Source organism: Brassica napus, chromosome C2, assembly GCF_020379485.1.
Source record: "Brassica napus cultivar Da-Ae chromosome C2, Da-Ae, whole genome shotgun sequence".
NCBI classification, from domain to species: domain Eukaryota; kingdom Viridiplantae; phylum Streptophyta; class Magnoliopsida; order Brassicales; family Brassicaceae; genus Brassica; species Brassica napus.
The window spans coordinates 16224165-16295787 of NC_063445.1; the positions used below are offsets into that span (position 1 = coordinate 16224165).

General features: G+C 34.6%; 6 protein-coding genes, 1 long non-coding RNA gene and 1 other non-coding gene across 9 annotated transcripts; 2 read left to right on the forward strand and 6 right to left on the reverse strand.

Moving 5' to 3' along the window:
* Positions 1–354: 354 nt before the first annotated feature.
* Positions 355–1382, reverse strand: LOC106377945 (glutathione S-transferase T3-like). Its single transcript, XM_013818158.2, has 3 exons — positions 615–1382; positions 510–516; positions 355–461 (listed from the first exon to the last, which is right to left on the reverse strand). Exons 1-3 carry the CDS (start codon positions 1380–1382, stop codon positions 355–357), a joined length of 882 nt encoding a protein of 293 aa, XP_013673612.2.
* Positions 1383–6163: 4781 nt separating this feature from the next.
* On the forward strand, positions 6164–11111 carry LOC106377944 (histone acetyltransferase HAC2). Its single transcript, XM_022696032.2, has 12 exons — positions 6164–6402; positions 6949–7816; positions 7889–8170; positions 8257–8646; positions 8726–8926; positions 9013–9155; positions 9234–9537; positions 9631–9770; positions 9847–9925; positions 10017–10415; positions 10519–10745; positions 10834–11111. Exons 2-12 carry the CDS (start codon positions 6980–6982, stop codon positions 10874–10876), a joined length of 3045 nt encoding a protein of 1014 aa, XP_022551753.2. The 5' UTR covers positions 6164–6402; positions 6949–6979; the 3' UTR covers positions 10877–11111.
* Positions 11112–11349: 238 nt separating this feature from the next.
* LOC106381050 (protein CROWDED NUCLEI 1) lies at positions 11350–16255 on the reverse strand. 2 transcript variants are annotated; one of them, XM_013820911.3, is made up of 8 exons: positions 15869–16255; positions 15405–15614; positions 14982–15226; positions 14644–14914; positions 14486–14569; positions 12182–14208; positions 11944–12094; positions 11350–11837 (listed from the first exon to the last, which is right to left on the reverse strand). In XM_013820911.3, exons 1-8 carry the CDS (start codon positions 16007–16009, stop codon positions 11628–11630), a joined length of 3339 nt encoding a protein of 1112 aa, XP_013676365.1. In that variant the 5' UTR covers positions 16010–16255; the 3' UTR covers positions 11350–11627. The 2 variants fall into 2 exon arrangements, with proteins under 2 accessions (XP_013676365.1, XP_013676364.1); XM_013820910.3 differs by having other exon boundaries at positions 14982–15235.
* Positions 16256–18384: 2129 nt separating this feature from the next.
* LOC106381049 (cyclin-B1-2-like) lies at positions 18385–19946 on the reverse strand. The gene is made up of 4 exons (XM_013820909.2): positions 19715–19946; positions 19380–19480; positions 18908–19005; positions 18385–18656 (listed from the first exon to the last, which is right to left on the reverse strand). Exons 1-4 carry the CDS (start codon positions 19838–19840, stop codon positions 18556–18558), a joined length of 426 nt encoding a protein of 141 aa, XP_013676363.1. The 5' UTR covers positions 19841–19946; the 3' UTR covers positions 18385–18555.
* A 4507-nt stretch (positions 19947–24453) lies between these two features.
* On the reverse strand, positions 24454–26558 carry LOC106379340 (transcription factor TCP1). Its single transcript, XM_013819322.3, has 2 exons — positions 24819–26558; positions 24454–24721 (listed from the first exon to the last, which is right to left on the reverse strand). Exons 1-2 carry the CDS (start codon positions 25822–25824, stop codon positions 24711–24713), a joined length of 1017 nt encoding a protein of 338 aa, XP_013674776.1. The 5' UTR covers positions 25825–26558; the 3' UTR covers positions 24454–24710.
* Positions 26559–33407: 6849 nt separating this feature from the next.
* Positions 33408–36652, reverse strand: LOC106381046. Its single transcript, XM_013820907.3, has 15 exons — positions 36221–36652; positions 36030–36127; positions 35873–35959; positions 35681–35801; positions 35568–35586; positions 35402–35475; positions 35291–35309; positions 35009–35208; positions 34771–34913; positions 34492–34683; positions 34326–34416; positions 34080–34248; positions 33889–33999; positions 33713–33808; positions 33408–33620 (listed from the first exon to the last, which is right to left on the reverse strand). Exons 1-15 carry the CDS (start codon positions 36350–36352, stop codon positions 33616–33618), a joined length of 1557 nt encoding a protein of 518 aa, XP_013676361.1. The 5' UTR covers positions 36353–36652; the 3' UTR covers positions 33408–33615.
* A 14420-nt stretch (positions 36653–51072) lies between these two features.
* Positions 51073–51179, forward strand: LOC125582615. The gene has a single exon (XR_007320072.1). It is a non-coding gene; the product is annotated as a small nucleolar RNA R71 (small nucleolar RNA).
* A 10907-nt stretch (positions 51180–62086) lies between these two features.
* On the reverse strand, positions 62087–69588 carry LOC125581790. The gene is made up of 5 exons (XR_007319498.1): positions 67567–69588; positions 63401–67011; positions 62735–62812; positions 62389–62458; positions 62087–62324 (listed from the first exon to the last, which is right to left on the reverse strand). It is a non-coding gene; the product is annotated as an uncharacterized LOC125581790 (long non-coding RNA).
* Between the last annotated feature and the right edge of the window lie 2035 nt (positions 69589–71623).

The window sequence follows — 71623 nt, forward strand, 5'->3', positions numbered from 1 at the left end:
TTGTTGAAGTGTATTGTTTGGTCACGAACAGCAGAGAGAAGGTTGAATTGAACTGGAGAAGAGAAGTGAAAAGCAAGAGAAGTGAAAAGAGAGACACATTTTGCTTCACTTTGAATCAAGTTTCACATGTTATAAAGCAAGAGAAGTGAAAAGAGAGACACATTTTATAAAGCAAGAGAGACATCGTTTATAAAGAGAGACACATCGTTTTGCTTCAAAGATATAGAGACAGTACATCCGTGAATCAAGTTCAGAGTTACAACAAAAGCAAAATACATGGTACAACCCGTGATGAAGTATAGAAAGAAACAAAAGCCTACACTTTCCCGTGATTAAAACTGACATCAAGTCCTACTACCCGTGGCTTAAACTAACCGCAAACAAACAAACGTACAGAACTACCATCAACACCATGACCTTCCAACCCGTGACCTGCAACACAGTGACCTCCAACCCGTGACCTGCAAAAAAAAAGAGAACAGATTCAATAAAGCAAAACAAGGTAATACACTTCAACTACTCAAGCAAAAGAGAACAGATTCAATAAAGCAAAACAAGGTAATACACTTACCAAATCAAAGCATTTCAGTGATGAGTTTATTTTTAAGAGCCACTTTATGATCAGATAGTGTGTCTATGTTTTTGGCTAGGAGACGATCAAGGATCTTTTGTTTGGATATGGTATTTTTCTGAGCTAGGATGCTCTGTATTTGATCAAAAACTGCTTTGTTCGGCTTCTTGCGTTTGGCTGCTTTGCTAGCCTTAACACCCGGAGGCCTAAACTCCTCCTCGTCAGGCACCACATCCGCACAAGCTTCCTTCCTTTTCTTCTTGGACTGAGAGTGTGATCTCCATTTCTGATCGAACCTAAGTTCCCTCCAGCAATGTTCAAGGGTGAACTTGACATGATAGTCATTTAAGAAGATGTCATGCGCAGCCTTCATGACATCATTCTCACTTTGGCCACTCGCTTGCTCCTTCAAAGCGGTTTCATGGCATCCCACAAACTTGCACACCTCCGCATTCACCCTTCCCCACCTCTGCTTACATTGACTCCACTCTCTAGGAAGGGAGCCAATGAGCTGAGGACTTGAATTGAAATACTCCTCTATTCTCTTCCAAAACGCTCCTAACTTCTGCTCATCAAGAACTAGGGAGATAAGTGGTGAGTTGGGAAGGAATGTTATGGGATCCTTGCTGGTGTTCAACCAAGCACTGATCAGGACAATGTCTTCTTTGGTTGACCACTTTCTCCTTTCCGCTGGTTTAACTAACCCGGGAGAGTTAACAGCTGCCTCAGCAGAGTCTACGTCTATTGGTGGACTGCTCTGCGAAGCTAAAAGGTTAACAAACCCGGGAGAGTTAAGGGAAAAATGGTCCATTTTGTGTTTTGGTTTTGTTTGGTGTTTAGATGTTTCTGTGATTTTTAAGGGTTGATTTGCTATGTTTTTAAACTAGTTTTTACCTTTGAAATGAGAGAACAATTAAACTAACTCTACCTACCAAACATTCATTACAGAAGCCATTACACAACAACTAGATAGCAATGAGCAGTTAATAGACATCAAATCAGGGGAAAAATTAACTACGGCTAAGTATAATCGAACATTAATCACATCAACCAACCAACCAACTAACAGAGAATTAATGATAGTTTTTATAAGTTCTAGTTCAACTTCTACTTCTCCTTCTAGTTTACTTTACCTATAGTTGTAGTTGTAGTTTTTATAAGTTCAAGTTCAACCGAGAATTAATGTTAGTTTTTCTAAGTTCTAGTTCTAGTTCTCGTTGTACTTTAGTTCTAGTTCTAGTTCTAGTTCTACTTCAACCGAGACATAGCACTGAGCAGAGAAACAGTTTAGTTGAGTCTAACCTTTGCTTGTCAGTCGAAGCAGATCTTCTCGAGGGTATCGACCTGCACAGTGAGGTAGTCTACCTGCCGGAGAGGATTTTAACCTCTTCCTGGACATGGAAACATCAATGAAAATGTGTTAGTCACGGTAATAAAAGTAGATAACTATCATGTAAGAGCGATGAAAGAGCTAAACAATGTTCACATACCTCAAGTGTCTCAATCTGTTTACTGAGATTCGACACCCCCATCATCACCTACTCAGCCTCCTCCACCCGTTTTGTCAGCCTTTCGAGCTCCTCCTGCACACCTATCACCCAAGGCTGACGATAATGTAACCCATCAGCCTTGGTTACAACATAAAGAATAATCAGAGTCTTTTCGATAATGGAAAACATCAACGATAATCAGACGGTGAAAAAGCACACTTACCTCGTAGTTTTTGCAGGTGAAGAACCGCTTCCCAGGAAGAGTGTCGTAGTCCTCCTTCCCGCGAACCTCATTAATGAGTCTCCCACCACACAGACACCTTCTAGGAATCCCGTATTCTGAATCGGCCACGAACCCTAACATATTGATGTGGTGGTTTTGCCTCTTTGAATGTCTTCTCTCTTCTACCGGATCCATCTGTCAAATAATTCAAAATTATTAAACCATAATAACGAAACATAATGATTAAACGAAACCTTAAAGTTTTCCCTCTTGACAAATTAAACCATAAAACGAAACCCACAAATCGATTTACAACCATTACTCGAAAACCATAACTCGATTTGAAATCTCAGAGAAATGAACCCTAAATCAAACCACCATCACGAGCTACAACCCTTTATCGAAACCCATATATCGATTTAGATCCCTTACTCGAAACCCCCAAATTGATTTCAAAATCAAAAAAAGGCTTTCGACCCCAAAATCGACCCGATAAAACCGTCACTCTACTCGATACTGACCTGAGCTCGTGGAGAAGAGAGTCCATCGTCGATTAGATGCAGAAAACCTCTGGGAGTCGTCGTCGCACGATAAATCGCCTCTCAGAGCGAAACCCTAGTATTTTTGGAGAGAAGGGAAAATGAAACAATTAACGAGGATGCCCTACTTTCCTCCTCTTCAACGCAGAATCGATAAACCAGTGAGAGCACGACGCGTGGCTTGAACCCGCTTCATACGGGTTCACGCGTAAGGCCCGGTTCATCAGAATTAACCCATTTTCATTTTCTTTTATCCCCTAGGGGCCTAAGATATCGAGCCCATGAACCCGTCTAAAACCGCTAATGCGGATGCTCTTAGACTTGAATGCTGGATCCTTAGCTTCGAGTTTCGACCAATTGCTGTTTTGACATGCAAAGACATAAAAATTGGGTATAGTTGAACAAGTTAGCTGTTTTGCTTTATCTTCTTGTGTCCGTTAAAACTTATAACAATATCTTTGTAGCTCCATGCACACCAGCTGATAGGAAATGCTACCAGTAGGAAATTATCACAGACTCAATACTCTTCAAAATTTTCATTTTCAGAATTGTTAAGACTCTACAAGAATGGCACATCAATACTGAAAGTCTTCACATCGGAATCTCAAATATCGCATCACCTCCAAATTTTAAAGACTAGAACAGCCATATAAAGGATTAACAACATACTAGATTTTTCACCCGTACGGATGTGCGGGTAGATTTTCATTTTATAAATATATAACGGATACCATCACAAAACTTTAAAAGATATTTACATTTTAGTATTATATATTGTGTAAATCTATAATGTTATTGGTTATGTTTCTTATTCGATATTATTAATATATAATGATTTGTTTTATATATTTTACTTTATTATTAATTGTTATTATATATTAATATATTTTCGAGTTTGGTAAAATAAATTCATAGTATGAAATAAAAAAAATTGAGAATCACCTTCATTTTTTCTAATTTTTACACACTGAATACAATACATTTTAAAATTTTATTTAGTTATACTATAAAACTGATATTTTCTTAGCATAATTTATATTTCTATGTTATTTATTTTAGTATATTGTGGGATTTTATAAGTAAATACATTATAATAATATTATATTATTAATTATGAAATCAATCGCTGCATTAATTTAAAAATATTTTAAAATTTTATTAAGATTTTGTTAGGTTTTTTTAGCATATTTTGTTATAAGTAAAAATAAAATTTAAATTTACAGTTAAAATTTATTTATTAATATCTATATAATTTATAAGATTTTTTAGAAATGTTATATATGAAATAGAATAACTTAAATAGTCAAATAGATGTAATTGATGAAAAAGACCTATTATGATTTTTATGGTATTTCTTTTAATAAAGAAGATATATAATATAATTATAAAATTTGAAAAATAGCGTACACTTTTATTTTATTTTGTTTCATAATAAAATTTTATTTAAATTAATGTATAATAGTATATATTATTAATTACGAAATTAATCAATGGTATTAATTTAAATAAAATATTTTAAATTTTAGAAAGATTTTGTTAGATTTTTCTTAACATTTTGTTATAACTAAAAATAAAATTTAAATTTACAATTAAAATTGATTTATTATTAATATCTTTATATATTGAATAGATTAATATAAATAATTAAATAAATGTAATTAATGAAATGGACCTAAATAAGACTAGTATGACTTTTTTATGGTAGATGAAAATAATACTTCTCTTTTAATAGAGAAGATTCATATCTTGCATCGTCTTGAGACAAATCAGAGCCTTATGTGAAACCAAACACATGCGTACATTATCTGAAAATCTCTCGAGATCATTTGTGACACAAACAAAACTTGAGATTCTTCCGCATCATTTACAAAGAGAGCGCCATCGTTTATACAAAATACTGGTGGCTATGACATTTTTGTTGGAATGAAAGACAATATCTAAAGAAGCAAATCCTCGGGTAGCTCACTGATCCTGTCCTTATTTTTGGTCTGGTGCGCGGTGAAGTTTCAGTTGCAGTTTTATCTTCATGTTGTGGTGGTTGCAGTGAGCTCTGGTCGGTTTGTTGTTAAGGTTTGTATCCGTATTGGATTTCGATTGATGGGGCTTGATTGTAAGAAGGTTTATGGTGGGCTTCTATCTAGGCGTAAAGTGGACGCCAGAGAGTTCAAACGTATCCAAAAGGTTGTCTGGAAGCGATCCTTCTTGTCAGATTATGAAGTCTTGGTTCTTGGGTTCGAGTGAGGGATGGTATCGTCTGGCAGGTCATAGGCAGTAACAATAGATTCGGATTGAGAAGATGTAGTGTTTTGGGTTCTACAAGTGGATGTTTCTGTTTGGCTGGTCGAGGACGGTATCAAAATATCCTTTTTGATTGAACAATGGACAATATCAAAATATCCAGTTCACTGCTTTCTGCTATTTATAAGGTTTATTGCACTGGATTATCCTATGGTTTGTGTTGATGGTTTAGTTTGTTGTTTATTTAGTTGTGATTTATGTTTCTATTTGTTGTTTATGTTTTGGTCGTAAATTGCCCGTTGTGGGTTCTACTCGCATGTTTTTAGGTTTTTGTTTCTGGAGATTTTATGTTATCCGTTTGCTTTTGTATCAAACTTTGTATTTCATCTTGGAATGAATATTTTTGAATTATCAACAATTTATTTCTTTATTTGATTTTCAAATAGTAATAAATTACATTATACACAAATTTACTAAATTATATGTAGAAAGCTAAAACAACAACTAACTAAATGAAAATAACATAATTTAGTCAAGATTTTAATCTATTAAGAACAAAAAATATTACGGTTAAATCTAGAGAATTAGATGCAATCTAATATATCCAAAGAATAACCAAACCGACTTTACATTATACTTTCAAACTTTCAAACACGCGTGTCTAATTAAAATAGCATAATATTATTTATAACAAATCATACATATAAATTATAACATAATTCAAAATTGACAATAGAATATTAATTAATTATTATATATTTATTATTTTATTTTGTTAATATTTAAAGAATTACCCAATTACACAGATCTATGTATGCTTTCTACATACCCGGTGATTAGACTTTTTACTACTAAAATCTAGTGACATAAACTTAGAGGATATATGTAGCAGTGACATGAAAACTGATATGTAGATTTTAGGCAAACATTAATCACATCACATCATAAGCTTTAAATGTCAATTGTAAGTGATAAAGTTGGGATAATTAATTAATAGATACAATTATATAAAGAGATAGATAGTTAGATTGAAAAGTGAAAAACCGAAATACTAAACCGAAAGTGATTAGGAAAAAACCGAAGTTAAATAGATAAAAAAAACTCGTAAAAAGACATTAAATTAGAGAGAAACCCTCGAAACTAGAGATAAAGTGGCTATAAATTAATCAAAGAAACAATACTTTAGATTAAGAAATTGCCGAAACCCTAAGCAAACAACAAGAGAGAGAGAGAGATCAACGAAGACTTTCACTTTCAACATCTTTTCTTTGTCTTCTCCCACTACTTGCGCGCGCGAACCCAACCCCACACAGTAAACACCATTCGAATTTTGAACAAGAGGTTCGTTCGTTCGTCTTCCTCCTTCGTTCTTCTTGGATTTAGGGTTTTGTCGGGGTTCCTCTTCGTGCGATTTCGTTACTTGTCCCTACCGATTACAGAGGGGTTTTCGTCGGGGGAGTATGCATTGTAGCTTACGTATGTAATTAGGTCTTCGTGATGCGTCGCTTAGGGTTTCGAGCTTCGAAATTGAGGTTCTTTTTTAGGGAGAATGTTAAATCAATTTGGGGGTTTCGTAAAAAAAAGCATCAACCTTTAAGCCTTGTCTGGAGCTAATTTTGTTTTTGAGATCACTGATTGTTTGATTAGCTTTTAGGTTGTGAAATCGAGTGTGAATTTGATTGATTCCTTTCAGGTGGATTTATCGATCTCTGTTGTTTTTGTTTGTGTTGAGTCTTGATCCATCACTTAGTCTTAACTTGTGCAACAAGCAAAAACAATCTACTAGATACTGTCGATTTGGTAGCTTCTCTCTGATTGTTTCTTTTGAGACCATAAGCACCTGCATGATCCTAACATTCTCAATGTTCCTTTGATCGTAATGTGCAGGGAATGTTCAGAATCAGTTGATTATAAGCCAATGCAGCCGTCTTCTGAATGGTATAGGGGTATGATGCCTGCCTATCTTAACCCCAATGCTAATCAACCAGACCTTCATGTTTTCAATCATCAGTTGAACATGCTACCTGATTTGGATGTTGCATCTGATAGAAAGGCCCAGTACTTAGCATCCAGAAGATTTAATTATAATATCGGAGTTCCAAGACTGTTAAACTTTGGGTCTGATAAGGATCAGAGTGTGGAGTTTTTTGGAGAGATATTCAAGTCAGAGATTGGTGATTATCCGTCAAAGCGTCAGAGAGCTGAAACACCAATAAAGCTGAGTCTTCCTCCTTGGAACGATTCATCAAGACTCCCTCCTCTTCAGCTATGTCCCGAGCAGAAAGTTCCCATTCCGATGAAAGGATTTGATGATGTTTCTTCATGTGCTAGAAGATGTTTCAATACACCCAGAACGCCAGCTTATAGCCCTGAGAATGTCAGCGGTTGTTCTGACATAACCAAGGTAGATGTTATGGACAATTCTCCTTTGAACAGTAAGCATGTTCAGGGTCTTGGTACTAGCAAAACTGTGAAACCTGCAAGACCACATGCAACCCGGGTTTATTCTTTTGACGACTTCTATACCGTCGAGAGAGAGATTCAAACCGAGGAAAGGCCGCTGAAGCATGAGAAACTAGGACCTGGAGAGGACATTGTTGAGCCGATGGAATGTGGAGAACAGACTAAGTTTGAGGTTAATGCTGACTCAGTGCCTATGGAAAAGCGTAACAAGAGAGGTGTCTCACTGGTGGAACGTTTCACAGAAGAAGAAATAAAGTTGCATATTAAGAGCCTCAAGGAGGGAAGTACTCAGGTAACAATTGTTTGGCCTTATCCATTGTTTTTTTATTTGTTTGCTAATTAATCTTCTTCTTTTTTTCCACAGGGAGGAATTGGAGAAACTTGTGACCAAAAGGATCTATGTCAATTGTGTGGCAATGGCACACTCGTGTTACCAGCACAACCAATCTACTGTTCTCTTTGCTCCCGCAAAATCAAAGACAAATCTTCATATTACATCCCCGAGGAAAAAATAAGTGATGCGCAACATCAAATCTGTAATCCCTGCTACAATCGCAGCAGAAAAAACTTCACGTTATTTGGAGTCACTGTCGCAAGAGCCAATATGCTTAAAATGTGTAACGCTGACAATCAACACACAGAAGAGGTAAACTTCATCTCTCTCTGTCCCTATATATATCTTTCTAAGTACATCATGTTTTACAACTTAAGTTACTTTTTTCTGTGGTGCAGTGGGTTTATTGTGAATCTTGCGAAAAGTGGCAACATCAGATATGTGGTCTCTACAATCAACAAAAAGACATTGACAAAACAGCAGACTACATTTGTCCCTACTGTTTGCTGAAGGAGCGTAAAAGTATCGAGAATACAGATCTGGGGGCGAAAGATTTGCCTGAAACCATCCTCAGCCACTTTATAGAACGGAGGCTATCCAGACGCCTCAAAGAAGAAAGACTCCAAACGGCAAAGGCTAATGGGAAGAGCGTTGATGATGTACACGAACCTGATGACCTTACTCTCAGAGTCGTGTTTTCAGCTGACAAAACCTCATACGTCAACAAAACATTTGCCGACTTGCTTCACAAAGAACACTACCCTAGTGAATTCCCTTACAGATCAAAGGTGAGAAGTCATATTCTTCTTTCGATTCAGTTGTGCATCTCAGACCGTGCTTTGCTGTAACTAATTTCGATTGTTTCAGGTCATTCTTTTGTTCCAGAAAGTCGAAGGAGTTGATATATGCATCTTTGCGTTGTTTGTTCAAGAGTTTGGATCAGAATGTAGCCAGCCAAACCAGCGCAGCATATACATCTTGTACCTCGATTCGGTCAAGTACTTTAGACCCGAGAGAGTGACATTCTCAGGAGAAGCTCTTCGAACTTTCGTTTATCATGAAATATTGGTAATCCATTCATTATTTTTCTTTGTTTAGGACTAAGTTTCTTAGAATCAAAGTTGTTATTGACTTTTTCTTTTTCTTTTTGATAGATTGGGTATCTTGAGTATTGTAAGATTCGTGGTTTCGCTACGGGTTATATATGGGCGTGTCCACCTCGAAAAGGAGAAGACTACATTATGTATTCTCATCCTAAGACTCAGCAAACACCCAACACTAGGAAGCTTCGTCAATGGTCTGTCTTTTCTTCCTCTCTACTTGGCTTTTATGATTGCGAGGAAATTGGATTTTAAAATTATAAACATTATTGCAGGTATCAGTCGTTGCTGGATAAAGCAACCAAGCAGAGGGTAGTAACGAGTGTTACAAACTTGTATGATCGGTTCTTCGTTTCGGCAGAAGAATCTACCTGCAACATTACAGCTGCACGCTTGCCTTACTTTGAAGGATCTTTCTGGTCCGATAATGCTGAGCTCCTGACTCAGGCTTTTGAGAGAGAAAGTGTGGACGAGTTGCAGAAGAAGGTTAAATCGCTTTCTAGAAGAGCACTAAAGGGTGTCAAAAGCAAGGATGATCTTGACGTTGATGATGCCAAAAACATTCTCATGATGCAAAAGGTTATATGATCATTATACGTTTTGAATGCACTTAAAATTTACATATGGATACATTCCTTTGCTTAACCTTTGGAGTATTCTTGTTTTGTATAGCTTGACAAATTGATATCTCAAAACAAGGAGGATTTCATGGTGGTGGAGTTGAATTATTCATGCACACGCTGCTCAAAGGCCATACTGTCGGGATTGAGATGGTTCTGCGGGAAGTGCAAGAATCTTCAATTGTGTGAAAGGTAATCACCTTTTCTCTCTCTCTCTCTCTGTGTAATTTATTTCGGTTATGTTAACAAAACCCTTCATTGCAAACAGATGCTATGATGCAGAAGAAGAGGTTCCTGAAGAACACACACATACTATAAATGACAAAGAGAAGCATTCGCTGTCAAAGGTTATTATCAGAATTCTTGTTTTGATTTTCTCTAGTTTAGGGATTGAAAAGTGAATTTTTTTGAAGATTGGGTTTTGTTTTACTTTTACAGGTTCAGGTGAACGGCATACAATCTACAACAACTGAGGATAATGATGTCATCCTAGAAAACAGTATGTTCGAGAGCAGACAAGTGTTCTTAGGCTTTTCTCAGAAGCATAACTACAGCTTTGACACGCTCCGACGCGCCAAGCATTCTTCGATGATGATACTTCACCATCTTCACTCTTCAGACAAGCATCATTCTGAGAACTCCAACAGCAGCTTCTTTCAAGTGACTTGTACGACCTGCCAAAAGGATGTTTCAAAAACGATTTACTACTCTTGTTTGATTTGTTCGGGTTGCCGTGTTTGCACTGCATGTTATAACAAGAAGAACACAGTCCTTCGTCTGCTTCATCTCTTCCCAATGACCCCTTCCACGCACGGGACGCCGCCTAGAACCGTAGGGGTGAGTATATTTTATTTTTTGGTCAAACCAAAACCTTTACTCTGTTTCTTTCTTTGGTTTTTATATTTTATTTGTTTTCTTATATTATGCAACTTACTCGCAGGCTCTTGGGATAATAGAGGCTTTGTTGCATGCACATACGTGCAGAACCATGGCCACTGGTTCCTGCTCACACCCGAAATGCGATGATGTTAAAACACTATTCAGTCACAGCGCAGTGTGCGAAATCAAAAAGAGAGGAGCTTGTAAGATTTGCAATAATCTTCGGCAGATGATAAGTATTCACGCATTCCATTGCCAAGATCCCACTTGCTCCATACCACGCTGCAGGTAAATTTTTTATTGGTATTTCTTATGATTTTACTCATCTCTGCAACTCCATCTTTTTAAACTTGATGTTACTCTCTTCTGTTCTCAGAGATACGAAGGAGCACTTCTTTAGGAGTGGTTTGCGGCACTAAAGAAGAGCCAAAGGACTTAGTTTGTACATTCCTTATGATTGTGATGCTGCTTATAGAAGAAAATGTACAGATCATAAAACCCTTCTCTTACATCAAATACTTATCGTTGTCCATTTCTGTCAAGAATGGTCAGAGTGTTATTGTCCTTTAGTTTTGTCGCTAAGGATCTTGGTAGTGTTCAATAGAGAAAGAATAAGATAGGCGCCTAATGCTTATATCTTAATTATAGCTTGAATAATCTTGGAAAGAACAGATGTTTGTTTCGTCTGATTTGCATCATCTTGCTTTCTCGTTTCCGTCTAAGATTTGGTACACTCCATTACCAATTGTACTGCAAATCTTCCATCCACCTAATCTAGAAGATCTCTCGCACTTTATCTGAAGTCGTTAAAATCCATCACACTTGATCTTTGTGCCCGCTTTATTTGACACATCTAAGAGTTGATGAGAATCGTTTAAACAATCCAGAGAAATAGGAAAAAAAAAAGATGAATCAAATGAAAACACTTTGTGGTTACAGGGAGATCACTCTCATAAAATCAAATAATCATCTAAAACAGACCAAAGAAGTATACTCTTAACCAGATAGCACAAAGTGGTAGAAAGCTAGAAAGAAATCACTACACTTTGGCAACAAAGATCCATCCATACAAAAAGGCTCCTAAGATAAACTAGAGATAAAGAAGCAACCACTAACATTGTCAACAGATTATAGCACCATATGCGAACTACATCCTGATCAAAGATGGGGCTACGTCGTCAGGAAAGTCCAGAGCTTCTTACTAATGGAGACTTTCCCGGGATGTTCTGATTCCGATTCATCTTCTTCACCGTCATACTCGTTTCCAGAGTCAGCCCTTTGAGGTGTTTTGTTCACATCTTCTTCACTCATTTCTCCACTCTCACCTATTCTTTTGGGAGAACCAGCATGTGTATCCTCGAAGTCTGCCATGGCTTCACGCTGTTGAAACAGATTGAAATAAACAGATTAGTCAAGAAAGAGAAATCAAAAGAAAAGGAAAAAAAAAACGAGGTGAAAGCTTTAGTTGTTTGTAAGAGCATTTTACCTCCACCACATTCGTGCTTACTCCATTATCGCTAAGAGCAACGCCTACTGATGCTGTGGCAGTGGTTTGAGTACAGTAAATACCATCGTCTTGTTGCACTCCACCAGTAGTCTCTTCATTCTTCTTACCAAGTGAGGTTTTTCCAGCCACCCTAATAACCCAAATGTCAAAACAGTTAATGATTAGACTGAACAAAAAAGAAGAATAAGATTTGAAAGTAAATGAGATTTGAAGTAACCTTGTAGATCGCCGGAGATTATATCTTTGTCCCACAACTTCTTGTTGTTGCTCTGATGCAACCTTTTGCCGCCTCTTCCCACGCTGACGTTCTCCTCCGGTGACACTATCTGATTTTCCATCACTCTCATTACCATCCTGCTCAGTAGTACAAGTTCGCAAAGAGCCCATACGTCCACGTTTCCGTCCATTCTTTGAAGCTCCTTTATCAGAACGACCAGGTTCACTCGTGCTTTCATCTTTTCCTTTAGCAGCGTCCTCAACATTTTCTATTGAATCAACGGGATCACTGAGTTCTATAGATTCTCCATAGATAGCTTTGGCGTCTTCGACAACAGCTTTGACAGAACGTGTTCTTCTGACTCTGGCTTTCCCTCTCATGCGTGATTGACCATCACCATTTGGATTAGACAAAGAATCTGCATCAACTTCTTGAGCCTTTCTGTTGATGTTGCTTTGATCACCGTCTGAGTTTGCATTGGCGACTTCAACTTCTTTTGTCTCGCTTTCAGACTGGACCTGAAGCATAGTTGATGGCCCACTGTTCACGTTAGCTTGCTCAGTAGACTCAGGTTCCTGGTCAGCAAAATTTAGAGTAGCAGAGGTTTCTCCCATTTTTATTGGGGACAACTTAAGAATCTTCGAAGTACATTTCCGTAGCCATGACACTGTCCCATTAGGAACTGGCAATCCTAAGGAGCTAGCAGTTGGCGATATATCCCTCATCTCCTGCTGTGGTGCTTCGTTCTCAAGAATGTTTTCCAGTTTTGACAAATTAGGCATTTCCAGGTTGTCAATGTCAGGAAGAGCGAGCTCTGAAAGCAGTTCGCTGCAGTGGTTGCAGTTCCTATTACTTTCCATGGAAGAAAGGAAACGGTTTCTCTCGCTAATAAATTGCTCCCGTTGCTCCTTCAGTTTCTTGGTTAAGGCAACAAGGTCATCAACATCTTTCCGGATTTCTGTCTGCTGCTCTTCAAGATGTTTCTTGCTAGCATCAGTTTCTAGCTTTTCTATCTCCATTCTCTGTCTATCGATCTGCACATCCATCATTTCTCTTCTTGCTAGGTCCCTTAGGTAATTAATGTTGCTCAGTTCCTTCTCTCTCTCTTCCTCGAACAACTTCTCTTTCGCTTGCAACTCCTTTTCTCTTTCTTCCAGTTTACTCTGCATATCAGACTCGACTTTCCTTTTGAGCATTTCAATATCGTGAAGCAGCTGACTTCTTTCGCTCTCAGCTTTCTTATAGATCGCCGAACGTTCATGCTCCATAGTATCTGCAAATGAAGCTTTTGCCACTTCAAGAGTTTCTAGCTCCCTTTTCATGTTGTCATCTGCTGCTTGATGTTCCTTTTCCAACCTCTCTTCTTCCAAGTGATTGTTTCTCTCTAGTTTTGCTTTCTCATCAGTTATATTCTTTAGTTCGGACTCGATCTCAGCTTTCCTCTCGTCAAGTTCTTCCCATCCTTTCTCAAAACATTCCCTTTGGGCCTTCAGATCCACAGCCTCTTTCGCAAGCAGCTCCTGCTGAGACCTGCATTTTTCTATTTGCTCCTTTAATTCGGTTTGCAGACGAAGATACTCAGACCTCTCCTCCTCAGTAACTCTAAGCCCTTCCTTTTCTTCGCGAATTTCTGATAGCTGTACTTCATTCTCAGCCTTTATCTTCTCCACTTCAGCTATAAGATTGAGTATATTTTCCTTATCCTCGGCCAGTTTTTTCTTCTCAGTTTCCAATGCTTTCTCCTCGCTTCTCAAGGCTATCTCTCTGCCCTTTATGCCTTTCAGTCTTGCTTCAAAATCTTTTTCTTTTTCTTTATGCTTCTCCAGCTTCCTATCTAATGCCTGTTCACGTTTAGCAACCTTTTCCTCCATGTGCTTCCACTCAGCCTCCCTCTTTTCCACCTCAACAACCTTGCTCCTCAGGCTGTCATCAATAGATTTTCTTTTCTGCTCCATTTCCAACTCAAACTCACGCTGTGTTGCCTCCAACTTCGTTTGGTGTTCATCAATTAGTTGCTGAACTTCGACCTGTCAATTACCCAAAAAAAAAAAAAAAAAACTAGCACAGTCAAAACTCAGAATGCACACATTTAATACTAACAACGATGTGATATCAACCTTCTAATAAAATTAAACAGTCTACTAATACTGATGGAAAATATTGCACAACAGTGGGTCAATAAAACATCAAGTTTCATCCTTTGCTCAAATAATCCACAGAAAGAGGGTGAAAAAGATACTTCTATATAGAGAGAGATAGAGTGTGTTTGTGTGTGCGTGTAAGAGAGAGATAGAGAGCGCTTGCCTTTTCTCTGGCATCCAGTTTCTCTTGCATAGCTAGTAGCCCTCGCTCTTTTGTCTCTAAGGATTTCTTCAGCACATCAGTTTCCTACATCCAGAAAAGAGTATGTAAATGGGCAAGATTCCAAGCAGTTTAAACAAGAAAAAAAACAAGCTGCTTACTTGCTCCCTTAAAGTAAGAGCTTTTATCCTTGAGGTGATATCGTCTTCCTTTTTCTTCAAGGCAAGGTTAGCAGCATCAATCTTCTTTTGAGCCTCTTCAAGTTCTTTTCCCTTTTGCATGACAATCTTGTCGCTTTCATTTGCTCTATCCTCTCTCTGCTTCACAATCATTTGAGATTTAGCAACTCTTTCTTCTCCTTCTTGCAACTTTTTTTCCCATTCACGCAAGTCCTCCCTCTGCTTTGACAAGGTTGCCTCATCTGCTTCTCGTCTGAGGAAAGAAAAAGCAAACCAATGAGTCATCTCCTAATAACAATCAAAGCATAAAGGGTACGTACTCAGCAATGTAGGCAAACCGCTCTCTTTGAAGAGAACTTTCTCTAGCTTCCACCTCCTTGGACTTCCTCTCCACCTCTGAACTCTTCCTACTAGCTTCAGCAAGTCTTGCATCAACAGCACGCAGCTTTGCCTCCACTTCCAGAGACTTCTCTTCAACACTTCTGACCAATGCATCTGCCTCAGTCAACTTTGAGTCAGCTGTAAATTTGATCTCTGCGTTTTCAGAGCGTAGCTCCCGCAGAGCCTTCTCCAGCTGCATCAATTTTGTAAAAGTGACCCAATTAGAATAATCATACTGGAACTATGTAAAATATAAAAGATCTGAGTGAACGAATCTGCCTGAAGTATTTGGTATAATTGTATATGTACTATCTCAAAAAAAAATAAACATAATTATTACAGAGAAAGTTGGAGACTCTTACATCAAGTGCACATTGCTTCTCAACCCCCAGAGCTTTCTTCAAACCCTCTTCCCTCTTCTCAACATCTGACATAGCAACCAGATGCGCATTGCGTTCTCTCCTAAGACACTCGTTTGCATCTTCAAATTCTAGTTGAAGCTCTTCGTATTTAGAACTCCACTCCTTTTTCTCGAGCAGAAGAAGACCCATACTGTGTTGATACTCGAAAAGCTGCTTCAGCAGAACAACAAATCAGCTAAGTAAAAATCAAATAGAAGCACTAATAATAGTAACAGTAAGAACTATTGAAACTTCACGTCCATAACTGCAGGTGAAATCTATAAAAAGCCACAACATTGGTTACAAAGTCAACATAGTGCCACGTGCGTTGCAATTATGAGACACAAATCTATTACAGGAAACCCAACACACAAAAGAGGAAAGTAACGAACCAAAGAACACAGATTAGAATTAAAAAAGCCCACCTCTTTTTGAAGCGCAGAGAGCAATCTTCTAGGATCATCTTCGTACTGGATCTCACTGACCCGACCCGTAACAGGGGTCACCATGTCTGGACCCTTACCATTCGAATCCTGATTTGTGGCTTTCGCTGGAGTGGACGACATCTTTCCCAATTTCTCAGGAACAAATAAAGATCATAACTTTCTCTCACTCGAACGACCTGAATTACGAAAGAACGATCTCCCCTTGACTTCTGGCTTCACTCTCTCTCTCTCTGAAAATTCCGTTGGGTCCGGATTTAAACGGAGTTCCTAAATTCCGGTACTGAAACTGATTTGAAGTCCGACAAGGTCTCTAAGCAACTTCTCATTCTCTCTCTTCTCTTCTCTGTCGCTCGCGCGAATCGTTTCTTTCTGTTTTTTTACTTTATATTATAAATGTGGACCCCTAACTTTCTCTTTATTTACATTTTGGGGGGCATTCTTAACTATTTGCTCAAAGGTTCCTTAAGGGTAAATCTAGAATTTTAGATTACAACGGTTATGTTGCAAGGGTGCTACTTCTCTGCTTAAGACGAAACTACCCCTGATCCTGGAGACTGTTTTTTTTAGACTGCGACTCTGAGTGAGGTTATTTTTCGAGTTTTTCTCATTGTTAAAAACAAAATCGGATAATTTAGTTATTGTATGATATACTTACCATAAAGGAAAAATATTTCAAGATCTGCAGTTGGAGATGGATAATTCGAAGAAAAAGAAATAAAGAAATTTAAAAATAATTTCAGTTACAAAATAATATATTTAAAGACCAAATGTGCCTTATCAACTCGATTGTTACACATGCAGGATTTGCCTTTCTGGTTGCTATGGAGATTATGGAAGAGTAGAAACATGTTAATATTCCAGCAAAAGAAAATTTACTGGAGAAGATTATTGAGATATGCACGAGAGGATGCAAAAGAATGGAAACAACTGGATAGTAAGATTGAAGAAATTCATACAAGACGGAGACAGAGTCATCAATTGCCTGAGTGTCTACATTGGAAGAGATCTATGATTGGGTGGGTTAAGTGTAATACAGATGGAGCTTATAATCCACTACTAAATCAAAGCTCGGCTGGTTGGGTTATAAGGGACGCTAATAGTTCTTATAAAGGTTCGGCTCAAGCGAGGGGGAGGGTGAATAATGATGCTTTGGAAAGTGAACTACAAGCTATACTGATGGCTTTACAACACTGCTGGAGTTTGGGTTACAGAAAGGTTATTATAGAAAGTGATTTTCAGAAGGCGATAGATATCATTAACAAGAAAGACTTCATTTTGCATATTATAATTGGAGAAGAGAGATTCAATGGTGGGCGGCAAAGTTTCAGGATGTTAAGTTCCAATGGACAAGAAGAAATGCAAATAAAGTTACAGATTTGTTGGCAAAACAAATTGAAGATGGTGTTTCATTTTCTTTTCATTATTATGTACCGCAGTACTTAAGTGTATTACTCCATGATGATCATTTACATTCAAGTTAAATCAATAAATCGACGTTATATAAAAAAAAAAAAAAAAAAGCCAAATGTGCCTTTTCAACTCTGGCTCTAAAATAAAGCCAACGTGGCTCAGAGCTGTGCTGTGTGCATATGGGCGTTGTAGTGTATTGACGCAACGCAAGCAAGTATATGTTCTGTCTCCACGTGAAACCCATCATTGTGACTGTGCGTGCCTTTGCAACTCTAGTATTTTTGTGTTTACATATAATTGGTTTTGTCCTTAATTTTGGTTTACAAGTTCCATGCGAGAGTGTACAAGTTCCAGCTGAACAAACTACGATACAACCTCTAGGGACTTTAAATTTTTATTAATTTATAAAAATATTAATTTACAAAAGTTTCTTTATTTAGTTTTTTTTTATTTTAAAACATATTTATTCTAAGATACGAAAAATATTTTATTTTAGTGTATAGACATTAGTTGTTATTTTTTGAAATTTCACATTTATATTAATTTTATTATATTATTTGGTGTATATAATATATATCTCAGATAACTTAAATGTGGTTTTAGATATAATATTACTAAATCTCATCAAAAATTTATTAAGTGTTAAGAAAATATAAAGATAATTTCATTGTGAATATAACAAAAAATATAATAGTAGGTTCTTACTTATATAAAATTTTTATATATAGAAATTAATAATTTATAATCTTTATGAGACCATATATTTACATATAATTTTTTAAAAAATTATTATCTAATTTATGAGTATTAAATTAACGTTTCTTTACGTTTCCTCCTATGACATCACCGGTTAAACCAAGTAAGGTGGTTTAGTGGTAACTGGGTATATTAAGAGAGAAATTATACATTTTTAATCTTAACTTCCATTAAGTTATGGTCTCAACGTAAGCATGAGAAGAGTTAGTAGAAGAAACATGAATAGAAAATGGAAGAAATATATCACATAAACATTTTGGTTCAGCAGATAATATAATCGAATTTTGATTATGAGGTCCGGGTGAGTCTTCAATTTGTTGGAATCAGCATAGTAGAATTAATCGATCATATTCATTGCCCAGTTTCATCTGATTTCAAACTTTAGGACAAGAGAGAATAGAAGTCTAACTTCGAAATAAGTTCATACACTTGATTCATTATCAATCAAAAGCCAAAATGACGGAACATCCAACAGAACCCACCCATGAGAGGGGCGGGCCTTACATGAAACTTGGGGCAACGGGGCCCTTTGAGATGCCAAGACGAACTTCCATCCCGTGGTGGAAGTCTACCGGCTTGAATGTCTCCGAGTCACGAGGATCTGCAAGGGATACAACAAACACAAGTTTCAGACAATCTGATATCCAATTTTAAAACAAATGCCACGTTTAGACCCCTTTCATTACTTAATCTGACCAATAATGGCATCTTGCGAGCATCAAAGTATGGATTTTCATCTAATAGTGTTCTGCTAGTGCATACTGAGATACCATCAAATAGGGTATCCACTGATCTAGAGAAGTGGAATGTAGCATCGAAACATGCAATAGGATAGGAGTAAAGGACAATTACCATTCAAGTAATCCTCAAAACCAAAGTTATCAATGGCTCCTGTGTAGACTTCTAACCCGAGCATTGACGATGGAATTGGTCCAGGAGGTCTTTGAAACCTAAATATTCCACAGAGAGAGAAATAAGGATACAATGAGAAAAGTACAATCAAACATTGTTCTTTGACACCAGGAGATCCATGCAGCAAAGAGTTAACACCCTATATACTCCCCAGTGCACACATAGATAGTTTCAAGTGTGAACCGAGTCCGAGGCAAGGCACTTAAATAACCAGTAATGCATACAGTTATCATACTGCAAATAAAGACATGAACAAATGAGGACCTTATCTAACTTTATACAAAAAAACTAGCTTCCCAATGCATAGATTCACACACAATACATAATCTTCATGTACAAACTATTAGCAATCTGATCTAGTCATAGAGATGGTATTGACCTATCAGTGTTCCCACACATATTAGTATCTTACCGTGAGAGAATTTGCATGTCCATATCCATCTTCAATGGAAGTGCAGACCCGTAGGTATGCCCAATGATTGTCCTCTTCGTCGCCTCGTGTGATCTCTTTCCCTGAAACCCAAAACAAAGTAACTGTTGATCCACGGAGAAGAAAAAGAACCCTAATTTTCATCCACTGAGAGCCCTAGTAAGATTGAAACCCGAATTGGTGTCTCGAATCAAACCAAAACAGCAAACATGAGAAGAAGTAAGCTAATCGAGCGCACTTTAAGTTCCTTTCTTAGCTAATCTCCCGAGAGACAAACAGATTTGATTCGATAAACCGAAGCAGAAGGTAAAGATTACAGATTCGTAAGAGGATTCGAGTGGGTGAGATCCGACGATGTCGCTCTTAACGCCGTTGAGACCGAATCGAAGAGCGTCTCTCTTGACACCACCGATCTCATGAGCTATCTTCTTCGGAGACTCCATTGCTTTTCTTCTTTTTTTTTTCTTTTTTTTTCTCCTTCGATGATCCTCTCTCGTTCTTCGTCTAGCTTCCTCTGCGGGCAAGCAAAGAAGCAAGACAGTCTTATAATGGGCTCTCTATCATGAATAAGGGACCCTGACTCTGGGCCCACTAATTTTGTATTTTGGCCCAAGAGAGGAACTCTGGTTCAAATCTTTTTTTTTTTTTGAAACACAACTCTAGTTCAATTAATATCTCAATTTTCATGTTTCATAAAGAAGAAAATCTCTTTCTTTGGTAAGAGCAACCCCCACTGTCCATTGGACATGCTTTTATTACATATTTTGAACATTACCATTTCTAAAAATGAAGTTGAGTTTGCCGTAAATTTTCAACTTCAGTTTTTATTCGATAGCTAAATTGTAAATCAGTTAAAATAATTTTTGGTCAAATCAGTAAGTTTTAACCCTAAATATTGGACGCAGTGGAGAGGTCCAGTCAAGGTTAAACAGACTAATAAAAAATAATTAAAATAGTACCACAATGACACGCAGAAAAGATATCGTGTGAATATTAAAATCAGCTATTTGTGGGTGTTTTATTTCATAGGATTGTCTGACAAATTTAATTTTATATAGTAAAATTACTTTCACTTTTCAACAAAATCTTCTGAGACAATCAGTTTCCAGGCATTTTCTAAAATATTATAGATTATTCATAGATAACTTAACTAATTCAGCTAGCCAAGTCTAGATAAATTGCCAGTACACTTGTTACTTGCGTTGAAGAAGATGTGTGGAAAAAAGCAAGAAAATGAAATGATTTTGAAGAATTGAAGGAAACTGAAGCTAATCCGAATACCCGACCCAACTCTTTCACATAGTTTTGGTAGTTTTCTCCCACATATGTTTTGTTTTTTTCTTCAAAAAAAAACATATGTATGTACATAAATACTTTTTTTTTTTGAAACAACATAAATACTTTATATATAGATAGAACCAACTCTAATCTCATTTTTTCCTTTCTGCCAACTAAAAATCTTTTGTTTGCTTATATATTCCTTCAAGATGTCAAGCTTGTATTCCATGCTTCAGAATGCTATTCGGATTTGAAATCTGAAGAAACGAGGAACAACTTTCAAAGGTATATATATATATATATCTCAGCTGCATTAGTTTTGTTATTGTATATCATTGTCTAAATTTTAGAGAGCATTTATTTCTTTGTTTTTAATTCGTTGCAAGAATTGGTTACCAAGCATTTAAACGTCAACGCACAAAGCTTTAAGGTTGATTCATTGAATATTTAGGAAACAATGATGCGTGGATCATACTCTCTCCGGATACGAATGTATGATGTTATATCTTTTTATTTTGTATATAAATGTATGATGTTTTGAGATATAATTAATGTATTTATTTTTAAATTTAAACATAAATTAAAAAGTAAAATTATTAGTGGTGAAACTTTATTGATATAACCAAAAAGTAACAATTAAAATAATGTATTTATTGTTTCTTAATATGTGTGTAAAACCTTAAACATCATATATTTAAATCCAGAGGGAGTATAATATATACTCAAATAGTTTTATTAGGTAAGTGTTTTCAACGAGGTTCGTTATGTTTAACTAAATTTTTTTTCCAGCGAATCGCTTTTGGAAGAGTTTATAATTTATATACATCCATATGTGTTAGCAAATGCATTGGTTCTAAGCCATCTCTGGCGCTGAATCAACAATTCGAAGTGTTTTTCTTGCGTATTCTTGATAAACCAGCGTTTATATATAGATGTAGGAGGATCTGTTTGGGAAGTAAGAAGCCTCTTTGACATCTCTTCATCTGCAAAGAATTCTCGATGTGAAAACACAGAGACAAAGGGCTGCTATCTAGGTAGAGTTCCAAATTAAAAAAATAAATGTATATAAAACTAAATTTATGAAAATAATAGATAATAAAAGGACTTGATGGATACAATGCATATCTTTTTTTCTTTCTAAATGGTAAATGTCATTACTAAGTAATGTAGGTTTGGTACAAAAGATTAATTGGACCACATTTTGCTTAAAAGCAGTCTGTTCTTTTTTACAATGCATATCTAAGAGAAGAACGTACTATAGTCTCTGTTATTTTTTCAGCAATTGAAGCTGATAAATGTCAATTAATTGTTTCCTAAATCAGATTTAAGTTCATAAGTCTAGTTGTAGATAATAGTCAATGAAAGATTCGATTATGTTGGGTATACAAATAATCGTCTTCAATGTGCCCAACCACCAAAGTAATTACGTGATAGACCAAACAAATTCACTAACCGTTTCTACCATCAACACAAATGCCGTCGGCGATTCCACCGGTGAGAATCTCACCGTGAGATTAAAGCAAGTTGGACCGGTTAATTATATGTTATATGTCTCTTAATCTATAAAGCTAATTATTTTGATAATTTATGAAGTGATAAAATAGTAAAATCTTGAATGCATCCTCTTCGAACATCTAAATTGAAACTATTAAATATTCACATTTCTTTGAAACTATATATATATCTTGATTTTTTTCCGTCTCATACACATTTTTAGATTTAAACTTGTGTTATGATACGGGGCAACATAGTATACTAGCTAAATAAACTATTAATTTTGTTCACTCAAGTCCTATATGTATCTCCTTGTATCATTATTCTTATAATGAAAATTCACATTCTTATCAAAAAAATAAAAATAAACTATAAATCTTGAGCACCTATCTTGATTTCAAATGGGTTTGTAGTTAGATTATAGAGATAACTGGCGTTTGTAATTTTCAGACTATATTCTAAATTCCACTAAAAGCTGTAATAAATATCTGGAAATGTTGAATGCTTACAAAATTTCCAAGTAATAAACGACTTATAGATATCTTTGACAAAAAAAATGACTTAAACAGATCACGGGGGTGATTGGTGATTGGTAGTTATTGTAGGTGCTGTCCACGGCCCTATTTATTTATACAGCACCAAATTCAGAGCAATCAAGCTTTAATTTTTTTTTTTAAACCACAGTTCTTGAAATAACCTACAGCTGTACAAGTGCTCTGTACAGCCAAATATTCAAAATAATTTTTTAGTGTTTTCCATGAAATTCTACAGCAATAAAATCTAAAGCCACAACAAAAAGTCTACAAATTTTTTTCTACAACAATAATTTTAAAGCTACAACCATTACCAATCGGACCTCACGTCAAAAGTAACTACTAAAATCAATAAAAGCTCGTTGACATCCAAGTCATGAATTTAACGGCCTAATCTTATATATTAAAACAAAAGTCACAATCTTAATTCATGTGTGATTTTTTTTTTTAAATAGACCTAATACTAAAAAGTTATGTTACATTTAATTTCAAATCTTATCATTATTATAGGTCTAAATAACTCACTTTCTAGATTATAGAAACTAAATAATATGTCTATAACACAATATTGCTATATTATAGGAACTAAATAACTATCAATCATTTCCAAGCAAAAAAAACGTGATCTGGAAACTTTGTTATCTACTTTTACTTCCATATCATGTACCCCGTGCATGTACCATCGGGTTTGAAAGAGACTGCAAGGAGCAAAAATATTTCTCGAGACTTCTACATCTAATCATGTACATTCTTAAAACTAAACTGATTTCACATTGATTTGTGTTTTGTATATAGTTCATTTACAAAATATAATTAAATGTTTAATTAAATTCTTTATAAAATTTATACACGAAGCTTTAAGTTTAGTTTTTGTTAACTTTCTTATTTTGCGAAATGTTTGATTATCTTTGAGATAATAATATTTAAATATTTTCCAAATTCTATTCCTACTTATTTATTCAATAATGAAATACTAATCCAACAAACAAAAAAATATATAAGAAAAAAATAAACACATGTGAAAGTTTGAAACAATCTATTTGATGGAGAACAAGTATACTCTAATATTATTACGTTTGAACAACCTTAATTTACTCGATAAGATAAATCTGTGAAGCTAAAAGTTTAATTTTTTAATAACTTGTGAAAGTTTGAAACAACCAATTCAATAAAAAACATATACGGTAAAATTATTATTATATTATAATATATACCAATTTAGAATTGAAAACAAAATATTTATATAAAAATAAATGAAAACAAATATCTGCGCGGTTGCACTGATCGAGATCTAGTAGGTTTTAACGTAGAAGTTAGATCCTTTTTCCAAAGGTTTGATGATACTACAAAACGTAGAAGTTAACTATCCTCTTTGATTTCCTAACTCTAGTCGCCATTAATATATACTTTCAATCTAGGAAAAAGCATATATAATCACAAACGATTCTTATCTGACCAAGAGAATATATAGTGTCAAAACTCAAAACTAAGATCTATGTTCCACATATTTGGATGCCCCCAAATCATAACCAAAGGCACGCTTCCACGGTTCACACACACAAGTGCTCAGTTTCATTTCAATCCTAATCATGCATGTCTCATTATGTGGGTCATAATGGAAATTAGGATTTGAGGAAACGAACCTTATATAGAGTTTTCTGTGAGACGTTTAACTGTAAATTGATTAGTCTCAAGGACTGTTGTCTGTAGTACCAAATCGATGTATGAATCTTGGACTGGGTTTCGCCAAATATTTAAATAGTTTTTAGATTCATCTTCAATATACTTTAAAGGTTACACAATATACCACTTGAAATAGCTAAACAATTTGAAGGTAGACACTGAATCATAAAAAGCTATCTTGATCAATAACACAAAAGATCAGATAACAAGCGTATATCTAGAAGAACACAAATAACCAACGATTTAATATACATTGAAAAGAAATAAAGGATTATTTTCCTTACATGTTTAAATTTGATGCCTACTGCCGGGAGAATATCAACCTTTAAGGAAACCCTGCCAGATAAGAGAAGAGAAAAGATACATATCATGGAATGCAAAGACATAAGAATCATAAACTACGCCAGAGAAGAGTCTTGAACCCAAACTTTACCCCTGGGGAAATTCCTGTTGGTGACTGCACAAAAGGGTTGATCCATAAAAGGGTTTTGATCATAACCATAATCCAAGTTTTGAGGCAGGATGGTATTGTAGTTGCTGCTAGAACCCTGATTTTTTGACATACACGTCCCATAATGCTGATTGTAACTTCGATCCATATCCGTGGGAAGATTGACATTTGTCTTGGTTAAGATACATTCTTGATTATCAAACTCTTGGATTGCTTCCTTGTAGAAAGAGTGTGTCATGTCATCCCCTTCATTGAAGATTATAGACATCTTGAATGGGTCCATGATTTCAGTTTGTGTGATCTCGGAGACGGCTTCTGGATGATCATAGGTCATCTCTCTTGTTATCTGCTTTGACTTTCCTCTAGCTTTGTCCATTAATCCCTTTGAAGATATGTTGCTCTTCTCAGTCTTCTTGACCTCATATACCACTTCTTCGCAGGAATCTGGACTCGAACCATACACAAAGCTCTTATCGCCATCATCTTCATCCTCTTCTACATCACCCCTATTGTTTCTAAAATCTTCATCCTTGTTGTTGAGTTTTTTTTCTTGGACAAGCTCATTGATGCCTCTTCTTGATTTCTTGAGAAGCCAGTCCAATGTTTCACTGGCTTTATCAAACCCTAACATATCCTGGAGATCGAAGAATTGGCGAGCAACTCCAATAGAAAGCCTTACCCTCCTGTCTCTAAGACCTTGTGCCGTGTGAATCTTGCTGTGTCTATCTTTCTTCACCGCCTTCTTGATTTCTCTCGACACCTCAGGAATCTCATAACCTTTCTGATTCACAGCACTGTTTGAGTTAAACGACATGTAATCGATCAGAGACTCAGGAACGGCTGATACCATTTGACCCAGAGATGCTGTTGACTGATGATTGTAGGGATTACGGATGATGCCTTGATGGCCCGGGAGCGAAGAAAGGTAAAGAGAGAGAGGGTACACTCCACTGTTGCCATTATTGTAATCATTGTTGGAAGAAGACATCACCGAGCTTCAGAAATCAAAAATCAAGAATTTGCGTTTTCTTTTAGAAATAATACCACCACTTTCACATCATCAAAAGAGAGAAGCAGCTAAAAAGAGGAAAGATAAAAGATGAAACCAAGAAACAAGTGAGAGGGAGTAAGCGTCCAATTCTGATTTCTGACTCCAAGACAAAAACTGCTTTACAGATATTAATGGTAGGTACATGAGAGATGTCTAACAAGAAACTGGTTAGATATAGAGTGACAAAGACATGGTTTTGTGTTTGTTAATTGCAGATCTGCTTGCAAAAGATGATTTTTGGTATGATTTAGAAATATCGTTTCTTTCTCATTCAATTTATACAGGTAAAAAGTTTCAGCCTAGGGTTTATATTTTTTAGGGTTTTCAATTCCATATCCTATACGAATTAACTTGAAACTCAGCTACTTTTAGTATCATCTTTTTATTTTTGAACTTTTACTATCATCTTGGAATTACTTTTACTACGTATTCGTTATGCAAGTTGGTCCCTTTGTATGTCATCTTGGCAATGGGCCAATGGCATTAATATCAACTGGTCCAGAAATATAGCAAAGAAAACTGTGAAATGGATTCGTTTCCATTTCGATGATAAAATCTAGGCTTTTAGGAGTTAAAGAAACGCTAGGGAAAATTGTTTTTTGTACCAAAAAAATGATAACTATGTCATTTTAGACTAATATCTATTTTGTGTTATTTTTATCTATAATACCCTTTAATATTTTTGAAAATAATTTTAATAAATAGTTTTACAAAAAAAAAAAATTGGAAAATACTGATAAAATACATATATGAACTTAGTGGTATTTTTTCAGTTCTAAAAATGTTTAAATCATAACTTTCAGATTTTGTTCTAAATAAAGTAGAAATGACATTCTACGAAGTAGAAAATGAAATCCATTTTTTTCATTGAATCTACAATGTTTAGAATATGTGAAGAGTATTCTAAAAACATTTAGAATACACATTTTGCGCTTAACCTACTAATCTAAAATCTTTAGAAATCAAAATCTACACATTAATATAAATCAAAACACGTAGAAACCGACTTCTACAGATTTATTGTAAATCTAAAACATGTAGAAATCAAAATCTACATATTACTATAATTCTAAAAACCTGTAGAAGCCGATTTCTATATATTAGCTGTATTCTACGGATAATAAATCAGTTCCTAAAAATATGGAAACAAAATATTTGGGAATATTCACTTTCATATTTTGAAAAAATCGAATTTTAAGAAAAAAAAACGAAAAAAAGTTGTAACCTTCTTCTCATGTCTTCTTCTATATTTCATTGATTGTTCACAAAAATTTCACATTATTTCTACCATGATTCATATATCTATGCTTCCACGGATCGATCAGTCGATCTGTATGAAATCGACCTTTGCCGATCGAGTGAAATGGACCAGGTCGATCAGTATATGCTCCCCATTTTTTTTTGCATAATGATCAGGATCGACCGATCCGTTCGACTTTGTAATTTCGGATCGATCGATCCCACTTGATCGAACTGATTATTTATTATATTTAAAAATTACAATTTTAAGGGCATTATTGTCTTTTTGAAAATAATTAGTCTAATGAGACATAAAATATATGAGATTAGTCTAAATGTACATAGTTATCATTTTTTGCTATAAAAAAAACAATTTTCCCTTTTTTTATTGAATGTACAGTATTTTTCTTGAATGTACGGTATTTTTCTTGTCAGGATCTCGTATAAGATATGCTTTTCTTTTTTTTTTTTTTTTTTATCCAGAGGTCCTTTAGTTTTTTTTCCTAAATACTTGCCATGAAAATGACAATTAAACTCTTTTATATGGGGTGAAAGTTTTGTTCCAAAATAATTTGTAATGTGTATATAACATAAACATTAACCCCTTTTTAGGGTTTTGTCAAAAGAAAAAGGAGAGTGGCTTCAATGTGACCCGAGTTGGTTCCCCCGTACGATTTCATAAAGATTGTGAAATGATTTGTCGTTTTCAAATTTTCATTTTGACGTCCCTAGCCTTTAGAGAGGGTTGTTCTTTTTTTTTTTGGAAGAGTTGTTCTTATTTCAGGGAAAACTTGAACTATATTTATTGAGAAAACGCCATTTAAATCAAGAACTTTAAAAAAAAAGCAAAAAAAAAGCTCCAACTTATACAGATATAACAGTCCAGTTAGTTTAAGCACACACGTTGGTGCTGTTTCATTAATGGGTTTGATCTACCGTTGGAGGGATGTGTTACACCATATATGGTATTAGCGTCAGTCGGGTCTCGGGCCTGGGAGGATTATTTGGGCGGAAAGCCCAAACATCTCCTAGTTATAAAAAAAACTCCAACTTTTAAGCAAGCAAAATAAATCCTAAACTTATAAAATGCTCCCAAATTAATACTAAACTTATATTGACTCAGCTTTATTAATAATTTCGAAGTCGACCGTTAATTAGACGTTTACGTCTGTTAATTTATAAAACGGTGCATTTTGATGACTCATTAAATTAAGAATTCTGCTCGAGTTGTGAACCCTAATTCCCGTAACCAACTAAATCGTAAAAATATTCTAGTGATTGTAAAGAGAAAGAAGGCGAAGATCTTAGGGACTTCAAAATATTGATGATGCAGAGGAATAAGCTTGTAACGAGATGAGCTAAAACAAACAGTGAAGATGGACATGATTAAAGAGAGTGTGAGCATGAGGATGTTAATGAAGATGTAGTTACAAGTGCTGGTAGTGATAACGAAGAGGACGAACTTAAAGAAAGTCGAGTAGTAGAAGAAGACCATGGACTAGGCGTGGAAGAAGATTGTGAAGATTTATCACAATATTTTGGAGATATCGCGAGAGAAGACGAGAATGTGAGTGATGGAGAGAGTGATGACGATATTTGGGACAATAAGAGGATACCGGATCCAATGTCTACAGTTGAAGACAAAGAGGAGGTGGAGCGGAGATAGTTGTTTTCAAATAGTGTCGACAGTGAAGAGTTTTCTGGCATTGGAAAAGACATTTGGGTGTGTAGAAGATTTCAAGTTGGCTTTGTTAAGATAATTCTTTGAAGACCCGTTACGATATTAAACTCTAAAAGTCCACAACAATGAAAATGGGAGCGAAATGCTCTGCGAATTTCCCTTGGAGGATTTATTGTTCTTATGAACGAAAGAGGCACAAGATCAGGTGAAGTGTATGTCAATGAGCATAATTGTATGAGATCAGGGTATTCGAAGATGCTTAAGGTATCAACAATTGCTTTGCTGTTTGCGGATAGGTTAAGGATCAATCTGAAACTTACAAAGAAGGGGATAGCTGATGATCAAGAGAGAGTACAATTTGACTGAGGAGCACTAAGCAAAAGCAAAGTCTAAGCTCTCCGAGAAGGAAAAAAAAGCCATGAAGCTCATTTCTCACGTATATGGGATTATGAAGCTGAGATACGAAAGTCTAATCCATATACAAACATGGTGATAGAGACCAGGGGCGGAGGCAGTGTTGTGGTAGTGGGGTCAGCTGACCCCACTATCTTTTTTAAAATATTTGTTTTTATTTAAGAATTTTTTTTGACCCCAACTAAAATAAAAATTTGACTCCACTAAAAAAATTTGACCCAATACAAAAAATTATGGCTCTACCACTTGCCACTGATAGAGACAATTCCTAGTGTTACTCCAAAGAAGCAAGCTAAGCTTTGATAGGTTATATGTATGTTTCGCAGCTCAAAGGGAATTTTGAATAAAGTCATGTAGGCCTATTATAGGATTAGATGGGGCGTTCTTGAAGTGAGATATTAAAGGACATCGACAATCTTCTGTAGGAAGAGATGGCGACTAACATGATTGTGCCAATTTCTTGGGCTGTTGTAGAGAATGAAAACAACGTGAATTGGGAATGGTTTGTCAAGCATTTGTAAGTGACAAGAAGGGGGGGGAACACAAACCATAATATCCGACAAGAAAAAGGTTTGGTTTCAGCATTGATTTAGTTATATATTTGTTTCTTATGTGCTTATTGTGTTGTGTTTTCTTATTTATATAGATTTGTGAATACTGTCAAAAAGAGGTTCAAGAAGCAGAACACCGCATGTGTTCCAGACACATTCTTGCAAACTGGAAGAGAGACAATAAGGATCCCGAATTGGAGAGGATATTTTGGAGAATAGCAGGAAGCTACACTACATGAGATTTTGAAGAGCATATGCGAGCTCTATAGATTTATTGTGCAGGTGCGTATAATTCCCTTCAAAGAACAAACCCAAGAACATGGTCGAGAGCTTTTTTTTTAGGATATGATCAAATTGCAATGACAATCTCAACAACCTTAGTGAGTCCTTCAGTAAGACTATTAGGAAAGCACAAAAAAGGTCATTGTTAGATATGTTAAATGATATAAAAAGGCAGTGCATGATTCATAATGCCAAAAGAGCTCTCCGTGCTCCACGGGTTAAGACTAAATTCACAAAGAAAATATATTTGGAGGTTGAGAAAACAAAGGAAAAGACAAAAGATTTCATTCCATATATGGCATGTGGAAATGTTCATGAGATTGAGGATGGAGGGACTGCATGCATATAGTGTTGATATGGATTTGAAAACCTAGCATCTGTTTCATTTGTTCATTTAATCAAATACTACGTTAATATAAAATAGAAAAAGTGATTGTTTGGATTAATAAAATTTATTTACGTATTCAAACCAATTAAATCATATACGTAATAGTTACTGATTTTTTAATTATCCAATATATATATATATTATTTTATAATTTATAAAAGAACATATAATAAGTAAAAATAATTTATATATACAATGTTCATTTGGGTTTTTAATGATTTGTATCTTTAATAACAAAAACTGTAAATCACTAATAACAAAAAATTTATTGTGCGATGATTAAAAGTTTTAGTAGTTTATAATTTTTAAAAACATTCAATGCAAATTTAAAAATTTAAATATTATGTTGTCAGTATTTTTTCAAAGCTTTTATCAAAAAGCAATTGTTCCAAGCAAATTTCAAAATTAAATGTTTATGTATTTTCTATGGTATAGTTTAATTTAAAAAATATATATATTTTTTTTTAATTTTAATATTTACTAAATGAGATTTCAACTTACATGATTTTGTAATCATTTGTATCTTATCATAAAAAAAAACCATGGATCATAAAGATTTCAATGTGAGACTTTTTAAAAAAATTCAAAATATAACATATACGAAAAAATCTAAATTTTTATTATATGATTAATGTGGTTGTTTAATTTTTTTAATAATTTAAAGTTAAATAAAAATGATAGAGAATACACTAATCTGTATCAAATCTTTATTATTCAAAGTCATTAATTCTCATATATACTTTAGCATTTGGCAATTCCGTAAGTTTTATTTAAGGAAAGAAGTGAGAACATTAATAACTAATTTTCGGTTAGTTTAATAAAAAGTTTATTATATATTTAGATGCACCAACCTATGTCTCTACGGATTCTAAGAATCATTGTGGTGATGACACATGGCTATCTCAAATTTTATAATGTTTCTCTTTTAATATATAATGGATTACACTAAAAATATAAATATATTAGTTAAAAGAAGGTAGAATGAATTTAGTTTTTATATTTTACTTTAATCAAAAATTTTATAGTTTTCATAATTTACGTTAATCAGATATAATATTATAAAAAGTATTTTAGTTTTCATATTTTTATTATTAATCAGATATAATATTTTTTCAAAAATTGTTAGTAACTAATGTCAATTATCAAATGTAATAAATAACAAGGAAACAAAAAATTCATTCCCATAATAATGATAGTAAGTTGTTTATGAAAATAAAACTTGTAAGAAATAGTTGACAAAAATAAAATAAACATTGCTATAAGGTATATGAAAAAAATATATACGTAAATGCATATAATCTAACAATTTCACATTTGATTTTTATTGTACAAAAAAATTCTCATAAGATTGTATTGAAAATTATTTTTATTATAAAAATGTTGAATGGGTTATGGTTATTGTTACTAAAATTATAAGTTTTGATTATATAAGTTTAGTGAATGAATATAGAAATAAAAATATAAACTTAATTTAATTTTAAATAGTTCTTTAACAATTATTAAGATATCATTTAATCTAATAGTTTTATCGTTTAATAATTTTTCTTCTGAAAAAAAAATCAATAAAAGAATAAGAGGCCAAAAGTTCTTTTATTGTTTCTAGCTTCGTAAATGTTAGAGCAGGTTCTGCCCATATCTACTGAGGTTTTTGAGTTTTCAGATTATGGACTACCTTTTCTATTGGCTATTGGCTATTGGCTGAGAGCTCAGCATCTTTTAGGATTACGGAGTTCTATACGATCTATCTTATTAAAGTAGAAGTACTTTAAACTTTTGTTCGAAAATATGAATAGTAGTAAAAAAATAAATATAATGTTGTTTGGAAACATGAATATCAGTAACTTAAGAAAAAAAGTAATAGGCTTATGCTATTAAAAAAATTAGAAATCCATTACTTCATATTAAAAGTAATGGGCATATCTTACTTGATATACATATTCAAATCAAAATAATAATTTAAAATTGATTTATATCAAAAATTCATTCAAAAATATACATATATTCAAAAATTGATTTTTATTAACATATTTTCCAATAACCATTATAATGTTTTTAATATATATAAGAAAAATACAATACAAAGCCTAATTTGAAACACCAACTTAAATTATGGTTTTTATATTTCACATCGAAATTTAAAAATATAATATATGTGATTATTTATATGATTGTACGTACAAAATATTATTAATTTATAAGATTACTTATTTGATGGTACGTATAATAGTGATTAGGGATGGACGTTCGGGTACGTATATCTAATGTAAATCGAATATATTTGGACCAATCTTACAGATATAGTTGAGCCAGTTGTACTTAAGATAAAGTTGGTACACGAAAACATATTTGATGAAGCTACAAGCACTTATGTATGCTTACTAACCTATGCTTGCTGATGAACTGGATAGAAGAAGAGACAACTAGGCGAGGGCTTTGTGAATTGCAAAAGCGCTCAAGAGAATAGAAAGTAATCGCAGAGCAGAGTAAGAAATCATAAGATTAATAGATATGAGTAGTATTGTAATTCGCAGTTACTTTTCAATTTTCATAAGTTAGATTATACGAGTCGGTCAAAGAGTTAGATGTTAGGGTTTTGAAGAGTACTGTTGTAACGTAGATCCTTAGCAATTTCCTCGCCACGCCATATGGTCTTAGGCGCACCTAGGCGAGGCTTTGTGAATCGCACCTTAGAGGACTATAATATCCTTACATTTGGTACACCATAATTGAAGAGTTTCCTCATTCCCAGCTCAAACCGCAAATTAAAGACCAAATATTCAAAAGCTTTGAAAATGTTTTTTCTTTAAGATTCAAAAGGAACAAGCAACTTTGTTGTGTTTACTAGGGGTGGGCTAAGATTAGATTATAAAAAGTTACAAAACTAATATGTATTCTCACATGAAAAAACTTCCAACTTTATCTTATCAAAGATTAGTGCGACTAAAAATAATATTAGAAACTACGATTAGAATATAACTGATGTTTATAATATTATGAAACAGCCAAGATTGAGGTTTCTTCATTATAATAAGAGTTTGAGGCATAAAACAAGCATATCATCAAACAATAGAATTAGCCGAACTGATGGAAAGAAGCCAAGATAAAAAAAAAGGGAAGAAATGAGTTAAATGACTTCTGAAAATTACATGATGGCCTTCCCCACTCTTCAAGTTTCAACCTACAAAAGAAAAGCAAAGAATTTATATTGTTTCATGTCCAGGAATTTGATTAATTTTGACCTTTTAAATGCATATATGAGAATGAACTCACCTTTGGCAGAGATATACTTCTCAACCTCTTGTTTCTGCTCAGGCTTAAAAGCTAACCATTTTTCATGTGGGGATAAATCACCAAAAGTACCTAGATCTGTGTATGAATAAAAGGATGAGATCTCAAACACTCCCAATAAAAAAAACGTACAACAAAGAGTTCAGTAAATTTCACACCTTGAAGCAGAAACTTTGGTTCTTCTTCAAAGCACTTGAGTTTCCAGAGAACAAGACCATCATCATTCAATAGGATGGGGTCAGTTCCAGCAGCATCACATCTTTGCCTCTCTGCAAACGAGTTTCATTAGGTTAAGCATGAAGCTCAATATATGCAAGACCATTAATTAAGAAAGAGAATTTAGATTTACTTCTAGATATCATGCCCTTTGCCTCCAGCATCTTGTCATGAGCTTCTTTAACTTCAGCTTTTATTTGAGACAAAATTGCATGATGCTCTTCAATGGATAAGGGAGCTCCGTTTCTTTCCATATGAGCTTTGACAAGATCACCTTGCATCTTCTGCCTAAGCTGTTTCTCCTATGATAAGAAAAATAACAAAGTTTAGCACAAATAGTTTTGATAGTTTAATAACATCTTGCAGATTATAGAAATACCTTTTCCTTTGCAGCTGCAGCCTTTTCTTTTGCTTCTCTTCTCTGTGCTTCAGACTCCACACTTTTGGTCTCAATGAAATTTCTCATTGCTCTGGAATGATTCCACACAAGTTTGTTAAGTCAAAACGAGGCATGAATTACAAGAGAAGTGAACACAAATACATACAGAGTGCTAAGTGATTCATCACATAAGAAGTTGAGAAGTTTGAGCCTTGTTGATGCATCCATCTTCGTATACTCAGAGACACCTGAAGTGAAAGTCTCAGGCGGGAACACATCACTCAGAACTCCTGACTGCAATAGGCACTCTCCAAGAGAACTGAACCAAGTGCTGTCTGTTGCACTTAGAGACAAAGACCTGAAACAATCATATTCAAATGCATCAGAAATAAGAACATATGCATATATACATACCATTTCAGGGTAAGAGTAAAAAGAATCATACATATCTCTATCATGTGATATTAGTTCCAGCAACTGGATCATCACTGGTATAACAGAGCAGTATGGTTGCCTCCTTGTGCTACGCCCACAAGAGAACAACTCAGAAACTATAGATTCAGCTTGCCCTTCTTTCAAATCAAGAGCCTATAAGAAAAAGTCCAAAATGAAACACAAACATTGAGAGTAAACACCACAAGGAACAATAATGATTACAGATGATAAGCTTATTTACAAAATACCTCTCCAAAGGCTGAGCAAAACTCAAGAAACTGCAATAAATTTCCTGTTTCTTCAATCGGTATATCAATCCCTGCGACATTAGTCAAGCTTATACCGATAGGAAGTTTAGCCTCAATCAGAATCTCCTCCTCTTTCACTTCGTTGGTGGCTTTGGCTTTCTTGATCTTGCCAGCCGCTTTGCTGTTCTCATTGGCAACATCTGATTCATAACATTAAAACTGTTAAGTCTCAAGTCTCTTTGTTTTAAGACAAACGAAAAGCAAAACCGACACCAGTTGTACCTTCAATAGAAACATCATCCTGCAGAAACAATATAATCAAATCAGCAACATATAAATAAACATGAAGCTTTATAACTAAATAAACTTGAACAAGATTAGATAAATGAATACCAGGTTTGCCTTTGTTTTCTTATTCAAGGCTTTCTTCTTCTTGCCAGCGGCTTTATTGTGCTCATTGGCAACATCTGATTCATAACATTAAGAAAATATAGTTAGTCTTAGTTTCTCCTTTTCAAGACAACTTTAAAGCAAACAAAATCACTGTTGCCACTTCTACCTTCAATGGAAACATCCTCCTGCAGAAATAATATAATCAATTAGCATCATTAACACACACACACACAAACAAACAAAGCTTAGATCAAAATGTTCTCGAGTTACCAGCTTTACCTTTTTCACATAAGCGAAGCTATCATCACCCTCAACTTGTAGAAGCTCAGAGACTGATGACAACCCACTTGCTTTAGCTCTGTGTGACAATATTCCTGTAGGTTCAAGTCCTTTTTCCTTCCTGTAAAAACCCTCAACACAGTTTACCTCAAAGCTCAACTCTCAAAAGCAATAAAATAAAAAAAAAATTACCTGCAGAAACTGCAGTTGCAGAGGCCTCTGCACTTAGGGCAATGCCAATCACTTAAGGTAGCTACCTCTTGTGCCCTCTCACCATACCTATTAATACATATAACTGATCAGAAACACATAAACGGAGGAAAACAAAACAAGGAAACTGAAAGCAAACCTGTTCAATAAGCAGGTATGGCAAATGTTAAGTTTGCATTGCTTGTTATTCTTCACGGCCTTGCATGACGCAACGAAGTCCATCGTCTTCTGTCGACACTGCAAGAAAGAAACAAGAGTATGATCCATCATCGGTTTCGATTTGAGACGAAACGATTAGGGCATAATCAGAGTGTAGAGATGTTTCTTCACCTGGTGACAACATTTGCCGTTGCTAGAATCGTAGATCCTCCCTCCGACGACTCGAACGCCTGGGTTCGTTTTGCGTTTCGATGGTTTCTTGCCGCTGGGCTTCTTTGTGCGCTTCGATGCGTCCAAAGCCATAGCAATCGACGAAGAAGAAAACCCTAGAAAGGATAATTGGAAAGATCGAAACTTTTTACTGGATTTTGAGGGATGATCCAGAAACTCAGTCACTGGTACAAGAAGAGAGCAACCAAGCTTATTTATGAGAGACGGAGAAGAGATTTAGGAGAGGGGAGAATGAAAATGGGTTTTGAAGAAAGAAGAGGGAAAGCAAATTTCGAAAAGGGATTTTGCCGCTTGTGATTTCATTTGCAGGAGGTGCCCCTTTGGGTATTTGAGGACTAAAATATATTTTCATAAAAGGAAGTAAATTTTTAATGGTTATCTTCACATTTTCATTAAAGGGAGTAAATCCAAAATGAATTTAAATTTGACTTTTTCTTTGAAGGTGAGAGGGCCATTGAATCTAGAAGTTGAGTTGGACTGAATCTGAAGAAGTTTAAGTTTCCTTTAAATTCTAATGTTATACCGTTGTTTTATTCATCAATTCTTTTAAATTCTCGTATTATTGGATTAAATATTTGTGACTATTTTTTAAGAGAATATTAAATTATAGGGAAAATTTAATAAAAATACTCCAACTAAATTTTGTTAAACTTTTTTGCTGTCCACTTTAATAATTCAACTAATTATTTTACCCATTTTAATACACAAACTTTTAAAATTGCATCCATTTTAATATCCAAATTTAATTTATTTTAATCAAAAATATTAATAAGTTGAAGTGAAATTATCAAAAATATTTTAATCAAAAATATTAATATGATTTAAAAAAAATTATTTGAAACTTATTAATAATTTGATTAAAATAAATAAAGTTTTGGTACTAAAATGGACACAGTTCTGAAAGTTTGTGTATTAAAATGGATAAAAAAATTAGTTGAGATATTAAAGTGAGTAGCAAAAAAGTTTGGATATTAAAAAGCTTAACAAAATTTAGTTGGAATATTTTTATGAAATTTTCCCTAAATTATATTGTTATTAAATTTAGCAATTTTTTTAATTTTGTTATATTATATGTGTTATGCAAATTTTAGTAGATTTTGTGGTAATTGTAAGGAAAAATGATTGATGACTACATGAAGTATTGGTCATCACATGGATAACATGCAAAGTATACTAATTTATATCTAGCTACATGAAGTATATGTTATTCATAGCAACATCCCTCAACTTAATGATGTTATATAGTTAACATTACGAGTTTAATTTCATTCATCCAAAAAGTGATATGGATGTCAGAGACCGTTTAAATCTCTCATTTTATCAATTAAAATATGGCGTATCTAACGGTAATTTAACAAAATTTAGATTTTGATCCGCGTTTTAAAAGCATAAAAATAATTTTAACAAAATCTAATTTATAAAATCAATATATTTTATAAAATTTTGATAAGTAGTGTTTTAAAGTTATAATATTTTATTTATATTAAATATTAAAGTTATATAGGGTATTATTTAATTTTGTTTTAATTATTTTAATCTGTTTTGTAATTAAATTTTAATAAAATATATGTAATTTTTGATTAATTGCATGATATATATATTTACTTGATCAATTTTTATTATAAAAAGTTTTGATATCAATTTACGGACTCTAACATCTTATTTTAATATAAAATTAATTAAATTGATGAACAATTTTGTTTATATTTTCGTAAACAAAAATTGCATTTATTTAAACTTTGTAAAACTTTCATATTATATTTCTACTCTCAGATTATTTTATCTCTAAAGTATATAATTAATAATTATATACGCGAAATTATGTTTGGTTTAAATTAACATCAAATAACTTTTAAGCAGATAAAATGTAAGAGTCAATAAATTGACGTCAAATAAGTTTAAAATTAAAATTTATCAAATAATTATATATCGCACAATTTATTAAAAGAATTATAATTTTTTTATTAAAAGTGGATAAGAAAACATATTAAAATAATTAAAAACAAAATTACATAATATCTTATATAACTTTCATATTTAATATAAATAAAAATGATATAATTCTATAGTTTTTAAATACACTAAGATAAAAATGTTAAAACACTACATATAAAAAATGTTAAAAGATATTGATTTTGTATATAAGATATGTATAAAAAAAATTTTACTCTTTTAAAACGTGGGTTAAAATCTAATTTTAGTTTAATTACAGTCGGGTAGGTTATATTTTAATTGATGAAACAAGATATTTAAAGGGTCTCTGACATCTACATCAGTTTTTGGATGAATGAAATTAAATTCGTGATGTTAACTACATAACATCATTAAGTTGAGGGATGTTGTCATGCATAATATATACTTCATGTAGCTAAGTATACATTAGTATATTTTGCATGGTTAGCCATGTGATGGCCAATACTTCATGTAGTCAACAATCATTTTTCCTAATTTTAATAGAAAGAAATTTAATGGGAAATTCACTATAAAATAGAAAGAACCAATTATATGCTTTTAAGATAGGATTTGAATATGCTTTTTTTATCTTGTTTATTTATCAGATATATATGTTACAATTATCGATCACTATATATAATACGATAGATTTGGAAATGTAATTTCATTATAAACTTTAAAACTATAATATCATCTTGATGAAAACGAAATATATTTTGTCTCAATCTATCTTGCATTGGATGAATGAACTCTTTTAGATTATTTTCTTTCCAGATTTATTCAAAATATATCATATGATTCTTTTAGTTTATTTTTCTTGTATTGAGATATAGTGGTATCCTTACATCTTTACATAATAATATTGAAATATTTGAGTTTTTATTATATATTTTTTAGTCAAGTTTTTTATTCAATCTTTATTTAAAAGATTATCATATTTATGAAAGAAAAATTTATCTATTTATATGATATACAAATGGTTTGGTTTTTATTATGTTCATTAGTCAAGTTTTTTAATCAATTTTATTTTATGTACAATGATTAAAGTTCATAATATTTTATTTTATCTATTTAAAGTTTTATTGACAATAATAAATCATATTTAATTATATTTTAAATGTGAATATTATTCTTCAAAAATTTGAAAATACTCTAATTTTTAAATTTAAATTTTAAATTTAATTTTTGGATACATATATATTTTTTTATATTATGAAATAAAAAAAAACTGATTATATTAAATTATATTAAATTTTATATATTTAAAATACAAATATTTTACCAAAAGGTTCATACGAAAATCATTGGGTAAAGAGGATTTAATTAAAAAGTATTTGCATATTCTAAACATTATTCTAAATGCTCTCTAATAATTATTGATTGGATAATAAGGAGCATAATGTTTATGTTAATGCTTTGCCAATCAATAGTTCTGAATAAATGTTCTACTTTATTATTTAGTTCATAAATAGCTTACATACAAATTATCGTCGAGCGTACTAAATTTTATTTATTTTTATTCTTTTTTGAATAAATGTCGAGCGTACTAAATTGTTGCTCTATATATCATGTGTAATGTGTAGTTAGAGCAAAAGGACAATGACCATGAGGAGGAACTTGGAAGAAAATAGGTCCTGAGGCTCCAGAATCGTCCTGAATATGCGAGACCCAACGGTAATACCGTAATAGTAATATTGGCAAATGGCTAAGACATTTTTTATTTAAAAATATTTTTTAAATGGGTAGTGAACTCGGTTCCGTTGAAGTTGAAAATTTGTTATAAGGTTTCTGTTTTTGGGACTGAATCTCCTTGAAACGGTTCTCCGAGGAGCACACCTCTTCATTTGACAGCAAGAAGCGGATCTATTGATTCTGTCAGAAAGTTGCTTGCTTCGGGTGCTGATCGTCTTCAGAGAGACGCTTCTGGGTATTATAAACATTATGTATTTGCCACTTTCCTGAAAATCTTGTGCTAGATAATTAATCAGTCGCTCGTTATCTTTTAGAGGATTAACTTGAGTCTTGAAATCTCTTTCTCAGGAGGATACCATATGTGGTTGCCATGAAATTCAAGCACAGAGCTTAACCCATCTTCTGCAGAGACTCTTGTCTGGCATCACCGTTAAAGTTCGTCAGCGAGCTTAATGAGGAGGTGAAACTGTTGGGACGATCATGACCATTGTATCAGAGGTCCCCAATTCGAGTAGCCGCTGGGATGAAACTAATATTACGTACTGTCGGGCCTGGAGGGATTATGGCTTCGGTGCGAACCTCCTGGTAGTTCAAAAAAAAAAGAGGAGGCGAAACTGCTCTTACTGTAGGCTCTGATGGATGCTAACAGGGAGAGAGAGAAAACCATCCTCAATGGAACTACTTACTCCTTACCATCACCACCATCTTTCTCCGACACTGCATCAGATGATGATAACTTGTCTGAGGTAATATTACGTCCGCTTACTTGACATTAGGCTTTTGTCTGTTTGGTAACATGTCAATCCTATATTAATGATGTATAAGTGCCATGAGCAGAAGTGTAAGTGAAGAAGAGGTAGTTCAAGGGAATGGAAAAGTGCAAGAGAGATTCTTGTAGCCATTCTTTATATATTATTCGAGAAGCATTGCAACATTTTTTGTATCCACGTGTTATCATTATGATTATTTTTAGAATACTTAGAAAAATTAGTTGCTCCATCTAAACATATATTATATTTTTTATTAAACAAAATATAAAATTGATTAGTAGTATACAAAAAATAATCTCCTTACTATCCTTAAATAAAAGCTACGAAATTACCTAATATGATTAATATATATATATATATATATATATATATATATATATGAAATTAATTATTTTGAATAATAAAGATTTGATAACAATTTTTGAATCCTTCATCATTTTTTAATTATATATATATATATATATTTTTTTTGATGAAATGTTAAATTTATTGATCATCTTAGAAAGTTTATGTACAAGCTACAAGCTACAAGAATAAATCTGTAAAAAAAATCCTCCTATGTATGAAGTATACGCGATCTAAACCAACGCTGCATAAGGCCATAGAGCTTTGGCTTCTCAAAGTACCTTGTAGACATGATGCGATTCCATACGGTTTTATCAATAATTCGAACTAACTGCTCAACAGCCCTATACTTGTGGTTGTGTCTACGCTCATTATGCTCCCTCCAAATGTAGTACACTGAGACCTGGAGTGCTAAACGCAGGAGTATAGACGAGAGCAAGTCCTGAGACCTGTTTCTGAGTTGATCCAACGTAGTATCCCAGTCCGGGCTAGCGTCTGATAGCAACAAATTTCCCGTGACTTCTAACCAGAGGATGAAAGTGTATGGACAAGCGAAGAAAAGATGATTCCTGGTTTCTTCAGGTTCACCACACAGTAAGCAACTTTGAGACTGGCCCCATACTCTCATATGGACCCCCGTAGAGAGCCTATCCTTCAATGCAAGCCAAGTGATAAAACTTAACCGGGGAACACCCTGCTGGAACCACACCACTCTCCACCAATCAGTAACTTCTCTTTGCGCTATGATAATCTCCCAAGTAGCCTTAGAAGAGAAACTATTTCGATAGTCCTGCGATCTGTCTCTCCATAAAACAGAGCCAGTCACATGTTGCTCTAGTATCACTGGAAACTGCTTGAGCTCCTCCACAATTTTATATTTTTTAAAAGAAACTAAACAATCACATTAATCATATATTAAAAAATTAGATTTTTTTCTTATATGTTATATTTTAAATTTTTAAAACGACTATAAATTACTACTATTGTTAAGAGTCTTACATTTAAAAAATTGTGATCAATGGTTTAACTTTTTTTTTGGTTGTAAGAAGATACAAATGATCACAAAATCAAATAAATAAGAAATTTCATTTAATAGATATTCAGATTAAAATATATATATATATATATATATAATATTAAAATTAAACTATATACCATATAAAAATACATAAATATGTTAATTTCAAAATTTTCATTGGAAAAGTATTGAGACCTTAATATTTTAATTTTAAAATTTTCATTCAGTTTTTAAAAACGATTGTAAATTACAAAAATTATTAAAAAATCTCACACTGAAAATTTTGTAATTAATGGTTTAATTTTTTGGTACAAAAATATACAAATGTTAATAAAATTATATGAGTAGGAAGCCTCAATTAATAAATATCCATGTTAAGATATACTATATATCTATGTCAATATCATTTAAATTTAATTATATAACATATAAAATAAATAAAATTATTTTTTATTTATTTACCAATAAAAATTATTATAAATAAACAAGAGGGATATTTTGATTTATGTGATTAGTCCAATTTAATTATATAAATAATAGTAACTCACTTCTCAATTATTCAATATATTTATTATTTCATAATGCGTAATGAACAAATGATAAATAATAATATGTAGAAGTAATTTGTATATATAATATTCATTCCGTTTTTTCATCCAGCTCAAGGTGTGGGTCTCTACCTAGTTTGTTTGTTATACAGGGAAAGGACTAAAACAAAAACTCAAGAAGTATTAGTGTGTTTATATTCGTTGAGAAGGGTGGAGATATATTATGAGGGTTTAGTGGGTATTTATTGAATTTTCTTTATGGGCAATTAGTTGAATAATTTTTCATAATTATGTATTATGAGTTGACTATATTAAGTAGGCTCAACGGTCACTGTTGAATTAGTTGGCAATAAAAAGTACAAATAGTTATTAGTTGGCAAGACATTGGACACCCTATAACACTTGGTGGTATAAATTGATACTCTAGACTAAATAACTACTAGAATCCAACCCGCGTTTTTAAAGCACGGAGTTATATTTTAACAAAATTTTAATTTTTTATTTATAATCATTTTAGATAATATATAGTTATGAGTTCTAAAAACAAATAAAAACAGGATAATATATAATTGTAGATATAAAAGTGAAACATATGTTAATAATTTTATTTTTGTATAAGAATATCATTTAGTTTAGAAATTTAACATGTTTTAACAGTGGATGATATTTTTTATTTATATATTTAAATAAAATATATATTTCAAAATAAAATAGGTTAACCTACTAATTTAATATAATTTTCCATATTAAATTTTATATAATATAAAACATACTATAATATCAAACATACTATAATATTAATTTATAATAAGATTATTTAACTAATTACGAATAGTTAATGTTTTATTTTGATTAAAAGTTTTGAAATATTTGGTAAGATTTGTTATATTTCTTAACAGATTTTTTTATAACTAAAAATAAATTTAAATATATTAATAAAAATTGATTTGTCATTAGTATTTTGGATATGTTTTTGGTTATTGTTTTTCTTTGCCATATGAAAATTATTAAACGTAATTTGTGGTAAAAATTTTAGTTGTACCATTATTATTTTAATGATAGTACAAAAATCAGCTGATAAAATAAAACTATAAATTAATAGATTAGATGAGTTTGTTAGTCACTACTCCCAATTTCTATGTTTAAACGAAAATATATGGTCAAGCTACTTCCAGACCATTTTGGCAACCAAAATGAGGGTAAAGGATATGTACGGGAAAATGGCTTATTCATGTCCGAACTAAGGTTCGCTGAGAAAATATATACCCCAAATTTTACTGCATGCCAAAACATACCTTAACTAATCAAAAAATTGAAATTCATGCCTGAACTAGGGGTCGATAAAAAATACATACCCCAACTCCTATTGCATGCCAAAACCAAAACATACATTAACTCATCAAAAATTTGAAATTTCTGCCTAGTCTTTAGAAGTTAACGTTAATCCCAATTTTGACTTAAACTCTGTTAATTAATTGTTAACGACGATGACTAGAATATTTAGTTGGCTAATGAGTCAGATTAATAATAATTGGGCCTAATTGAAAATCAAATTGGAATGGGTCAAATCTGATAATAGTTGGGCCGAAGCGCTAAAACAATGGGTCATTATCAATACAATGTCGTATGTTATGTGTTTTTATCTCTTCTTCTTTCTTTCTTCTTCTGCGACAAAGCGAAGGATCCCGACAACGCAGAGTGAAGAGACAAAAAACACATAACAAACGACGTCGTAGAGATAATGATCCATTGTTTTAGGGTTCTGGCCCAACTATTATCAGATGTGACTCATTCCAATTTGATTTTCGATTAGACCCTAACTCATTAGCCAACCAAGTATCCTAGTTAGTCGTTAACAATGAATTAATATAGTTTAAGTCAAAATTAGATTAGCGTTGACTTTTAAAGATTGAACATAAATTTTAAATTTTTGATTAGTTAAGGTATGTTTTAGCATGCAATAGGAGTTGAGGTATGAATTTTTTCAACGATTCCTACTTCAAGCATGAATTTCAAATTTTTGATTAATCAAAGTATGTTTTGGCATGCAATAGAAGTTGGAGTACGTATTTTCTCAGTGATTCCTAATTCAGGCATGAATAAACCATTTTTCCGGATATATACCTGCAACTCGTGGTCCTTCAGTTTTCTTTTTCGGGATAATGAACTACTAAATTGTTTTGTATATATTTAAATAATTTATTTTTCTTTAATATATTGCTTTATAGATGCAACAAAGCGATGGTATTGTCTCAAATTAATTGGCGTTTATGGTGAATACATACACCAACCAAAAAAATTTTCAGGTCCAGGAAACGATTATCACCCAGGTCATTCATATGGTCCAATCACAAGCGGAGATCTTATTTACTCAGGTTTCAAAATATGAAGATGCATCTTCTGATTCAAACATGTTGCTGCGAGAAAAAATAAATAAACTGGTTATAGAGTTTCCTGTTAAAATATTTAAATTCACTTTCATTACAATAGTAATTTCAATTTATTATCCTTTTTCTTCAAGCAGTTTCGGAAAAGATCGTTTTGTGAGGTTAGGCTCAGGGGTGGATGCAGGTAAAGGAACGGTGTGGCATGGGCCCCATCCTAATTTGAAAAAAAAGCTTTTTGGTACAAAATTTGTTAAATATCCTTAATTCAATTTGTTATTGCATTATGTGTCCCATGGTTTTACTTTAGATATTCTGATACTAACTGTTTATAACATTTTGTGCTCCATGTTTTCTAAACTTCTGAGACAACCCCTGGTTAGGCTGTATATCACAATTCTTTCACCCATGTCTTCCTTGGATAGAATTGATCTACAAGCCGTTCCGCCTGAAGCACAAGAAGGCACATGGTGTTTAGAAAAGTCAAACAAGGAAGTTGTGAAGCAAAATGCACCAATCATGGCTCGGAAGGAAGAACACAGCCGCCAATTTTTTGAAAACAGTATATTCATTGTAGTGTTCTGCATGGTTAGAAACCTTTAGTGATTATCATTATTATTATAAATCATTATTAAGTCTATATAATCTCCCATGACGACAAGTTAATGGCTTCATTTAGCAAATATTCTTGCCGCATTTTTTATAACTAAAATATTCATGCCCTATTGATGGACTAATTATTTTAGTTCTGTAAGTTGTCAATAATATGTTACTCCATCCGTTTCATTTTACTTGTCGTTCTAGATTTTGACACACAGAATAATAAAACATGTAAGTTTATCTATTTACTAGATAAAAACATCATTACCTATATACCTAACCAGATTTCAACCAATAGAAAAATAGATTAGAATAAAAAGTCAATAAATTTTGCATTGAAATCATAAAACGACACTAATTTTGAAACGAAAATTTTGCTCTAAAACGACATCTAATTCGAAACGGAGAGAGTAGTAGCTTTCATCGTGAGTAATAATGCAACGACGTTTCTAGCACAAAACATTCTTTAATCAGTTTTAGGAGTCGCAAAAAAATAAATCAGTTTTAGGGTATAAGAACTCGTAGATTACAAAGAATGGAATAAATAAAAAATACCTTTGAGTTTCCTGAGTCGTCTAAATGCTAGGGTCTTTGATGTTAGGAGTTTTCAAGGTTCATAAGACAAATGTTGTAGTATAAATGATTGTCGAACCAATTCTGAGGGATATCAAAGTACCGAGAATGCAAGTACTCACTTAATCTAAGTACAACCAATGATTTAGATAAGTTTTAAACTACTACTAATAGTAGAAAGCAATTACAAAATGATACTTTCTGACTAAGGGAAAAGAGAACTCATGGGCATAGGGATTAGACCTTGGGTGATCAAGTATCGAACTAAGGATGGCAAATGATCAATCAAACTATCGACCTTAAACCTATACACAATTCTAAACAAGCTCTATGTCTAGATGAATGCTCATTTGCTAACATATCTCATACATCAAATGTCTTTGGTTGAATAATGTGAAAACAATCATTACTAACAAGTCTATTAGCTATCTTAGCACCTTTAACAACAAATGTCTTTGGCAAAGTATACTAAAAGCCTAGGAGAGTTGTCTCAGACATTTCATCAAACACATTTTGGGTGGGAAATGCCTATTGATCAACTTTTGAGTGACCAACTCAGAAGATGCATTATGAATACTCTACTAGCAAAGAACAAGAATGATCTACACTAAAACATCCTAGAACTAACCTAATCACCCTTGATCTCCCTAACCCATGAATTCAAAAGGTGATTACTCACTAATCTCCATGATTCCTCTTAAACCCATATTGGATTTCAGATTAATCATGTAGAGAAATAGATAAGAAATCAAAAAGAACACAAGATGAAAGCAATGAAATCTGAATCAAAAGAAGTTTTTCTAGTTGTTCTCCCCCAAAAATCTCCCCCCCCCCCTCTGGTGGCTACAAAAGGTCCTTAAAACATAGGTTTTGAAAAGTAAAAAAGTGCATAATGAAATGACCAAAAGGCCCTTGAGAAAAGATGAATTCAGCCAAACAAATAGACGCGGAGCGACCTCGGCACGTCGCTGCGAGAGGTCGCTCCCGGGTCGTTTCTTCGCGAGCGACCTGGCTGTGTCGCTCCGAAGACGTCGCTCCCGAGTCGTCTCCTCGTGAGCGACCTGGCTGTGTCGCTCTGAAGACGTTGCTCCCGGGTCGTCTCCTCGCGAGCGACCTGGCTGTGTCGCTCTGAAGACGTCGCTGTGGTGAGGTCGCTCTAGGAGCTGGAGCGACTTCGCCTTGTCGCTCTAGGAGGTCGTTCCGAAGCGTATATGGCGAGCGAGTTCATGGTGTCGCTCCGGTAGGTCGCTCTGGCTGGAGCGACTTGAGATAGTCGCTCTGGGCTGGTCGCTCTGATCTCAAGTCGCTCCGGCTGGGAGCGACCTTGGTAGGTCGCTCTGGGAAAGTCGCTCTGGGATGTGGTGCACAGCGACTTCATGTAGTCGCTCCGGAAAGTCACTCCAGGCAGTGCTCGTCCAAAGATCACTCTAATCACCTCCTTTGAGCTCCAAATGCACCCAAATGTCTCCAGGAACTCCATGTGGCACTCCAATACCTAATAGAGATATATGTATGCAAAATGCAACCTAGATATGGCTAAATCCTAATCTATATGATGAAAATGCACATGAATAAATGGAAAAAATAATGTAAATATGAAGATATCAACTCTCCCAAACTTATTCTTTTACTTGTCCTCAAGTGAACTTTCTAGAACTCATAGGGAGAGAGGTTTGAAGGTGAGAGCTCATAGCCAAAAGAAACACACAAGCACTCAAATCAACATCTAAATTCAGCATTAATACACCCTCTCTTATTATACTCTAGCTTCTCTAGGACTATCTCAACTCTTTTCATCCCTACACTCATCATCATGCATTCACACATGCAAATCAGCCAACTCTCAAGTTCATTAAGCATAGCATCAAGTGAATTCTTGCAAATGGTCAATTGGTCCAAATCATTTGGGTAAGGGGAGGCTTTTTAATCAAGTGAGTCAAGGGGTTCAAGATATATGATATTTAAGGTGATATACTCCCAAGACAAGTAGCCTTGACACTGCACATAATATATCTAAGAAAGGGATCAACTCATGCATACAATGCTCAATCCCCACTGTTCTACCATTTTCCCAAACATATATGATACACATTCATTTTCCAATTCCAAACCCAACTCACATCTCTCACCCAAGGACTCCAAAAGCATTTCCCAACATAAAACTCTCTTTTTCTTTTACAAGAGATTTTTTACACTTTTTGAACACCTCTTAGTTCAAACTAATTTTGCTAGCACCCTTTCTTTATTCTTTTTTTTTTTTAATTTTATTTTTGGAGGCCAAGACTTTTCACAAATTGAGCTAGAAGTTTCTCTACTTATCCCATAAAGACTAGTCAATTAAGCACAAGAGTTCACTCTTTTCCTTCAACTTTCTCATACTCCCAAATCAAACTTTACAACACTCACCCCCATCCTATGGCTAGACAATAATGTGCCTAATCTAGCAAGAATGAAGATCAAGAATTGTCGTTCCCGATACTCTCAACATTATGTGCATGTAAGACTTTCCGAAAAAGGCCTCACTCATCAATCAATAAAGGCTTAAAAGGAGGGAAGGGCTTTGGGAATGGTGTACCACTCGAGTTTGTCAAAAAGATTGGCATAAAGGATGTGACAACTCAAGTGTGTATATCCATGACTCAGTACACAAGGGAACATAAGTAAGAAGCATTAAGTTCGTTCAGTTCAAACAAGGTTGTAGTTGGCTTCAAAGGTTGAGTTTCAGCAATCAACAAGTTTCAGGAAAAGTGTTCAAGACTCGAAGCATACAAGTCTTTTTGAGAGGTGTATAAGCTACTCAGGTGCAAGGTAATGTTCTTTACAAGGCATTCAAATCATTGCTCCCAATGCAAGTAAATGCAACATATATGCTCTAGACTCTCCTAGAAATGCAAATGATGCAAACTAAATGATTGTTTTTTATGCAAATAGGTATGCAATGCATGACTCAATGAAACAACATCAAAGCAAACGTGATCAAATACTTGGTACCTCCCCCACACTTAAATCACACAGTCTCTGTGTGAGTGAGAGAGAGATATCCAAAAGACAAATAAAGTGCAAAATATGAACTGGTATATACAAGGGAGTGTGGTGGGTTACCTTTTATGGGGGATGAGTAGAGGGAGATGCTCCCTCCTCGTCGTCCTCAGGTGGTAACTCTTCAAGGTGCTCATCAGCAGGAGTACCTATCTCTTCAATGTAGAAGGCTTGCCCGAACACAGTTGGTTTCTTCATTTTCCCCTTGATGTCAAATTGGAGAACATGCCCTTTACCCAAATGGAGATCAATCGTGCCCTCTTTCACATTAACAATTGCTCCTGCTATAGCTAAGAATGGCCTTCCAAGAATCAATGGGTCTTGAGCCTCCTCACCCATCTCAAGCACCACAAAATCTGTAGGTATCTCATACCTTCCAATCTTCACAGGGAGGTCCTCTAAGATGCCCACAGGGTACTTCACTGAACGATCAGCTAACACCAGAGAGAGTCTATACTTCTTGTACTGAGTGAATCCAAGATTCTTTGCAACAGACAAATGCATCAAGCTGACACTAGCTCCCAAATCGCAGAGACATTTCTCAAATACCATAGGTCCAAGAGCACAAGGTAGTGTGAAGCATCCTGGATCCTCTAACTTCTCTGGAACATCAAGCCTCTGGATGATGGCACTGCACTCATGGGTAAGAATCATCATGCCTTCCATCTCCTTCTTCTTTGCAGCTACAACATCTTTCAGGAACCTATTGTATTGAGGAATCAATATGAAAGCATCGATGATGGGCATTGCAACCTGAGCTTCACTCATTTGTTTCTCAAACAGAGCTTTGTACTTCTCTAGTAGCTGCCTCTTGAATCTACCAGGGAATGGAAGTTTGAATTCATAGGGAGGAGGAACAAAAAAATTCTCACTTGCTGGAGCAACAACTTCACCATCTTTCACTATTTTCTTTTCTCCTCCAACCTTTCCTTTACCTTTAGCTTCCATAATCTTCTCCAAAATCTCATCATTGGTCTTCTCATCAACAATTACCACATCATCATCTAAGTTGATGGCCACCTCCTCACCTAGTTTCTCAGCATCCCTGGTGAGGGTTGTAGGAGGTAACTGCTTACCACTCCTAAGGGTGATAGCTTTGGCCTCCTTGGGGTTTTGGTCAGATTTTTCAGGTAGAGATCCTTGCTGGCGATTCTGGTGAGTGTTCATGGAAGCAAACTGATTCTCTAAATTCTTGACTGTAGAAGCAAGATGTGAAAACTTGTTGTTGAGCTCATTGTAGCTCCCATCAATCTTGGAATGAAGGTTCTTCAACTCATAACCAACATGCTTCTCACTTCGAGTCTGAAATTCCAAGATTTGTTTCAGTAAGGTATCAGTGCTGCTCTCTTGAGGAGCAGAGGAACCAGACGAGGGGTTTTGCTGAGGCTGATAGCTGCCTTGCTGGTTGTTTCTAGGCGGATAACCACTCTGTTGGTTGTTGGGATAGGATTTCTGTTGGTAGTTGTTGTACTGAAAGTTGGGCTCTTTTTTGTACCAGCTACCATTGTTGTTGATGAAACACAGCTCTTCCTGACCTTCCAAACCCTCAACCTCATGGACAACAGGTGGTGTCTCTTGGCTTGGGTTACCAACAAAGTGCAGCTGCTCTTGGGTGGCTTTATCAGCAATGAGGATGTCTATCTTATCCTGTAGAGCTTTCAACTCCTTCCTCGTCTGCTTATCATCTGTTCGACTGCCTCTGTCGTGGTCTCCACTGTAGACTGCATCACTTTTTACCATGTTGTCAACCAGCTCCTCTGCATCTTCCTCAGTTCTCCCCAAGAAAAACCCATTGCTAGTTGTATCCAGTCTGGCTCTGTACTTAGGAAGAGCACCACGGTAGAATGTGCTCAGCAAGCTCTCCTTAGAGAAACCATGGTGTGGGCATTGAGCTTGGTAGCCCTTGAATCTCTCCCAGGCTTCACTGAAGCCGTCCAAGTTCTTCTGTTGAAAGCTGGAAATCTCATTTCTCAGCTTAGCAGTTCTTGAAGTAGAGAAGAACTTCTCCAAGAATGCTTTCTTGCAGTCATCCCAAGTGGTGATAGAGTCGCTGGGTAGAGACTTCTCCCACTGACGTGCCTTATCCCCCAAAGAGAAAGGGAATAACTTTAGCTTTAAGGCATCCTCAGACACACGATTGGTTTTTGACAACCCACAGTAGCTGTCGAACCTGCCCAAGTGATCAAATGGGTCCTCTAGAGCGAAGCCATGATACTTATTGTTCTCGATCACGTTGAGGAGTCCTGATTTGATCTCAAAGTTGTTGGCTGCTACAGCTGGTGCTCGGATTCTCAATCTATGACCATGAATGTTGGGGCGGTCATAAGTGCCAATGGGTCGAGCTACTCGCTGTGGTGGAACGTTGTTAGCTCCATTGGCGTTCGCATCATTTTGAGGTATGTCTTCCATATCAGTATCTAATCTCTGCAAGTGAGTCTGTTGCTCTTCTTCTCTTCTCTTTCTAGCACACTCTCTCTCTAAAGCTCTGATGTCTGCTGCTCTTGGAACTAGGTTTGATGGACCCCTGCTCCGCAAGTTCATACACCTGTAGATGAAAGGGAGGTGAAGAAGGAGAATTAGTAACAAAAGAAAATAAAAATGACTTAGTTTCAAGTAAGTAACTAAATCTCAATGTTCAAATCTACTCAGAATTTGGCAACGGCGCCAATTTGATGTTAGGAGTTTTCAAGGCTCCTAAGACAAATGTTGTAGTATAAATGATTGTCGAACCAGTTCTGAGGGATATCAAAGCACCGAGAATGCAAGTACTCACTTAATCTAAGTGCAACCAATGATTTAGATGAGTTTTAAACTACTACTAATAGTATAAAGCAATTACAAAATGATACTTTCTGACTAAGGGAAAAGAGAACTCATGGGCATAGGGATTAAACCTTGGGTGATCAAGTATCGAACTAAGGATGGCAAATGATCAATCAAACTATCGACCTTAAGCCTAGACACAATTCTAAGCAAGCTCTATGTCTAGATGAATGCTCATTTGCTAACATATCTCAAACATCAAATGTCTTTGGTTGAATAATGTGAAAGCAATCATTACTAACAAGTCTATTAGCTATCTTAGCACCTTTAACAACAAATGTCTTTGGAAAAGTATACTAAAAACCTAGGAGAGTTGTCTCAGACATTTCATCAAACACCTTTTGGGTGGGAAATACCTATTGATCAACTTTTGAGTGGCCAACTCAGAAGATGCATTATGAATACTCTACTAGCAAGGAACAAGAATGATCTACACTAAAACATCCTAGAACTAACCTAATCACCCTTGATCTCCCTAACCCATGAATTCAAAAAGTGATTACTCTCTAATCTCCACGATTCCTCTTAAACCCATATTGGATTTCAGATTAATCATGTAGAGAAATAGATAAGAAATCAAAAAGAACACAAGATGAAAGCAATGAAATCTGAATCAAAAGAAGTTTTTCTAGTTGTTCTCCCCCAAAAATCTCCCCGCCCTCTGGTGGCTACAAAAGGTCCTTAAAACATAGGTTTTGAAAAGTAAACACGTGCATAATGAAATGACCAAAAGGCCCTTGAGAAAAGATGAATTCGGCCAAACAAATAGACGCGGAGCAACCTCGGCACGTCGCTGCGAGAGGTCGCTCTCGGGTCGTTTCTTCGCGAGCGACCTGGCTGTGTCGCTCCGAAGACGTCGCTCTCGAGTTGTCTCCTCGCGAGCGACCTGGCTGTGTCGCTCCGAAGACGTCGCTCCCGGGTCGTCTCCTTGCGAGCGACCTGGCTGTGTCGCTCTGAAGACGTCGCTGTGGTGAGGTCGCTCTGGGAGCTGGAGCGACTTCGCCTTGTCGCTCTAGGAGGTCGCTCTGAAGCATATATGGCGAGCGAGTTCATGGCGTCGCTCCGGTAGGTCGCTCTGGCTGGAGCGACTTGAGATAGTCGCTCCGGGCTGGTCGCTCTGGCTGGGAGCGACCTTGGTAGGTCGCTCTGGGAAAGTCGCTCCGGGATGTGGTGCACAGCGACTTCATGTAGTCGCTCCGGGAAGTCGCTCCAGGCAGTGCTCGTCCAAAGATCACTCTAATCACCTCCTTTGAGCTCCAAATGCACCCAAATGTCTCCAGGAACTCCATGTGGTACTCCAATACCTAATAGAGACATATGTATGCAAAATGCAACCTAGACATGGCTAAATCCTAATCTATATGATGAAAATGCACATGAATAAATGGATAAAACAATGTAAATATGCAAGATATCAGTCTTCTTAAATTATTATTTTATTTTATACATTTGAAATAAAATTTAAATATGATAGTAAAATATTAAGAGAAATTGCATTGTATAGGGTACAAAAGAATTATAATTCTTTCTATAACTAATTACCCTAACTTACCGGTATGTCACGTGACTTTTATATAATATTGTCATTTTGTCCTTGTATCCAACCGGCAAACCCTACAAGAAAAAAATTTTCCATTAATAATTATTAACAATAAAAAGTAATTCGTGGCCCTCCAACATTCACACACCTTTTGCAAATTGTTTTTATTTCGTAAATCGGTAAAAAGTGAATAGTTTCATTCTCAAATTTGAGAGACCGCATGACCACCGACTGCATTTCCATAATAGCTTTGTGAAGGAGAAGACCGTTTGCAAAGGCTTTGGCGGTGATGGACAGGAAGCAGTGGAGATTCCAAAATCTGCATATGAGACGAGCTATTCTAGGCGCGGCGCCAATATGACTGGACTCTTGCCGATTCTACTTCGAACGTTTTGCGGAAGATAATTTTAACTATTGTAAGTCATGGTTGCAATATTTTTCCATTCCATTTGACGATTTTATTATATTCCATTCCATTTGACAATACTATTTTAGCATGTTCCATTCCATTTCACAATTACTAAAGAGTATTCTATTTTGTTTAGAAATATAGTTTGTAATTTTCTTAAGTTAATATTTGGGATTAGGGTTTATACGTGGGTTTAGAGTTTAGTGATTAGGGTTTAGAGTTTAGTATTTAGAAGGCGAGGAGGTATTGTTGGAGTCAGGATTAAATTCTTCAATGGAATCATAGACATTTCATAATATATTGCTTCTATTTAATTTAGATTTAGAGTTTATATTTGAGTTTAGGGTTTATGGACAGGGTTCATGGTTTAGTATTTAAGGGTTGGGGTGGAGTTGGGATAAAGGTTAGTATATAGGGGTTAGATTCATATACTACTTGAGTGATATGAAATACACTCTTTATTAAAAAAGTTTCTATTCTATCCTTTCATTTTATTGCGCCTAGTTAATATATACAAGGTAAAGAAGTGTTTAACGTAGCTGATTTAGGTGAGGTAAAAATAATGGTGCTTCATTCCTATCCACAACTCCAAGTGACGACGTCATGCATTCTCTCTTTCTTTCACTGGAGACTTGCTATTGAAGAGGGTATAACCGGATAAAATATGAGACAAAAGTTAGTTATTTAATAACATCAAATTAATGCTATTTTCTTAATTTTCATTCAAAATTTGGCTACTGAGCAAATTCTCCCAAAAATTAATTTTAATTTTTCTCTGTTTTCAACGAGTTCTTTTTCTGCGGACAACTACAACTTCTTTTAGAAATAAACTAGGTAATAACTCGCACTTTGTATGGGATGTGATTGTTAGTTTTGTTATTTTTAAATAAGAAGACATTAAATCCATTTAATCTGGATACCGATTCGGTTTTAGATTGTTATTTTGGTTTTTAATCTCCTAAAATATAGATATAATTCTAAATCAATATTTATTTTGGTTTATTCGGTTCAAATTGTTGATGTTTTTGATTTTTTTGTGATAACCAAAAATTATTCTTTTTTTGTTTGATTTCAGGTTATATGAATTTTAGATAGTCCTGATGTCAAACCAATGGTTTAATATTATAATTTTTAAACATATAATAATTAAAGAAAAGGAAAATAAAATTATTAATACAAATAAATTTACTACAATTTGGTAGATAGAGAAAGAAGCATTAAAAAAGAATATTCAACTTCCATGAGAATTATATACTTCAGTTGTGGTGAATATTTAGTTATATAGGTCTTCATGTCAATGTCCACATGTATGTGTATGTAAAGTATATAAAAGTGGTTGGTAAATATATAAAGTTATTGTTTAATCAATATTAAATGGCATTTTTATTCAAAATAACACATGAAAGATAATTTTTTTAAAATAAAATTAATTAAAAATAAAATAAGCCTAGGCATGAGTGAATTTTCTTTCATATAAAGAAAATAAATTTGTATCCATAAATACAGATGAGAACGGATCAAATTTCCGGGTATTTGGAGGTATTACCCTGATATTCGGTTTCTCGGATATCCGATTTTTTTTAGAATTTTCACGGATATCCTATTTAATATGTAAATAATAAAAAAATTAAAAAAATGAAAAATCTTCAAATAATAGAAAATAATAATATTTCATTACAAAAATAAATTATTATTTAAAATTTTAAATTGTAATGCCAATATAATAAATTTAATACATAAAAATATTGCAAAAAATATATAAAATATAATATATATAACTTTTATATATAATTATCTAAATATTTGTATATATATATATATATATATATATGCGTATAACGGATAAAATCGGATATTCGTTCGTAAAAATATTAGTATTTGTGATTTGCTTCATTTTTTTACAGATATTGTATTTTAGTATTTGATTTGCTTCATAGGGTTACGTATATACGAGTTTTTCGGTTTGAATCAAAACGGATAAAGAATCGAATAAAAAAATTTATGAATATTTTTCCTAGCCTATCCGTAAATAATAATAAATAATATATGTATAATTGGACTTTCTATTCGTTACCCGTTTTGATTCGAATCGAAAAATTTTAATAGTGTGAGTTTTATTGGAACCTTACATGTGAGTTTTATATTTAAAATAAAACGTAAAATACATAGTGTGAACACATTTATGTAGAGTTTGGCTTAGAAACTCTCTACACGTGACACGTCAGCGTGCTCATTCTCAAATCGCTGTGAAACTGCCACATATTTAATATATTGAACACATTTATTACAATGTTTATCCTTTAATATATAAGTGATTAACTGTACAGAACACACGTTTTAAAAAGACAGACATGCATGTTCAGTATGATTGATATAGTTTATTAGAGGTTGCCGGATCGAATATCCTATATATATATAGGTGTTATAACGACAGAATTATCAATGTTACTTAAGCTTAAAGATCTATGAAAAGAACGTGCATTCCTAACTACCTAGTTTATGTTTTATTGGTCGTTCTATTCCGGTCTGGCTACCCAGACCACCTCAAGTTTGAGTAATAGAATAGCCGTTTGCTAGCAAAAAAAAAAAAAAAAAATCAATGTGACTTAAGCTTTATGCTAATAAGTTCTTTTGAGTTAAAAAAAAAATTAATTTGAGTAGGCATGGGATCTATAAAACCATACTTTTTAAGTATTTTTAATTATTTTATCATGAATAGACTTCGTGTGTTAGTGTTCTGCTACGTGACCTACGTCTAATTTACTTTTCACTGATGACTCCTTAGTTTTTAATTAGGCAACATAAGAAGAAGGGCATAACCTTTCTCACCTGCTCAACATCTACCAAAGAGTTTTTTTTTTTTTTTTTAACACTGTTTTCATAGGATAAAAGGTCCAAAATGACTACAACTCAAAGTAAAGAGCCACCCGGGCACTCAATACTAAACTATAGAAGAAGACGTATACTATAGGCAAAACATAAATAGGTAAATGAAAAACGCCAGTAGGCGCTGATACAACCATCCTCAATAGAGGGGTATAAGAAATCCCAGGGACTCACAAACCAAAGAGTCTAGACAGGATAGAGAATGCTCAACAGACCCGTTAGATAACCGAGCAGTCTACATGAGATGTATTGACATCTTAAATGGACATAATTCTTGATATGAGAGAGCCAACGCAGAACTCCCACAGCTACATATGATTGAAATCAATGACCCTTAGTAGCAATAAGATTAGCTGTATTATCCTTTCTTCCAAGACATGGACTAATCATCACTCGAACTCTTCGAAAGAACTAAAAAGAAAAAGGATCGAAACAGAACCATCTGCTCGAAAGGAGACACATACGGAGGCCGGAGAAGAACACATGCAATCCTTAAACTCCATAAACATCCGCTGCTCCACACCGCCGGATCTGTACGAGGGCCACGGGGTCTGAGACTACAAGTCAAGCTTCACCCAGAAAACGACATTCATGGCAGAGAAACAGCCAAAACACATAAAGAATCAACACAAGCCAAACCATAAATCTAACCAGAGAAATAGAGAATCGTCTTTCTCTAAAACTGGAAAACATCAAAAAAGATTAAAGAAGGCAAACAATGGTAACTGAGATCGAGGGAACCTCTCTATGCGACGACGAGGAGCGCCGAACGCTGGAGAAGCAAGGATCTGTCAAGAAAGTTAGACGGCGGCTGATGACCAAAGAGTTTCAGGACAAGAAATAAACTATACAATGTCAGCGATTGCATTTCGCCAAAGGTACTCCTTCTCACATTCAAGATAACATTGCTAAGTAATTTAGCATAACTAATATATGAGGCTTTGGTAGATATTTAGGACTTCTGGAACATATAAGCAGAACGACAAAAGAAACATTACAATATACTCAGTAAACGTGACAAAATTATGGCTACTCCATACCTGGAGAAGATCACTCTGAAGAACTCGGACGATGCCCGAAGACCCCCTTCTTTAATATAAAATACATAAATTATATCCATATATATTCTATTATAGATTATTAAAATTCAAATAGTTTACATGAAATAAATTTCAATTACACTAAATAAAAGGAAACAATAAATAATATCTAAGAATCAATATTAGTATATGATGTGCTCAAATTAACCTTCAAGCCCTCTCTCAAATAACAGTTTCGATGTAGTACTTGATGATTGAATCCACAGAGACTCTGACTTCCACACAATAGTCTTGAGTCAAGGAGGTCAAGCCAGACAAACAATATACAAACAGTGAACAAAGCAGTATATAGAAAAAACGATTTGTAAGTTATAAGAAGAAAGCACTAGATCTAGGGATTTATCAGTCAATAGATTCAAAATTACAAACAAGGATTCTAAGGGTTTTAGGTTCAATTCTAGAACTCTAATTCAGTAAGTAAGTAATCCAGCTCTCGCATGCAATTATTAATCAATTGTCTAAATTCTGTTATTCCAACTCTCGTATGCGAAGTCAGGAAGAATGTCGATTGAAACAACAAAATGTTGATCGATACTTCTTTAGACAAGAATTAACGCTCATATCGATGATGTTCAACTTAATCCTAGACCAACTCTCGTATGCGCCTAGGTATCTAATCCACTTCAGGGTTCCGGTTTCGTTGATCAATTACACTTTTGTGCCTATCAATTGTCCTATGATTCTAGGTTCAAATAATCACTCCCACTCTCATGCTATTCAACTACTCTAGATCCTAGTATTCCAAGTCACCCTGGTGTAGAAATCTATAAACAACCTTAGCAATCCTAGTCGATTATTATTGTGATGTTAAGCTCATGAAATCTTTAAACTAATAAGATGATTGCTCAGACATGAAAACAATAACCCAAATCATAGTCTCAATAAATAATAGATAAATAAATCAACGGAGTTCCAGATCAACTCTAAAAGAGTTCTAATTTATCTCTCCATAACTAAAACTAAGAATAAAAGAAAACGTAGCCGTCAACAATGGCTTAGAAAACATATATATAGGGTTAGGTCACGTCATGAGGTCTTATATAATTAATTGAAACTTTGGGGAAAATTTGCAATTCTTGAAATTTCATTAAAATACATCAGCTTGCTGATTTGGAGGAGTTTCGATCGACACCGGTGATTCTAGACTGCTTCCTCTTCGCGGATCAGAAGGACCACTGTTTAGTGAAACAATCATAACTTTTTCTCCTGATTGACTCCAGACCGGTGAGCTCAATATCATGTTTTGAAATATGAGCTCAATATCACCGTGGGAAGATCTTCATCCAAAGTAAAACTCTTGGCGCGTCTATGCAATCTTGCACCTCAAAACGCTCCAAAATCTCTAAAGTAGCCCATATGAATCTGCAAAGACTTTAAAACAGACTCCAAATACGTATAAGAGACTCTAAATCAGACTTATACCATGGTCTAAAAGTGGTAAAAATCACGATATATCAGTATAATACCGTATAAGTATATTTTGATATTCATAAATATTCACCTAATATATATAAATATGTATACTATGATCTCTTTATAAATAGATATATTAGCACGATTACAAAAAATATAAATATATATATATATATATATAAATATAAATATATTTATATATATTATTTTTATCTAAGTAATATACAGTTACTTTATTTTGAATCTTATAAATAAGTTTGTAAATCACGCATCATCAAATTATTACTGTTTTCCGAAAATTTTTTCTCCACAAAATAGCGTTTATATACCTTTTTTCTTATTAAAATATATACTACATCTGTAATGTAATTAGTCTGTCATGAAAGAATTTATGCACATTCTTTATGCACTTTTCTAACAACAGTTTTTGTTTTGAGAACGTTCGATCGGATTAGAGCTGAATTATGTTCATCTCAGTTAATTAAGTACATGTGATACGCTTGGTCAAGCTTGGGTCAAAGGAAGAAATCAGAATGTTTATGTGGTGAAGGAGAAAAAAGTCTCTGAATCAGTTGAAGGGTTTTCATTAAGAAAGACGATTGGAGGTTGATTTCACAATTTATGAGGATTCAATCTTAACAACATGTCATTAATTAATGATATATTACTACGAAATAACCAAAAGATGTGTTTTTCAGTGAGATCATATTATCATTTTTACCTTGTCTTTTTATACACATATTAGCCTGCTATAGACAACACCGATTGATAGTTTTATTAATCAAATTCAAAAGAAACGTTTACAACGAAGATAAGAAGGAATAATGAAGCAAAAGGGGAACAAACTTGCCGGTTACACACACAAACCCATAATCCCTTGTTGCATGAGAACGTGACGTTCATCATTTTATTCAATCCAAGAAAGTTACAAACACAAAAGCAATCAGTGATTAACAGAAACAAGAAAATAAGGCAATAAGTTCAAGCATTTGAAACCATACGATATGTTTGTCTTTTAGGTATGTCTTTATATGTCACAAGTATTCAACTTAGACGCATGGGTAATATGTCGGAGTTATTCGGCCACAATTATTGAGGAGTACGTTGACATAGATGGGAAGGTTAAGGTTGATGCCAAGAATGTTAACCTTGAGTGCGGCACAGAGACAGGCGGCAGCCTCAAGGTCAGCCAAGCCTTCAACTAACGAGCAGCATGGCTGTACAGGTGGGTATCCCAATACTATGTCAACTACATTGAGAACATTAGCACAAAGACCGATCTGCAGGGTATCTCTAGGACAAGTGCCATTAGCAGAAGCGAAAGTGAAGAAGAGGTAGTTCAGGGAAAGGAAGAGTGCAAGAGAAATTTTTGGAGCCATTTGTTTGTGTACAGGGAAAACTCTAAAACAAAAGCTCAGGAAGTAGTAGTGTGTTTATATTTGCTGAGAAGGGTGGAGATATATTATGAGGGTTTAGTGGGTATTTATAGAATTTTCTTTAGGGGAGAAATTAGTGGACTAGTTTTTCATATTTATTAATTATGAGTCGACTATATTAAGTAGGCTTAACGGTCATTGTCTGAATTAGTTGGCAACAAAACAAAAATGAATTGTACAAATAAATTATTTAGTTAGCAAGACAATGGACACCCCTACTATATTTGGTGGTAGAAATTGATACCCTAGACTAAATAACTATGAGTTTGTTAGTCACTACTCCCAATTTCTACGCATAAACAAAAATATTTAGTCAAGCTACTTCCACACCAATTTGGGTAACCGCAGAGCCGTGCGAACATTTATGGTTGCCATAAGCGAACCATAAAAATTTATGTGATAAAAAATAATAACACATATTATAATAGAAGAAAAACATATAAGTAAATAAACTAACCAAAAAAATTGTAATTATACAACAAGATTTTTATATTTATTAAAAATATTAATCAAGTATTTATCATTAAATTTTATAACTAATTTTAAGATAAAATCATTCAATTACTCAATGTTTTTTTTAGAAAATTCAATTACTCAATATTTTATGTCATAATCGGACAAAGATAAAATTTTACTGACTTTAGTTTTTTTAATATTTTAAAAATTCAATCAGAACTATAATCACCAATATCTAATTATTCGATTTTTTTTTAACAATTGTTTACATGGTTTGTTACTTAGGAAACCCATGCATGTAATCGTTAATCATAAGCTCATGTTTTTTTAATCCAAACTATTATAGTGCTTTCATCGTATAAACTCAAGTTATTATGGTTACATTATGCCTATGATACTAGTAGATGATGCCCTTGATCTTTATTTCTTTTTTTCTGCCATCAGCGAAGGTTTCTATTTTTACTACTGTCGCACGGCACTGGGTAACCGTCATAGCAACCAAAATGAGGGTAAGGATATATACCTACAACTCGTGGTCCTTCAGTTTTCTTTTTCGGGATAATGAACAACTAATTTTGTTTTGTATTTATATAAACAATTATTTTTATTTAATTTATTATTTTGTTGATGCAACAAAAGGATGGTATTCTCTCAAATAATTTGGCGTTTATGGTGAGTAAATACATCATCCAAAAAACGGATCTGGTATAGGAAACGATCATCACCGAAGTCGTTTAGATGGTCCAGTCACAAGGGGGATCTTTAGTTCTTTTTTTTTCTTTTTTCTACAAGGGGGGATCTTATTTACTCGGGTTTCGAAATATGAAGATGCATCTTCTGATTCAAATATGTTTCTACGCAAAAAAACATCAATACACTGGTAGTAGAGTTTCACTTTAAAATATTTAAAATCATTTTCATTATAATTGCAATTTCAATTTACTATCCTTTTTCTATAAGCGGTTTCAGAATAGATCGTTATGTCAGGTTAGGCTGCATACCACAATTCTTTTCATCCATGTCATCCTTGGATAGCATTGATCTACAATTCATTCAAGCCTGAAGAACAAGAAGGCACAAGGTGTTAAAAAGTCAAACAAGGAAGTTGTGAAGTAGAATGTACCAATCATGGCTCAGAAGGAAGAGCACAGCAGCCAGTTTGTTGAAAACAGTTTATTCCTTCCAGTACCGCTCTGCATGTTTGGAAACCTTTAGTGATTATCATTATTGTTATAAATCATTATTAAATCTACATAATCTCCCATGACGACAAGTTAATGGCTTCATTTAGCAAAAAATCATGCCGCATTTTTTGAAACTTAAAATATTCATGCTGTATTTGATGCGCTAATTATATTAGTTCTGTATGCTGTCAATAATATTGTGACACCCGTCACCTCCTATCCGGAGAACAGCGGCCACCAACAATATCTCGTATAATAAAAGTCCATAGACCCAATTACACTCACCCAAAGCCCAAATAAAAATCCGAATAAAAAGTCCAGTAGCACCAATCCGTCCAAATATCATATACTCATCTGTCTCACCTGAAATGGGGAAGAAAGAGGGGTGAGTAACGGGGAAGTCACTCAATGAGGTATGGGATACTAAACCCGAAGTCCATGGACCCGGACAGAGCACTCCGAATAAATATAATTTAATCCTAACATGTTGCAAACACGGTACCTAAAGTACCCAGAGATCAAACAATGGTCCTAGCGAGGTGCACACTCGCTGCTCACTAACAGGCCAAAAACACCACCGAATATGTGCTCGGTAACACACGCCCGTAGACGATTTATCGACCTTGAAGCCTTGGCACAACAGGTCGACTAAGCTGTGCCGCAGCATACACCACACCCAATGTAGTGGTCTCCGGCCGACACACAGAATTACGTCTCCATGGTCGGCTAACACCCAAATCACCTCAATATACTATATACATATATATTATTAATTATAAATGAACAAGCACCGTTGAACCATCTAACACCTTAGTTCCGGTTTAAGCAAAGAACTTAAAACTAAACAAGCAATGACAGACTCGATTTCACACAGACGGAACACATTAGAAACAAATTATACTTATTCGAGGTCCTAAGCCGTGTAAGAGAAGCTCGGGAAAAGACCCTCACCTTAGCCAAGCTTAGAGATAAAGAAATCAACCAAGAAGCAAAACAGGTTGACTTGTGGAACAAGGAAACGTCTTAATATAATAATGCCTTTAGCCTTGGCTTGAGAAAGTGGCACCTCCGGCCAATTGGAACATAAAACATTATTATACAAAGGAAAAAAAAAGGTGATTAGATTATGGTCTATACTTTATAGAACTTGACGTAAGAATCAAGTATTTAGGTAGACAACCCTAACCTTGGTTTAGCTTGACCAAAGAGCACGTGTTGAGATCTTTACGTAACGTGAACGTCACATGGTATTACGTACATCACATCATCATATATACGATTTGCAACACGAGATGAAACGGACACAAACATGAAGCGCTTGATGGCATTGATGACATGGCTATGACGACATCAACGGGAAGAACAGACCGGAGCTGATGACTAGAGATCAATCAAAGGTGGAGGAGAATAAGCTTGCTACACAAGAAAGTGTGAGACCATGATCTCACTTGCTCGGATCTCAACAATGATGGCTTGCGATAACTCCATTGACGAGGACATGGCTCTCAGGTGGTGGCTTGTGGCTCATGCCGGCGCGAATCAGTGGTTGACGGTGGTGATGAGATGGTGGCTCCGCCTTCAAGTTATCTCCTCATGTCGGTTATGTTCACCATCTAACGGATCCGATACATAACGTCACCATCATGGACGCGGCGGCACAGAACGAAGCGTGTGGTGGCATGGCTACTACTCCGGTGGTGAAGAACGGACATGAACGATGGCGGAAGGGAGAGCACGTGTGTGGAGATGGAGGATTGATAAAAAAAGAGGTGCAATGGCGGCTCATGCTTACTTATATATATATACTAGGTATGATAGCACACACACGTATAGGTTAGGGCAAATGGGTGGAGTACGGGATTAACAATAATTAAATAATTAGAAGAAAACCAAACCATCTGGTTTAGTCTAAAGGAATAATTCAATTAGACCAATAGAGCGGGTTACGGTCGTTACAATTCTTCCCCACTTAATCGGAATTCGTCCTCGAATTCAAATCTTTAGCCGACTGTCCAATAACATCCTAAAAGAAAATGATAGTCAGTATTCTTTGGATCTCGGTCTCCCGGATCTTCTCCTGGATTCGTCTCTCTGTCCTAACAAACAGTGATCAACATAGTCATAATTCCCTGTACCACTTTCACTTGCCGATCAAAAATTTCAACTGGCTGAATAGGTGTAAACATTTTTTTTTAAGGTTGTTCTTGAGCATTTCTATTTGCTTCAACGTCCCTTAAACCATTGGTTGCTATACATTAGAGGGCTTTCCCACTTTGGTCTATCATAGCATGTGTGCGAATGATCTTCCATAAAGAGGCTTCATAAGGTGATATCTGAATGCTCGAGTAATAACTGTTACTATACATGATCTATTTCAATGGTAGATACTTTCCTGAATTTTTGTTTTTTCCTCGCGAGCTAAGCACAAGTCCTGGACATGTCCTCTAGATTTTAGCTTAGCGATACGGTCCATGATTGCTCATATATTATTCTTCATGAAACTTGACTCCGGTAGTCCAATAAGTAAACCCATAATCAACATATCTCATTTCCAATCTGGAAAAAGTAAATTGTGTAAAAATCCCTTAAATAGCTGATGTACTGTTTTAACCATCTGACAAGTCTGACATGGAGATACAATGTAGCTACATCTTTTTTTTTTTTTTTTTTTTCACTCTAGGCCAATGATAGTAACACTTCATATATATGTACCTCTTACGTGTCGGCCACTCTGAACTTATAATAATCTTTTCTGAATATGCAGCAACTTCTGCTCTGAAACACGTGACCCAAAAATCCAATTTTTTTTTCCAGAAACTACACCTACTCCGCTAGCAACCAATTTATGCTCTTCAAGCTTACCTAACACAATCCATGACTGCTCAACATGCTCCTCTCTGCTCCAAGAATAAATCAGGATGTCGTCGATGAATACAATTGCGCACTTATCCAAGTGTTTACAAAAACGTCATTCATAAGCTTCACGAATGCTAACGGTGCCTTCGTTGAGCTAAGTGGTATCATTACAACTCATAATATCCATAACATATACAAAATCCACATCCGTAAATACTCCTCAGCTATAGCAATCTGATGGTATACTGATGCCAAGTCAATCTTCAAGAACCATGAACCTCCATGCAACTAATACAACAAATCATCAATACTTATCTTTAATGGTCACTTGTTCAAACCTCTGCAGTCAATAAAAATTCTGAAATCCCATCCTTCTCTATCGCAACAACACTGGTGGTCCCCATAGTGAAATACTCAGTCTGATAAAATCCTTATCCGATAAGTCTTCCATCTGCTCTTTCAGCTCGGTCATCTTTGCTGCCGCTAATCGATATAGAGATCGTGAAACTGGTGATGTCCCTGACTCAACCCCGATCGTAAGAACGACTCCTCTTGCTGGTGATAGCCCTTCCAAAGGCCTCAAATACATCCACATACTTTGTAATATCTGAATGATCCTGCAGCTCATACTGTCTATCATCCTTAGCCATCAAAATGTTCGCCGAAAATCCATCTGCTCTTATATCCAATAACTCCTCAGCATGTAGCATGTAGACAATACAAACTCTCATCGGATCTAGGAATAAGAACTATTGCCCTCAGGCAAAACAACACTACTTGATGTCATGACAGCCAATCATTCTCAAGAATGACATCGCATAAACTCAGCTCCATCTCTGACGAATCTCCGAATAAATCAATCCCACGAGCATAACCGGTACACTACGATGAATATAAATAGCTCCCACATCCCATGTCAGCTGTTTGAACTAACACGTCTTTGAAATGAACAACAATGCCAAAAACTCGGAAACAAAATCAAGCATAACTCCAATATCCTTACAATGCAAGCTGCCGCACTCCCAATCCAAAAGCGATCCCCACGAGTTTATAAACCGAACATACCTCCAAAATAGTCAACATACTCGTACACAAAAACAATACATGCCAACCAATGGCTCACACCTCATACCACATAACCTCCTGTGACAAAACTCGTGGAACGATTGCTTGAAGTAGGGTAGAAGCAAAAACGTCACATATCCACTCCTGGATAATCTCAGAATCATGACCAAAGGAACTGATAACACTCCTGAGACAATTGACGAACTGAGACATCACACATCTGCAGTTGAACATCTGTGTAGAACCCTGTTAGTCGAAGGATGAATGACGATGATTTTACTCATCGTCATAGAAAGAGACAATTGAGTTAGTAATTACTGGACCGAATGGTGCTAAAAGAACTTCGCAAACATTTTTTTTTTTTATATATATATATATAAATTAGTTTATACTTTAAAAATAAAAAGTATAAAATCGAATCCCCTAATCGCCATCCCGGGTCGAGGCCGGGACGGAACCCCGCTCTGATACCAAATTGTGACTCCCGTCACCTCCAATCCGGAGAACAGCGGCCACCAACAATATCTCGTACAATAAAAGCCCATATACCCAATTACACTCTCCCAAAGCCCAAATAAAAATCCGAATAAAAAGTCCAGTAGCACCAATCCGTCCAAATATCATATACTCATCTGTCTCACCTGAAATGGGGAAGAAAGAGGGGTGAGTAACGGGGAAGTCACTCAATGAGGTATGGGATACTAAACCCGAAGTCCATGGACCCGGACAGAGCACTCTGAATAAATATAATTTAATCCTAACACGTTGCAAACACGGTACCTAAAGTACCCAGAGATCAAACAATGGTCCTAGCGAGGTGCACACTCGCTGCCCACTAACAGGCCAAAAACACCACCGAATAACACACGCCCGTAGACGATTTATCGACCTCGAAGCCTTGGCACAACAGGTCGACTAAGCTGTGCCGCAACATACACCACACCCAATGTACTGGTCTCCGGTCGACACACAGAATTACGTCTCCATGGTCGGCTAACACCCAAATCACCTCAATATACTATATACATATATATTATCAATTATAAATGAACAAGCACCGTTGAACCATCTAACACCCTAGTTCCGGTTTAAGCAAAGAACTTAAAACTAAACAAGCAATGACAGACTCGATTTCACACAGACGGAACACATTAGAAACAAATTATACTTATTCGAGGTCCTTAAAAGACCATCACCTTAGCCAAGCTTAGAGATAAAGAAATCAACCAAGAAGCAAAACAGGTTGACTTGTGGAACAAGGAAACGTCTTAATATAATAATACCTTTCGCCTTGGCTTGAGAAAGTGGCACCTCCGGCCAATTGGAACATAAAACATTATTATACAAAGGAAAAAAAAAGGTGATTAGATTATGGTCTATACTTTATAGAACTTGACGTAAGAATCAAGTATTTAGGTAGACAACCCTAACCTTGGTTTAGCTTGACCAAAGAGCACGTGTTGAGATCTTTACGTAACGTGAACGTCACATGGTATTACGTACATCACATCATCATATATACGATTTGCAACACGAGATGAAACGGACACAAACATGAAGCGCTTGATGGCATTGATGACATGGCTATGACGACATCAACGGGAAGAACAGACCGGAGCTGATGACTAGAGATCAATCAAAGGTGGAGGAGAATAAGCTTGCTACACAAGAAAGTGTGAGACCATGATCTCACTTGCTCGGATCTCAACAATGATGGCTTGCGATAACTCCATTGACGAGGACATGGCTCTCAGGTGGTGGCTTGTGGCTCATGCCGGCGCGAATCAGTGGTTGACGGTGGTGATGAGATGGTGGCTCCGCCTTCAAGTTATCTCCTCATGTCGGTCATGTTCACCATCTAACGGATCCGATACATAACGTCACCATCATGGACGCGGCGGCACAGAACGAAGCGTGTGGTGGCATGGCTACTACTCCGGTGGTGAAGAACGGACATGAGCGATGGCGGAAGGGAGAGCACGTGTGTGGAGATGGAGGATTGATAAAAAAAGAGGTGCAATGGCGGCTCATGCTTACTTATATATATATACTAGGTATGATAACACACACACGTATAGGTTAGGGCAAATGGGTGGAGTACGGGATTAACAATAATTAAATAATTAGAAGAAAACCAAACCATCTGGTTTAGTCTAAAGGAATAATTCAATTAGACCAATAGAGCGGGTTACGGTCGTTACAAATATATTGTAACTTTCATCGATTGTAATAATGCAACAGCGGTTCTAACACAAATCATTCTTTAATAATCAGTTTTAGGGTTTAAGAACTCATAGATTAAAAAGACTGAAATAAATAAATAAAAACATCTATGAGTTTCCTAGACGCTATGGGTTTCTGAAATTTTTATTTCATTTTTATACATTTGAAATAAAATTTGAATTTGGTAGTAAAAATTTAATTCTAATATGTCTTTATTTTCATCGATTTCATTTTCTGAATACTGGTAAGGCCAACTATAACTTCTTTTTGGAATATTATTAATTGTACAAAACGCAAATTTTAAAAAGATAGACATGCATGTTAAGTATGATTGATATAGTTTACTAGAGGTTTTCAGATCAAATTCTATTATATAAAGGTGTTATAACGACATAATTATCGATGTTACTTATCTTTCAAATTATATTTTCCCTAATTAATTTGAATAGGCATGGTATCTATAAAAGCATACTATTTTGTACTTTATATCATTTTCATGAATGACTTCGTGTATTAGTGTTCTGCTATGTCTCATTTACTTTTCATTAATGACTCCTTAGTTTTTAATTAGGCAACATAAGAAGAGGAACATAGCCTTTCTCACCTTCTCAACATCTACCAAAGAGTTTCAGGACAAGAAATAAAATATACAATATCAGTGATTTCATTTCACCAAAGGTATTCCTTCTCACATTCAAGATAGCATTTCTAAGTAGTTTGGCATAACTGATATATGAAGCTTTGGTAGATATTTAGGACTTCCAGAACATATAAGCAGAAAGAGAAAAGAAGCATTCCAATATAATCAGTATACATGACAAAGTATGGCTACTCCATACCTGGAGAAGATCACTCTGAAGAACTCGGACGATGCCCGAAGGACAGCCTTCTTTAATATAAAATACATAAATTGTATTCATATATGTATTATCATAGATTATTAAAATTAAAATAGTTTACATGAAATAGTTTTTAATTACACTAAATAAAATGAAAACAATAAATAATATCGTAAGAATCAATATTGGTATACTGCAGTATAAGTATATTATGATATTCATAAATATCCACCTAATATATATAAATATGCTATGATCTATTTATAAATTGATATATAAGCACTCAGAAAAAATAATAATATATATATATATATATATATATATATATATACATATATTATTTTTATCTAAGTAATATGCAGTTACTTTATTTTGAAATCTTAAAAATAAGTTTGTATCTAATTGATTTATTTAGTGTTTTTCTTATATGATTCTAACTACATCACGCAACATCAAATTTTTATTGTTTTCCAATTTTTGTCTTCTCCACAAAATAGCGTTTATTTACGTTTTTTTTCTTATATAAATATATACTATTTACATCTGTAATGAAAATTATAGTCTATCATGAAATAATTTATGCACATACTTAATTAATGCATATTTTTTAACAACAGTTTTGGTTTCGAGAACGTTTGATCGGATTAGAGCTGAATAATATTCATCTCAGTTAAGTACATGTGATACGGTTGGTCAAGCATGGGTCGAAATCAGAATGCTTACGTCGAGAAGGAGAAAAAAGTCTCTGAATGAAAAAAAAAGGTTTTCAGTTAGAGAGACGATTGGAGGTTTATGTAGTTTCCATTGTTCTCTGTTATCATAAGCTTTTACAGCTTGAAACTTGTATTGAGGCTGTTGATTCTTGTGGCGATTCTGGCGAGGGGATCGATTTGAGAAGTTAGATCGGACAACTCACTGGAGAGTGTTTCCGATATCTTCTAGTGGCATTTAAGAGTTGTAAACGTTTCCTCATTTCAATAATAAAATATTGTTGGAGAGATTCAAATTTAGGTTGATTTCACAATTTATGAGGATTCAATCTTAACAACATGCCATTAATTAATTAATGATATATTACTACGAAATAACTAAAATATGTGTTTTTCAGTAAGATCATATTATCATTTTTACCTTGTCTTTTTGTACACATATTAGCCTGATATAGACAACAACACCGATTGATAGTATTATTAATCAAATTCAAAAGAAACGTTTACAACGAAGATAAGGAGGAACAATGAAGCTAAAGGGGAACAAACTTGCCGGTTATACACACAAACCCATAATCCCTTGTTGCATGAGAACGTGACGTTCATCATTTTATTCAATCCAAGAAAGTTACAAACACAAAAGCAATCATCAATGATTAACAGAAACAAGAAAATAAGGCAATAAATTCAAGCATTTGAAACCATACGATATGTTTGTCTTTTAGGCATGTCTTTATATGTCATAAGTATTCAACTTAGACACATGGATAATATGTCGGAGTTATTCGGCCACAATTATTGAGGAGTACGTTGACATAGATGGGAAGGTTAAGGTTGATGCCAAGAATGTTAACCTTGAGTGCGGCACAGAGACAGGCAGCAGCCTCAAGGTCAGCCAAGCCTTCAACTAGCGAGCAGCATGGCTTTACAGGTGGGTATCCCAATACTATGTCAACTACATTGAGAACATTAGCACAAAGACCGATCTGCAGGGTATCTCTAGGACAAGTGCCATTAGCAGAAGCGAAAGTGAAGAAGAGGTAGTTCAGGGAAAGGAAGAGTGCAAGAGAAATTTTTGGAGCCATTTGTTTGTGTACAGGGAAAACTCTAAAACAAAAGCTCAGGAAGTAGTAGTGTGTTTATATTTGCTGAGAAGGGTGGAGATATATTATGAGGGTTTAGTGGGTATTTATAGAATTTTCTTTTGGGGGAGAAATTAGTGGACTAGTTTTTCATATTTATTAATTATGAGTCGACTATATTAAGTAGGCTTAACGGTCATTGTCTGAATTAGTTGGCAACAAAACAAAAATGAATTGTACAAATAAATTATTTAGTTAGAAAGACAATGGACACCCCTACTATATTTGGTGGTAGAAATTGATACCCTAGACTAAATAACTATGAGTTTGTTAGTCACTACTCTCAATTTCTACGCATAAACAAAAATATTTAGTCAAGCTACTTCCACACCAATTTGG

Bases quoted from the DNA above. Each gene is read 5' to 3' on its own strand.
- LOC106377945 (XM_013818158.2), bottom strand. From the start codon at position 1,382: ATGGACCATTTTTCCCTTAACTCTCCCGGGTTTGTTAACCTTTTAGCT.
- LOC106377944 (XM_022696032.2), top strand. From the start codon at position 6,980: ATGCAGCCGTCTTCTGAATGGTATAGGGGTATGATGCCTGCCTATCTT. The intron at 7,817-7,888 runs GTAACAATTGTT...TTTTTTCCACAG, and splicing joins TCAAGGAGGGAAGTACTCAG to GGAGGAATTGGAGAAACTTG. The intron at 9,156-9,233 runs GTCTGTCTTTTC...ACATTATTGCAG, and splicing joins ACTAGGAAGCTTCGTCAATG to GTATCAGTCGTTGCTGGATA.
- LOC106381050 (XM_013820910.3), bottom strand. From the start codon at position 16,009: ATGTCGTCCACTCCAGCGAAAGCCACAAATCAGGATTCGAATGGTAAG. The intron at 14,209-14,485 runs GCAAGCGCTCTC...GGTAATTGACAG, and splicing joins AACTGGATGCCAGAGAAAAG to GTCGAAGTTCAGCAACTAAT. The intron at 12,095-12,181 runs GTTACTTCAAAT...TTGGGTTATTAG, and splicing joins AATCTCCGGCGATCTACAAG to GGTGGCTGGAAAAACCTCAC.
- LOC106381049 (XM_013820909.2), bottom strand. From the start codon at position 19,840: ATGGAGTCTCCGAAGAAGATAGCTCATGAGATCGGTGGTGTCAAGAGA. The intron at 19,481-19,714 runs GTAATCTTTACC...TTTGGGTTTCAG, and splicing joins TCGAATCCTCTTACGAATCT to GGAAAGAGATCACACGAGGC. The intron at 18,657-18,907 runs GTAATTGTCCTT...TATCCCTTGCAG, and splicing joins TTTTGAGGATTACTTGAATG to ATCCTCGTGACTCGGAGACA.
- LOC106379340 (XM_013819322.3), bottom strand. From the start codon at position 25,824: ATGTCTTCTTCCAACAATGATTACAATAATGGCAACAGTGGAGTGTAC.
- LOC106381046 (XM_013820907.3), bottom strand. From the start codon at position 36,352: ATGGCTTTGGACGCATCGAAGCGCACAAAGAAGCCCAGCGGCAAGAAA. The intron at 34,914-35,008 runs GTATTTTGTAAA...TTTTTCTTATAG, and splicing joins TTTGCTCAGCCTTTGGAGAG to GCTCTTGATTTGAAAGAAGG. The intron at 34,000-34,079 runs GTAAATCTAAAT...ACTCGTTTGCAG, and splicing joins AAAGGGCATGATATCTAGAA to AGAGGCAAAGATGTGATGCT.